The sequence below is a fragment of the Chrysemys picta genome, chromosome 1 (assembly GCF_011386835.1).
Source record: "Chrysemys picta bellii isolate R12L10 chromosome 1, ASM1138683v2, whole genome shotgun sequence".
Lineage (NCBI taxonomy): Eukaryota > Metazoa > Chordata > Testudines > Emydidae > Chrysemys > Chrysemys picta.
Window position 1 is genome coordinate 96,720,798 of NC_088791.1, and position 70,836 is coordinate 96,791,633.

General features: G+C 49.2%; 2 protein-coding genes across 7 annotated transcripts; both read right to left on the reverse strand.

Annotated features, from left to right (window-relative positions):
• Positions 1–1,600: 1,600 nt before the first annotated feature.
• Positions 1,601–28,697, reverse strand: TOM1 (target of myb1 membrane trafficking protein). 2 transcript variants are annotated; one of them, XM_065564482.1, is made up of 16 exons: positions 28,501–28,661; positions 18,943–19,027; positions 17,207–17,285; positions 15,991–16,140; positions 15,511–15,645; positions 14,992–15,138; positions 13,855–13,971; positions 13,178–13,311; positions 12,294–12,327; positions 11,530–11,638; positions 10,962–11,082; positions 6,057–6,132; positions 5,613–5,675; positions 3,771–3,830; positions 2,930–2,969; positions 1,601–2,832 (listed from the first exon to the last, which is right to left on the reverse strand). In XM_065564482.1, exons 1-16 carry the CDS (start codon positions 28,550–28,552, stop codon positions 2,693–2,695), a joined length of 1,542 nt encoding a protein of 513 aa, XP_065420554.1. In that variant the 5' UTR covers positions 28,553–28,661; the 3' UTR covers positions 1,601–2,692. The 2 variants fall into 2 exon arrangements, with proteins under 2 accessions (XP_065420554.1, XP_008177576.1); XM_008179354.4 differs by lacking the exon at positions 5,613–5,675 and having other exon boundaries at positions 28,501–28,697.
• A 5,580-nt stretch (positions 28,698–34,277) lies between these two features.
• HMGXB4 (HMG-box containing 4) lies at positions 34,278–54,307 on the reverse strand. 5 transcript variants are annotated; one of them, XM_005300816.3, is made up of 11 exons: positions 54,185–54,307; positions 47,310–47,415; positions 46,505–46,653; positions 44,696–44,774; positions 42,332–43,323; positions 40,793–40,874; positions 40,193–40,257; positions 39,776–39,881; positions 39,074–39,243; positions 37,098–37,220; positions 34,278–34,463 (listed from the first exon to the last, which is right to left on the reverse strand). In XM_005300816.3, exons 1-11 carry the CDS (start codon positions 54,194–54,196, stop codon positions 34,419–34,421), a joined length of 1,929 nt encoding a protein of 642 aa, XP_005300873.1. In that variant the 5' UTR covers positions 54,197–54,307; the 3' UTR covers positions 34,278–34,418. The 5 variants fall into 5 exon arrangements, with proteins under 5 accessions (XP_005300873.1, XP_005300874.1, XP_065420539.1 ...); XM_005300817.5 differs by lacking the exon at positions 54,185–54,307 and adding an exon at positions 52,565–52,921; XM_065564467.1 differs by lacking the exon at positions 47,310–47,415 and having other exon boundaries at positions 54,185–54,287.
• Positions 54,308–70,836: the final 16,529 nt, after the last annotated feature.

The following is a 70,836-nucleotide window of genomic DNA, read 5'->3' on the forward strand; positions in this document are numbered from 1 at the left end:
ATTCTAGGTAGGGAGCTCAGATAGAGTGCTGATCTTTGATCTTTTCTGGCAAGGGTACAGGTGCCTTTCCATTATACTGCCTACTTCAATCAGTCAGTCCTGGATGGGGGCAGCAGGAGCCTGCAGATGCTCCGTTCCAGATTCTGAGCTGCATCTCTCAGGAAGTACAGCTTGGTGGTTGGAGAAAGTAGCTTTACGCCACCTCTGCACTCCTGGAATTCTGGGCCCAGCCTCTTCTGACAGACTGACCATATCCTGTAGTATTCTGGACAAACCTTATGGAATTAAGATAAACCTTATTGAATTAGGGTTAATACCTTTGAAGTCCATTGTGTTAAAAATGCAATTGTGTATGTGTTATTGTGGCATTGGTCGTATCTTCTCTAGGGGCAGGGATGCTAGTGTACGCCTCTGTTGACAGCCCTTTGAACCCACCCTCCCCACAGACAGATGCATGCACTAGTTCAAACTGAATTCTCCAGGGACTAAGAGACACAGAAAGAGGTTTTGGACAAATAGCCTAGTTTTAAACTGGCTCAGGGCCTTCTTCCTGATTCAGCAGACAGGACCTCTGGTCTATGGAGGGCCCCAATCCTTAGGGAAGAGTTGGAAGGACTGGGTCTACTGAGGCTCCATAAGATTAGGTGCTTGCTCTGAGCTGTCCCTGTGATGAACTTGTGATCACAAAGGAAACCCCACGGCTGGGGTGTTGAAGGCCTGGTCCTGCCAGAGTCTAGACGATCACTGGTAAGCTTATTAACATGCATGCAGGTTCTTTTATTGTTTTTAATGTTTTTGCTGTAGTGCTTTTTACTTTAAGATAAAGAGACTTGCATAGGAAGTTCTGTGTGGGTAACATAACTGTGGCAATTACACCTGTTAACCATCTCTAAAGAGAAAGCAAGCAGGTATCCATGGGCAGCCTGTCTCTGCTGGGAATAACATAGTGAAGGCAGGGAACTGTGCAGCCTGGAAACACCCGGTCAGAAGGGAGGGAGATGCAGGCCTCCTCCCAAGAGAGGCAACAGCTGGAGAGCTGCAAGCATGACTTCCCTCGCACCCCAAGCCGATGCCTGCTCTCAGCAACCCTGCTCGCCTCCCGCCCCTCACTGGTGCCCGCTCTCAGCAGCCATGGCCCCCCTGCTCCCCTTCCCCCATGAGCTGGTGCCTGCTTCTGCTCTCAGCAGCCATGGCCCCCCCGCTCCCCTCCCACCCCTCGCCAGTGCCTGCTCTCAGCAACCCTGGCCCCCCCGCTCCCCTCCCACCATGAGCTGGTGCCTGCTTCTGCTCTCAGCAGCCATGGCCCCCCCACTTCCCTCGCACCCCGAGCCGGTGCCTGCTCTCAGCAGCCATGGCCCCCCCGCTCCCCTCGCCGGTGCCCGCTCTCAGAAGCCCTGGCCCCCCCGCTCCCCTCGCCGGTGCCCGCTCTCAGAAGCCCTGGCCCCTCGCTCCCCTCCCACTCTGAGCTAGTGCCCACTCTCAGCAGCCTTGGTCCCACCGCTCCCCTCCCACCATGAGCCAGTGCCCGCTCCTGCTCTCAGCAGCCTGGCTCCCCAGGTTCCTCCACCCACAAGTGCGGCAGCACACACTCTCCAAGGGGGTCAGGACATTGCTTGTTTAATGTGTGATACAAAAGGCAAGTCTCCCAGTTTACATGGAATAATCAGCATTAGCCCCGGGCCTGGCATGCTCCTCCCCTGCCACATCTGCACATGGCAGCATGCACTGTTTGTTTAAAGTGTTCTCCCCTTTCTCTCAGAGACACTCTCCTCTCACCCCCCCGCCCCATTCCACAGCGGGAACAAGGGGAGCCTTAGCTGGACGTTATGGGGGGAGTTAAGTCTGGGGGAGGGGGGAGGACAGGGACTAAAGGAGATCCAAGAATCAAAGCAATTCACCTCAAAGCGTTTGCTGAAGGCACATCCACCCCTTTGCCCCCCTTTCTAGAGTTGGATTGCATGCACCCCTCCACCCTCGGATTTGGTACCGTTTGCAGGCCCATCCCCATATCCAGCCATGAGATTCGGTACCTGGACTATGTACGACAAAATCACACGGGCCCTGGGTGGGGTTCTGGGGGCACAAGGGGCGTGTTGCATATATGTGCTTGGGCGACAGGGAAACAAATACTAGAGGCCTCCCTGCTGTCAGTGCTCTCCCCATAAGAATCACTCCTCACCCCTGCACGTCCAACTGCAGCAGGGGATGGGCAAAGCTCAGCCCTGAGAGCAGCAGGGAGGGAGGGGACCCACTCTGGAGAGCAGCCTAGAACAGAGCGCCCCAGCTGGACATGGGAGACACAACCCGTCAAAGGGAGCAGCCGAGCAGGAAAGACCCCAGACACAGACAGCTCCCGGCTGCCAGTTCTCAGGAGGGGTTACAGTGATTTTACTGGAAAGAAGCGTGGGGAGAGCCCTCCACTTGCCCCATCACAATAAGATACCCCAGGGCCCCCAGACTCGTCTGGTGACATCTCCAGCAGCTTCACCAGCACCCTTCACAGGCCTGCTCCGTGATGTCCTCAAAACACAGCAATGATTAACTTAACCCCAAAGCAGCCTAAAATAGGTAAGGGGGGGGGGAGGAGTGAGAGGAGAGCAATGGGGGCGCAGGCCCTTCCTCTCCCAGCCCCTGGCAGGAATGGAGCACCACAGAGTGTCCTCTTGCTCCACAGCACACCAGTCCATAGGGTTCATAAGGCAAACATAGTGTCGTCTTCCTTCTCCTGCTTCCGGTGTGGACTGGAGGCGGCAGGTGGCCCTGCTCGTGGGCTGGGGAGCGCGGGCAGCTGGTCCGCCACCTTCGCTCGCTCTTCCAGGAACTTGTCGAACTCTGGGGTGGGAAGAGAGAGTTAGTGACGAGGAGGGGGAAGGAGGGAGCTGGCTCTGAGAAGGGTTCAGGAGGAAGGAGAGGGGCTGGTGGCTCTTACCTTCGCTGGTGACGCCCTTTGCCTCTTCCGTCTCTTCCCCCTGGAAAAGAAGAAGAAAGGCACATTGAGAAGCAGGCCTGAGCACCCCAGGTGGACACAGCGCTCCGCTCCACCGAGGCAAATGGGACTGCAATCCTCACCCCTACTGACAGGAAAGGGGGAAGTTTCTCTACCCCACCCCCATCAGTAACAGCTGGCAGGAGGGCAAGAAAACTCTTCACTCAGATCAGATTTCTCTGGAAGCCTTTTGCCAGCCTCACGGCCTCCAGACAGACACCCTCTGCTTCCACGCCACATGAGAGACCCCACCAATCCCCTTGCTCACAACACAGCCAGGAGAACCTTGGTGACCTGCGTTGCCCTGCTGTCTCTCAGCTGCCCCCTCCCAGCAGTGCGCTGGGGGCACACTGCACAGCCTTTCCCAGTCCTGTTACCCACCCTCTCTCCTCAGTCAGGAGGTCCCGCTCCAAGAGCCTGGCTGACTTCACAGGGGCAACGCACACACGTGGAGCTAAGCACGTGCCTCAGAGTTTGCAGGATCAGGCTTTAGGAGGTGGTTCGGCATAGTGGCAATCAAGAGAGGTGGGGAGGAGGATGGCAGTGTGGAATGAAAGAGCAGGGGAAGGTCAGTGGGGTGTGTTCTGAGGAAGGGAACATGAGGGAAACCTCTGCCCACATCGACCTGGCCCGCACTGCCACCTGCAAGAGCCTTGAACAGTCATTGCCAACACAAGGGAATTTTGAGCCTTTCCAGGGGCCAAAGGGGAAACACAGTTCATTGCCAGCCCTGAGCAATGAGTGAAATGCCAAAGGAACCGCCTCCGTTCTGCCCCTCACTTACCACATCAGTGGAGAGCCACTGCTCAATGTCCTCCATGAAGCCGGCTTGGGGGACCGGGATCTGAAGTGGAAAGAAGAGAGAGGAATGATGCAGAGAAAGAGAGGATGTTTCTCCAACCCATCCCGACAGAAACTCTTCCCCTCCCACAAGGTTCACTGAACCCAGCCCCTTGTTGCACTGGCCAATCCCACCACAGCTCTCCCGGCCAACAGTGTCATTTTATGTCTTCTCCCTACCCATTGACCTGTCTTCTAGCACACAGGCCTTTCTGAGGGAGCTGGAGGTTTGAGACTGGTGCCAGGGCACTGACCCCGGCCTATCCCCTTTACAGGGCTCATTCCCCTTTCCAGCATGGCTCAGTCTGGAAGGGCAGCACTGGCTCAAACTCAGCCAGGCTGCTACCTCCACAGTGGTACTTTTCTGGATTTCCCTTGCTATCGCTGCAGATTCTGACCCACGTTCCACAGCGTGTGACATCACAGCCCACCGCACTGCAGACAAGGGGGCTGCCACAGGTTTGGCTTCACATCCCCGCTGTGGGGTCAGATGTGAAGAAGAGGTGAGCCTGGCAAGGAGGAAGGCCCAGGCCTAACTGTGGCTCGCTGTGGTACGACGTGCCAAGCCAAGCTGTGGAAATGCGTACAGGAGGGGAAACTCCTCTACCGTTAAGGTGGAGATACTTGACTGCCGGCTCCCCCACGGAAGTGGCTCTTTTAGATGTGCTTTTGCCATTGGCCAATTCCACTATGGAAGGGGAGAGGGGCCCTTCTTGTGGCTGGAGGTAACTAGTCACCCAACACCAGCCCGAAGCCTCAGATCCTTATCCCAAGAGCAAGCCCCAGGACAAGCTGAGAGAGAAGCAACAGCAGCAGCCGGTTCCCCGAGTAGAAAAAGGAGGTGGTCATTTGGAGGCCATTGTCCCTTCGTCTCCCAAATTCATGGAACCTCCACAAGGAACAGCAAAGCCAAGCACAGCAGCATCCCTCTCCTCCTAAGAACAGGTTCTTCCAAACCAGTCCCCAGCCTCTGGACAGATACTGCCGCAGCCTCCCTGGTGTCAAGATGAAGCTCCTCTGGGAGGAGCCATCAGGTAGTTACCACGGTTGGCTGCGATTATGGAGGTTTCAATCTGTCCTGAATGGGATCCCCAAGGCCACAGAGAGTAGAGATTTATATAAGCCAACTGGACAGCGTGTGGGGACTCCCCAGACCAGAGGTTTCTATGGGCTAGGAAGCCTGAAGCCTCAGCCTGACAGGAGAAGTCCTGGGAGTGTATTGCTGCCCCAGGGACTGAACCTGAGACCTCTGGGTTTAAAGCACAAGCACAAGCCCTGCTGCTTGAGCTAAAGGACCAGGCTCAGTAGCTTCAAGGCAGTAGCAGCCTCAAACCAATTGACACGGTCCAGCTACTAGAGGGGGACAACACCCCCCACTGGGTTAACGTGCACTGCACACTCCCCAGTCCTGAGAATCAGAGGTCAGCAGCCGTTCAAACCCCAGTGCTCATCATGATGCCCCTGCTTAGGCTGACAGAGACGCAACACCGGACCTGCGCACCTTTAGCTCAAGCTATAGATGCTCATGCTTTTGGCTCCAGAGGTCCTGGGTTCAATCCCTACAGACTTCTCCTGGGGCATGATTACACCAGGTGAGGAGGCACAGCCTCTGGCTTCTTTCCGCTTAGTCTCTACTACCTGCTCAGACCAGGGCCCCTTTCATGAATGCTGGGATTTGGCCATTCTCCCATTGCCTGCTGTGTGTGCCCAGACGCTGTGCCAGTTTCACACCCTAGCCCGGCAGCCCCGGCTCTCTTTGCTCTCTGCAGGCTACGCGCCTCCTCACCATTCCTTGCTGCACCATCCAGTTAGTTAGTGGGGCTCCATCAATGGAAGCGCTAGGTTCCATCTGGTTAAGAGAGAGTCTGCACTGAGGGCTGCTTTCAAGGTGGGAGGTTGAGGAGAGGATGGGAGCAGAACAAGTCAACCCCTGACCTTCTAGAACTCCAGGAGGGTGGGGAGGGGGAGTCTATAGGACAAAGAAGGAGTCCACCCTGCTCGGGGGCTTGGAGAAGGGGATATGGAGCCTCACACCACTCCAGGACCAAATCCAGTCCAGCCCCAGGTTAGCAATGACTGGAAATTACCACCATCACACTGGTTAAGGATTGGCTTGCATGAAATACCTTGGGAGGCTCTGCCCTAATGGACCTTGTTGATTGGCACTCCTGTTGAGCAGGGAGGATGGGCCCATTACTGGTGGGGTGTGGAAAGCCCCACGGCCACTTACCGCTCCTGTGCTCTGCTGCCGGGCATCTAGGGCTCCAGCCAGCCCTTTGTTTGCTTGGGGGTCTTCATACTTTACCCTGAAAGACAGCAGCAGGTTAACATGAACGCATAGAAGCGGCAGGAATACGCAAGGGGGCAAGCTGTGGAGGACCGGTCTCCTAGTGGAATTCATACGTATAAATATTCAGGGCTGCTGACCACACCACAGCTCGCTTGCTGCGACTCTTAAGATCTCCCTGCGAGATTTAGGAGATCTCAGATGTGTGCAAACCCTGGCTTGTTAGAAACACTACAGTAAGGTCCAACCCAAACACTGCAGCAAGATTGTGAGGTACCACAAGAAAGTACTGGAACATTATTGTACGATGGCTGGGCCACCATCTTGGCCAACACCAAGGATGAAACCCAGGACCTCCAGAGCTAGAAGCTAGAGTTGGAGCTGAAGAGCCAGCCCGAGATCTGGAACAGACTGACCTCCTCTCTGGACTGGGCACAGAGGGGAACACAATGGGTAAACCAGTGGGTTACAATGGCTGTACAAGAGTCCACAGCCAAACAAAAACCTTCCCCGACACAAGCACACTTCACCCACCTCAGCCCTCCCCACGCAAACACATCCCCCAAACAGACCCCACCCATCACACCCTCACTGACACTCATGAACCCATGGGCGGCTGAGATTCCATGGCCTGTGTAATGCATGAAGTCAGACCCAATGAGCAGAACAGTCCCTTTTGGCCTTAACACCTATGAATGTGCAAATACAACGACCTCTCCACACACAAACACATCTCACCCGAGATCTCTCTCTCTCTCTCTCACAGACACACACCACCTATCTGCCTCCTCCTCTATGTCGCGCCCTCTCAAGCTGCTTGCAGTCCCCATCGGACCAGTGCAGGCCAGGGACACTAGCTCCTATGCCGGGAGAATGAAGCCACCTTGGATGACCTCCCAGCGCTGGATGCCTGCGAACTGGGGCACTCCTGTCATCTAGCTGCTCTCATTGGAGGGCAGGGGCTTGGGCCACTTGCGCTCAAACTTTTCGAAGAAGTTCTTGTCAGTGAAGGGCCCGCTGTGGACGATGGCGTTGAGGATGAAGTAGAGTGCCGCCACCATGCCGCTGATGAGGAAGAAGGGCAGGAAGGGCTTGAGGTGCTTCCAGAACTGCTGTGCCCAGGTACTCATGAGTCACGGGGCCGGGGGAGATGCCCCGGCCCCGTTGCTGGGATCTCCTGCAGAGGCGCCCTGGTCCGACAGCAGCGGGGGAGCAGCTCAGCACAGAGAGAGGGAGATGCAGGGCTGGTGGCATAGGAAGCCTGAGTCAGCGAGTGCAGAGGCTGGCTGGCAGGAGAGCAAGCGCAGGCGCGGCGAGAGCCGGCTGAAGGGGGTGGCAAGGAATAAATAGAAGATGCCTCGTTTTTGGAACGATCACAAGTCCCTGTCCCTGAAGGATCGGGTTATGCTGGCGTGGATACGTTTCCATTTCTGCCCAGCCCCTAGACGGCCGTCCAGCACAGTGGGGGAAGGGAGTGCACTGAGCACGCACCAGGAGATCAGGTTTCATTACAAAATCAGGTGCTGTTGACTACGATGCTCCTGCCCCATCCTGCTTCTGTCCATGCAGCTCCACTGCACCCCAGCTCTCTGCAGATGGCCCATCGAAAGCACTCGGCCTGCAGCACATCATGTGTACAACCTGTGCACCCTTGTCCTCACATGGTTGCTTTCAGGTTATAGCCCAACCACTGCTTGGCACAAGTGATGGATTCAGATCCCAGGGTTAAACCTGTCAGTGCTAAGTGCCGTGCCAAGTACGCCCAGGAAACATCCAGGGACCCAGCTGAGTTTGCATGGGTGTCTGTATTCAAGCACAACCCCCACAATAACACGCATCCCAGCAGCAGCAGAGAGAGCTAGTTACCAAGCCAAAATGCTTCCTGGATAGACCCGGGAACCAGGCTTTCTGTGACAGAAATGCACATTTTCATGTCCACTTGGTAAGCTCTGCAGGTGGAACTGGCTTAGCAGAAGAGGCCGTCGGTGTTTGGACTCCGGTCTAGTCAGCACTGGACACCAGCAGAAACAGGCAGGGAGTTGAACCGAACCCGAAAACTGGTTCAGAGAAGTGTTTTGAGTGAACCACAACAAACCCTGACCTGAAAACCTCTCGGTCACATTGAACCCGAACTGGAATTGAAACCCAAAATCTAAAACCCAGTAACTGGTTCAAAACAACAAATTCGATAATCAAACGCTGAGGGAGAATTTTTTTTTTTGCGGGGGGGGGGGGAAGGGGAGGGACGGGGGGAGGGTATGAGGAAGGGTTTGTCTTGGCTGCACTCTTAAAGGAAGGGGGAGAGACTACACTTCCCAGAAAGCCATAGGAAGAGACGAGCCAAGAGGGAGGACGGGGAGAGAGAGGTTCTGGGATTGGTAGTTCTCTTGGCTGTTGTGCCCAGGTAGAGGACTGCCCACGGAAGGGAACTACAACTCCCAAAACACCTCCCTCCCGTCTCGGTCTCCTCCCTCCTCCTGCTTCCTGCTTGTTCTTGCTACATGAGGCAGTGTAGGTAGGGCATTTTCTGGGCTGACATTCAGTTTGTCACCTCTAGGGTGACCAGAGAGCAAATGTGAAAAATCGGGACGGGGATGGGGGGGGTAATAGGCACCTATATAAGGCAAAGCCCCAAATATCAGGACTGTCCCTATAAAATCGGGACATCTGGTCACCCTAGTCACCTCAGCGGTGAAATATGACCGAGTTCTGGAAGATGTTGTCCTACTGCGTGCAAATAACTTGTTTAAAAACAATAAATTATTTTTCTACAGTGAAAGAAATATGTAACATTGTATTCTTTTGCAAGCGTTACAACGCTAGCATAAGAGTGCATGACCTTAATCCGCTGGAACGTATTTGAACCGGTTCAAACAGGTTCAACGTGGTTGAAACGGTTACTGAACCAGCATTCTAAGTTAGTGCCTGAACCGGAGCCAAACTGGACCGGGGTGCCAGAATGGGGGCAGGGGCCATGCCCCCTCCCCCCGCTTTTACCGGCCGTAAGGACGAACTACGGGGGAGAGCGTAGAGGAACGAGTGGGGGGGGGCAGGATCTTGGAGGGAAGAGGTGATGCAAGGACGGGGCCTCGGGAAGAAGGGGCAGGGCCTTAAGGGTGGCATGGGGGTGGGGCCATGGTTCAGGCACCTGTGGCCTCCCACTTTTAGGGTGCTTCCGCCACTCCTGAACTGGAGAGTTAGGAAATATCGATGAACATGAACCAGAAACGAACCAGAATTTTTAACCGTTTGACTCCCTGGAAACAGGACACCAGGCTAGATGGATCAAGGATCTAAACCCATATAGCAGGGTGCGAGATTCCACAGAGTATTGGCCCACCTAGTGGGGTGATTTGTATTCCTAACAGAGAGCCCTGCTCCTCATCAGCAACACTTAGGGTGACCAGTTCACACAGGTGAAATATTGGGACACGGGGGGGCGGAGCAAAAAAATAAAATAAAAGCCGGCGGAGCTCCACGCCCCGCCCCCCCACCAGCTTGCCTCCGCTCTGTCTCCACCTCCCCCCCCCCCCGCTCTTGCGCTGCCATACAGCTGATGAGTGGAAGCCTGGGAGGGAGGGGGGAAGAGGAGGAATGCGGCATGCTTGGGGAAGAGGTGGGGCCAGGGCAGGGATTTGGGGAGGGATCCAATGGGGGAAGGAAGGGGGGGGGAGTCGGGGCGGGGGGCAGGAGCCCCCTCCGGGCTCTGCTCCGCCTGTGAGCGGAGGCAAAATATTGGGACAATTCGCGTCCCGACCAAACATAGGTCGGGACGCGGGACAAATAAGCAAATATCGGGACAGTCCCGATTCACCCTAGCAACGCTCCTATATCGACCAGCTCCACTCAAGAGGTTAATAAACTCCACCTCACTTGGCTAAAGCTGCTAAGAATGATTCAGCTAAAGCTGTAAGTTATATTCCCAGAAGCAGCGTGAGAGGCAGACTGGGCAGGGGAAGGATCAATCCCAAAGACAACCTGGATCTGCTGCAAGGAACACAGGATGGTACAACACGCTCCTGTGGGTTAAGTCCTGGGAGCTCAGGGTTTTAAAACTTGAAGCACAGGCAGCAGAACCAAGATGAACCAAAGAGTGTGGCTCTCTGTCCCCCTCTAGTGGCTAGTCTATGGACAGACGCCGAGTTACGGAAGCTGGGCTCTTTAGCTGAAGCCGCAAAAGCGTACCTAGCGCTTACACAGCGCTTTTCATCAGCAGATCTCAAAGCACTTGACAAAGGAGGGCAGTGTCATCACTCGCTCCACTTTTACAGATGGGGAAACTGAGGCACAGACAGGGGAAGTGACTTACCCAAGGTCACTCAGCAGGCCAGTGGCAGAGCTAGGAATAAACCCAAGTCTCCTGAGTCCCAGTCCAATACTCTATCTACTAGATCACATTGCCACCCACTAAGTGCTCACGGTTTGAGATCTAGCGGTCCCAAGTTCAATCCCCATTGTTGCCAGCCCACCCAGGGCATTGTGTTACACAAAAATTCAGACAGCACCAAGGAGGCACAACCACTCCAGTCCTACATATCCATCCCTTATTGCCCAGCCCAGCAACCCTCTCTGTGACCAGAGGCAAGTGACATACAGACATTCCTTCTCCCATCCCCGGGCAGGGTGTAACAAAGGCCTTAGGGGAAACAGCTAAGAGCAAAGCAAGGAGCAGAAACCCTGCCCCACAACACTACATGGAAAGAGCTAGCTCCCTCCTCAGCCTCAGGACTGATTAGCAGCTGGGAACCCAGGACCCCCAACTCAGGTGATCCTTCTCCTCCCTGTACCCTGCAATCAAACACCCTCAGAGAACACGAAGGGGAGCAGAAAGCAAGTGCCGCCACTCACTCTTTGCGCTGCTCAGCCAGCGAGCTGCCCCGCGTCAATGCGAACATGTCAAACTCTTCCTCCAGTTTGCCAGAGCTGTTTAGGGACTGCAGCCCCGCACTGACGCTTCCGGAGCCCAGATCTGCGGGGGCAAGAGGGGAGCAAGGTATATACACAGCACAAGGGAAACACCACAAGACAGAGAGTGGGGGCTTGTGCAGCTAGTTTGAAAACTTGATGCTAATTAAAACAGGTTCCACTTCTGCTTTGGTGCCCCCTTCCTCTCCTTCTGGGCAGTGGCTGCAGGGGAAAATCCATCTCTATGGCTATTCAGTGGATGCATTTGCAGTTCAGACAATGGCCCCTCAAGAGCACCAGGTTCACCTGCTTATTGCACTGATTCCCGAGCGATGCCCCTTCAAGACAGCGAAGACAGGGCAAGTCACGCCCTAATAATTACAAACAATGCATCTGATTTCCCTCACGCCTCCTGTCTCCAGAGCACTGTACAAACGTTAGCCAATTGACACCCCCACGGCCCTCCCTGAGGAGCTCCACACCCAGTAGGGGTCACTGCTTGGTTACTTACTTATTCCAGCCAGCTGAGAGGAGAGGCTGTTGGCAGCTTCGGGCGGCTTGTCTATCAGAGGAGCACTGGGCCCCGTGTTGATCCAACTGTTTTCCACCTCAATTGGGACCTTCAGGGAGAGAGGAGAGTTATTTTCTACTCCTGCAGCCTCGGCTTAGCCCTCACTGATCCCTGTCTGTTCCGCTCACCACGTGCATCTGAGAGGGAGACCCTCCTCAGCAATAGAGGTAGGCCACAGGGCCTCCCCGCTGCTCCTTGCTGGGAGTGGGGTCTGAATGGTGTCAAAGCAAATTCTCCCTAGGTCACCATCCTCCCGTCTCTCCTGGATGCCAGCAGGTCAGGGGCTAGCTCAGAGGCCATAACAGTGCTGATACTGGTGTCTCTGATCCTTTTCTATGCGGGGACCTGCCCCTTGCTGAGCAATACACGACAAGTGCGGTGGTTGCTAGTACCCTGTCACCCGTCTGCCGTCGGTCTAGGGGTCACAACCCCCAGGTTGAGAGACCAGGCTGGATACCCACATCGCTGCCCGCCCTAGATGAGATGTTGGGATTGGGAATGAAACGTTCTCCCACATGCCAGTGAAGGCCAAGCCAATGCAGCAGACCAGCTGGGTTTCAGAGCAATGCTTACAGCTTGTGAGGAAGGCACAGCGATTCTCCCTCCAACCAACCCAAAAACAGCAGGGCGTGGAGGATGCAAACCAGTACATTCCTATCTGCAAGATGCCCAGAACCCTGCATGGGAAGGGAGCTCAGAGTTACCTTAATGGGCTGGCCAGCCCGGAGCCGCTCAAACCTGCAAGGGAGAGGTGAAATGAGACAACTTTCTATGGCAAGAGCTTTCATGGCTGCCAAGCATTTCAAGTAATTAGTCACCCTGATCCTTCTGGCTTAACCCCTCACCTCAAGGGCTGACTTGGCCTGCCCCATCACACCTGGAGGAAGGAGGGACCCCCATTTGGGGACGGAGTCTGACCCAAGGTAACAGATCCTGAAGGAAATCCAAAGGGGGCGTGTCCTTGGGGATGGCACAGGGAAGTGTCTAATGCCCCCCTGGAAGTATTCCCACCCCAATTGACCCAGTAGCTTTTTTTTTTTTTCCTCTGATGGGAGAGGGGGGAATCCCCTTGCTTCCTCTCAGGATTCATTCAATTTTCCTACTAGAATTACAGGAGGGGCTGGTGGAATGTAGGAGAGCGGCCGACGCCTCTGCACATGCTAGAGATCTGGGTATCTACCCTCTCTGTTCTGCTCAGCAGCCTCGTGACTTGGGGGCCTGCTCTGAAGCCCTCCTATGTAGCACGAAGGCAGCTCCTTTCTCCCATCTGCCCCTTCAGGGCTGTGCTTCAGAGATCTATTTATGTCCCATCAATAACTACACAAAGGCCAGCATCAGAAAGGGCCCGAGATGAACCAACACGAGTTGGAGCAGAGAGAACCATGCATTTTCTTGAGTAGAGGGAAGATGGTGGGCCCGGGTTGACAGGCCTTGCCGGTTACATTCACGGAAAGACAGAGACAGTACATGGGGCAGAATGGGAGCTGCCATGGGAGAACAAGCCAGTGGCTTGTTCCTTGGGAAAGAGCTGGGCTGCTGTGTGAGAGGCAGGGAGGGAGAGGATGATGGCGCGGGGCTTCAGAGGTACCGTTCGTAGCGCAGGAACACGTTGTTAAGGTTGTCGTTGACGATGAGCAGCTCCTCCGTTAGCTGTTCGTGGAGGATACGGGGGATCAGCTCCAGCACACGCTGCTGCATCGCTTTACACGTCCGGTTCAGTTCCTGCCCATGGTGAGAAGAAGGAACCGCAACGGTCAGGCCAAGGACACAGGGGTAGCCTGAGAGTTCCCAGCGTTGGGGGGTCTGGGTTTAATAGTTGAAGACTAATGGGTCTCTGCCAATGAGGAGGTAAAAGCCAAGCCCATGGATACTAGCGTGAGGGGCTCTTATGGTTACTGGCCTGGTTGGGTCTCCCAGCTGGGGAAAGCTAAACCTGGGCCCCTGGTTAAATAGAAACGCCCAATTTCCCAGTCAGAAATAGACAGTCAACCCCCCTGGGGGCCTAACAGCTCTCACTGGCGGGCAACTTTTCCTTGCAGTTCAGACTAAATTTTCCCCTTTCTTAATTTCATCCTGTCACTCCCCATTATACTCCGCGGGAGCCCACCCTAAATAATTCTCTCTGTAACATGCCCAGCCCCCTCGCAGCTAAGTGCAATTTCTCTCTCTGCAGGGCGTGAACACCACTCAGTTCACTGAGCCATCACTTGGCCGAGCTCTCCGTATTTCTCTCTCCTCCCCTGACGTCTGCTGGAGATGCCTTACCTGAAGGAGTTCAAGGTCAGAGGGCTCAGCCTGTCCGGGCACCAGCTCTGTCAGCATCTCGGACATCACCTTCACGTTCCCATTCACCACTTCCAGCTCGCTGCACAGCTTCCCAATCTGCCAAGGCAAGAGGAAAGTGCTGACCAGGATCTGACTGCCCACAGCCTGGGCTAAGGAAGGCGACAGGGTTAAGGGCTAAGAGAACTGCTACTGCTGCAGACTCGACTGACTCTTTGGTTACAGTCTCAGGAGCTCTACCAGCTGGGAATTTTCTAGGCCCTCTAGTTACCATCTCACAGGGCTCCATTTGCTGGAGATACAATCCAGGCCACCACCAATACCTTCTGCCACCAGGCCTCAACCTCCAGGCTGCGTTCCTGCATTTTATGGGTTGGCACAAGCTGCTGTTGTGATCCAGGTCCCCCTTCGCAGCCATTCAGAGAGTCTCACTTGCAAAACAAACAGCTCAGGAGAACAAAATAAACCTCAGTCCAAGCCTGAGCTGAGTGCCAGAGGCAGCTAATGAGCCTCAGAAGAGCAGTTCATTCACCTCCCATTAGTGCAAAAGCACTAAGTCCGCTAGAAGCTGGAGAGTTCCTTCCTTCTAGGGGAAGGGGGTGAGAATCTGACGTCATCTTGAGTCGACATGAGTGTGGAGGGAGCAGGGACAGAGAAAGGGGTGGAATCCAGACACTTCCTCCCCGGGCAGAGCTGACAGCCAGGAGAGTCATTCATACACATGGAGGAAAATCAGCTGGGAGTGGGGCAAAGAGAGATGAAAATGAGGTACTGGTTGAGCAAACTGTTGCCATGATGAGACGTTGAGGAAATGGAGGCCAGGAGCCTGTTCCTGTAAAATCTCTGTGTCTCAGCACCACTCCTCATCTGCGTGGTTGTGCATTAGGAGACTCCATCTCCTTTCTATGCTCATCCTGGGTGGATTCCTTTGGGATGTCACTGCTCTGTGTTGGTGACATCATGGCTTGGCACCAGGGAGTGATTGAGTCCCTAGGGCGTTCTAGAGTGGCAGCACTGTCCGGAGGAAGGGGGAGCCCAGGGACAGCAGTGTTGAGACAAAGAGCTTCAAAGTGAGGGGAAGTGGCAGCAGCAGCAATACTGGGCCTGCGTTCTGCTTACCTGCTCTGGTGTGGGTGTGATGGGGGTTTCGCTGGAGGCACCTGGCCCCCCCGGCAAGGAGACAGGGTGCAGGATGGAGTCTACTCCCTGAGGGGAGTCACCAGCAGGTGAGTTCTGTTCGGACGGAGAGTCGGAGCCATACACAGTCTAGAGAGAGAGAGAGAGAGAGGAGAGCAAGCACAGTGCAAGAGAGAAGAATCAGACAGCTCACAGGCGAGAGGACACAGCCACTAGAGAGGAATGTTTATACAAACTCACTGTTTGTTTCTAACAGCTCTGTCTGCTTCTCCTTACCATCTTCCACAGCCCCTGTGTGCCCCTCACCACTCCACTCCCATGGCTTCTGCACTCCAGGCACAGCCCCTTCCCACCCCCACAGGGCCCCACAAGTAGGCTGCAATCAGAGATTCTTACTCCTAAGGTGAGCACTGTGGGGTGGTTGCAGTCACAGCCCCATCCTCCAGCCCCGCCCCCATATGGCAGCAGCCATATCCCCTTCCCTCAGAGGCCCCCCCTTACCCTCTGTGGTGTGTGGATGGGCGACAGCATGTCTAGATCAGTCATGGGGAACTCCAGGCCTTTCCTCCTCAAGTCTTCGTAGACAGCTACGACGCCTGTCAGGTCTGGTGAGCTGCGGAACGCATCTGCCCAGGACTGGGGAGAGAAGCAGATGCGCATCCCATGACCAGTTAAGCATGCACCCTTCTACACAAGCACCTAAGGACAACATGACCCAGGTCGGGGCCTATGCTCTGAAGATCAATGCTTGGCACTGCCATGTCAGTGATCCACATCCCATTCTCGGCTCCAGGGGCTGGAAGAGCTGCGGGGGTAAGGCCCAGTGTCCTAGAAGTTGTTATTCAGCACAGCATTGTGGGATACCCTGGTTCCTTGCTCCCCTACTGACCAGCATCTTGCCAAGTGCTTTGGAGGGAGGAGAGAGAGAGAGGGGCCCTGCCCGGCAATCAGACTTGCCGACTCCTTCCATCCCTCGCTCACCTGTATGAGAGTCAGCACCTTGTCGTGCACTATGGTAGGTGGGTTGTTCTTGGGGAGGATGATTCTCACCAGGACGCTTTCCACGAAATCTTGGCTGGCCACGAGAACATGGAAGCGGTGGCCGCAGTTTTTAACGCACGTCTCCAGAACCTGCGGAGTCACAGGGGCATTAGTTAAAAGCCCCTCCATCCCAACTGGTTTGCCTCGCTCCTCCAACCGGAGGGACTTGAGTCCCCGCCTTTCGGTTTGAGGGGAGGTGTTAGTGCTTCCACTACACGGCCTCCAGGTGTCTGGAGATGGAATGTCCATAGGGTAGAGGTGTGAGAAGTGGCAGGAAGGTGGGGGTGGAGGGAGGACCCTTCAGCCTGGCGGGATCCTCATAACTGCTGGCTGGCTCAGCTTCCTAGCTGAAGAGTGGGGAGTGGCTTTACCTGAGCCGACTCGGGATCAGCTGGTACAGAGGGCTCTAAAAGGAAAACCCCACACGATGGTATCCCTCATTGCACTTGAAATAAAGCCTGTCAGATTTGCCACATACCCGTGCGTTGGGAGCCCTGGCTCCTACAGGAACCCCAGCCTTCCCTACACAAACAGCAGGAATCACATGGTGCCACTCACTCTGCAGCTCCCAAGATGCAAACGTCCCTGCTGCACCATTCTCTTGACTCCACATCCCAGACTCCCTTTACAGTGCCATCCCACACCTTAGGGTACGTCTTCACTACCCGCCGTATTGGCAGGTAGCAATCGATTTATCCGGGATCGATATATCGCGTCTCGTTAAGACGCGATATATCGATCCCAGAACGCGCTCACCGTCGACTCCGGAACTCCACCAGAGCGAGCGGCGGTAGCGCAGTCGACGGGGGAGCCGCGGCCGTCGATCCCGCGCCGTGTGGACCCCAGGTAATTCGATCTTAGATACTTCGACTTCAGCTACGCTATTCGCATAGCTGAAGTTGCGTATCTTAGATCGATCCCCCCACCCTAGTGTAGACCAGCCCTTAGTCCAAGCCTCCTTGTCCCTACTCCCCGACTGTGAATACCACTCCCCCAGACAACTCCATATCTTCCCTGTCTTATTTGGTTCCGACCGTGACCAATGGAGCTGTACTGTGGTAACCCCTGGAGATGGCAAGGGCCAGAGGTAGAGCAACCCAAGGACCTAGTGTCACAGCAGGGTTCATGGAGCTGAGAAAGGGATCACACCACTCACTGTCAAAGCCAGCATGACCTCATGGAAGTTCTTATTTCCTACGATCCTCTTCTTTATGGCTCGGAAGGCATCTTTGGGCCTGGAGAAAGATTACACAGAGGGCTGGACTGGCTGAAGAGACACAAAACAATATGGCTGACAGTTTCCAGGGACTTGCAGTGAGGGTTGCAATCAGCTGATTTGCCCCCAGGCTTTTGGGGCGGCCCAAAGCAACAACAAGTGAGCCGGCTCTCCATGGTGGCTCTGCCTCAGGAGCAGTCGTCAACACTAGCAAGTTACATTTCCTGGAGCCACGGGCACCTGTGCTGACACCATCGACAATCCACCGTGTGCAGCGCAAGGCAGAGAGAGCAAGAAGGAGCAGACAAAAGGAGCTGCGCTAGGAATGTGCCATTCCTGGATTCACCAGCGGGGACAGAGCAAAATCCTGTGCCAGAAGGGGGAAGTTCCACTTCTACCCAGAAATGTTATCCCGAAACCTTAGGAAACAGGCCACTGATGGAATGAACTTCCCGCTGAAACGCAGGGAAGACGCAGTGGCAGTGTCATTTCGGAGAGGGAAGAAAGACAAGCTGTAACTGAGCAGGTGCCTTTCAAACTTTCTCGGTCAGGATGAAAACGCTGTGGCACAAGTGCACTGCAATAGTGCGTGAGGACAGGGCGATGGACTGACGTGCACTGGCAGAGCCGACCGAGACTGGGGTCAAGGCTGTAATAGCAGGTGGTGCTGAAGGGTCAGAATGAAGTGCATTGGCAGGGCTGTGGGGGAGCCTCCCAGGATGGGAGTAACAGGGTGTGCTGCAGGTCAGGACTGAGGTGCATTGGCTGAGCTGTCTGGGCCCAGAGCTGGAACAGCAAGGGGACTGCAGGTTAGGCCTGAGGGACAAGAACAGAGCAGGGAGTGTGTGTGCAGTGAGGACACCAGGACTGGAACAGAAGAGGTATTGCAGGTCGCTTCTGAGATGCGCTGGCAAAGATGGGTGATTCAGAGAATAAAAAGCTTTCTAACTAGAGATTGGGCCATCCTAGGAGCTCCCACTCCAGTCCCACTCTGCTGTGGGCAGGACAGAGGGAGCAGTGAAGCCCCCGTTTTGGATTTCATGTAGCATCATTCCCGTTACATACTGTTCTTGACGTCTCTGCAGCCAGAGGGAATGGCCCTTTTGGAGCTCACCAGCAAACCCACTGCGGGTTATTTATAGGGTCCCGAGTTAACATGTCTAGCATTTCCCGGATTTCTGAATGTCTTGTCACTGGGCTGCTCAGGGAGAGGGGACCTTGGACCTCCCACCCTCTTGCATGGGTCTGACTTACTTTGTATGAAAATACCTGAGAGCACAACTCCCAGGGAGAGAAATAGAGGCTATAAAGAAGGAATACAACAGAATAAAAGAATTTCAAACTTCGCTTCATCAGAGGGGATGAGAACTGGCTTGAACAGAGTGAAAGTGGGGAACCTGATGGCCCATTTGATAAACTGATCCCCATGCTGGAATTCTGGGGCATAACAAATGAGGCCTTTGGCAGCTGACATTAGCTGGGCTGCCCCTCTAAATCCCTCTACCAGAGCCCGGGAGTGTCCAGTGACCCGGCTTTTTAATCCCACCAACCCATGCTGCCTGGAGATCTGACTGTACAGGGTGTGTGCCTGTGTGTGTTTTGGGAGGCGCATATACAGCAGAATCTGGGGTTGCGGCACGTACACGCACACCGCTTAGTGGGGCCAGCTCCCTTACCCTTCTTCCGTCTCGTTAATGATGTCACAAATCTCCATGTTGAGGGCCCAGTTCTCGCTCTGCAGGGATCCATCGGTAGCTTTCTCTGGGGAAAGGAGAAACAGGACAAGGCTAAGAATGGCCCTGGTTTGCCTCTGACTATTGCTCAGTAGTCAAGTGTGAGGAGTGCGGCACCCAGGAGTGAAAGGCTGCTCTCAGATGGTGGTGGGAGCCAGGCTGCCAAAACGATTCCCCCTCCAGGAATCTTAACCCAAAGGAATGTGGCCAGAATATCCCTGTAAAATCCCAACCCAGCCTGGTGAGGGGAGCCTGCTGCCCAGTAGGTGGCACTATTGCAAATAGCAATGTTTTTGCTCCAAGTCAGCGTTGCCCATCCACTTTGTTTACTACCTCGCTGAGCTTCACACGAGGCGGTATTGGTGCAGACTTAGGGGAAGAGGCTCAGATGGGAAGGCATGGCCGGTGAACTCCAAGCTACAGTGACACCGTGCTGGGAACACGGCCTGTTCATTTTGAAGCTGCTGCACAGCCAGCAAGGGGAGTAACACCACGCTGGGCCAGATCCTTCTCTCAGTTATTCTGGTTTAACTCTTGCTCTAAGTGAGAGCAGAATCACAGCCCTTGTTTTAATGTAGGCCCGACAAAAACAAAAAGCTGCTTAGTTTTTAAGTTTCTCTTCCCATGAGACCGAAACATCTGGCCCTTTAGAATGTGAGGAGCATGAAGGGAAGTGGGTTCCAGCACCAAGTTGGGGCAATTTCAGTCCCACTCTGACTGTGTCTCCTTTAAGTAGGAGTTCCTGAATTTGCCATGTTGTTATTCATGGCTAAATCCTGAGCAACAAGCTGCTATTACTCAGAGTTACCAGTGCCTCCACCCTGTAATCAGACAAGCCTCAGTCCCACCCCGCACCCATTGGTGAGAGGACTGGATAGGCTAGGAACACTGCCAGCCTGCAGAGGGAAAATAAGCACTGCCCAGGCAGACAGGCAGCTGGGACTCTATATATAGCGAAATTGAGGGATGGGCATGGGGAGACAAGTAAACACAATATAACTGACGGGCATGCCGCACACACAAAAGTGCTAGGGACCAGAGAGGATCCTTCCCAACCCCCCCTCCCATCTTCTGAAATGCTCACCGGGGCCAGAGTTTCAGAAGAGCTCAGGGACAGGCTTTCACGTGCTCAGTAGCCACACACTGGGTCTGGTTTTTCAAAAGAGCTCAGCCCCATTTAGGCACCTAATTAAAGGCCAGACAGTCAAAAGTGCTGAGTACTCAGCATCGTGAGCTCTCAGGAATATCGGGCCCTTCGAGTCAGGTGGATTCCCCTCCTCCTCCCCTTCAGAAACGGCCCTCTGCAGATCTGTCTTCTCTCCCCGTTTCTGACCCAACCATTCTACTATCATCGGAGAAACAGCTAATGGTCTTGCTGAAGACTGTAATCCCTTACAATGCAGCCCTCCCTACTGCTGGCATTGGAAAGGGGGCGGGGACAAGACACAGGGGGTAGGATTAGAGGTCTTTGCTTATCTGAAGCTACTCCTAGATTAAAAAAAAAAATCCCTGCATTTCTGGATATGATGCCACTAATGCAGGAGTGGGCACACACGCTGCAATGCAGCTCATGGCTACTTTCATTGTGTATATGGCTGTGCATCCCACAGAGATTACAAATGGAGGCAGGCGATTGCCCAGCATAATCTGAACAGAAGTGCCGCTGCAATCTGCTCCATTTAATGCAGCCCTGGAGCACGTGGAAAGGTCCGGCTAGTCTGGTTCCTCCTGCCCCACTGCTATACCCTGAAGACTCCGGGCAGATCAGGTGACCCTATGCTACTTCAAGAATTAATTTTAAAAATGCTGGTCTTTGAGATATCCCCTTGGCCCCCTTCCCAGTACTCCAGTGGGTACATCCTGCCCATTATAAACCTCAGCACAAAATCCAAGACAGCTGCATACTCTGCCACACTGTCTACCAGTCCACCTGAATCGAAGGGCACAAGTAACACCGTGCGTGCTCTACTGAAAAGGGTGTGTACACAAGCACACCATTCTCCCCCCCACCAAAAACCCAATCACACATTCATGGAGAAAGGGAGCCACCTCACTTGTGCACAGGAGGAAGGGTGACCAGATATTCTGTTTTTAAAGGGACAGTCCTATTTTGGGGGACTTTTTCTTATATAGGCGCCTATTAACCCCCACCCCCTGTCCCGTTTTTTCACAGTTGCTATCTGGTAACCCTAACAGAAGGAGAGGCAGTAGTGGATAGGGCTGCTGGACAATCTTCAGCAGGAGGAGAAACTGGAGGGTGGGGGTGGAAAGAAAGCTGCTCACAATCATCCTGGCTTCCTTTGGATGCAAGAGTCCCTCAACCCTCCCCCCGAACCCTGAATAGCCTCTGCAGGCACCCTTCCCCCACTTTCCTAGACCTGATTTCACACAGTGAGCTATATCACCCCCATGCAAAGAGATCCTTTCAAGGTCTGGGAGGGTATTTACTTTTCAGAAAGGAATGCAAACAAGCCACACACACTCCTCTGGCTGGCTGTTCACCTACCAGAAAGAGAGGATTCCAAATAGGTGACATATAGGTACACAAATGGCCACAATAGAATGCACCAATGGTTCACTGACTCAGGCATCCTATCTGACTGTGGCCAATGACAGGTGACGCACCTGCTAAAAATGCAAAGCACACTCAAACAAAATCAGAGTAGAGAGCAGTATTTGGGATAGGGTTGCCAAGTGTCCAGTTTTTGACTGGAAGGCCCGGTTGAAAAGGGAACCTGGAGGCTCTGGTCACTTAAAAATCCAGTTGGTGCGGCTGGCAGATTCCCTGCCTGGTTCCGCGCACATCCTGGAAGCAGTGACATGTCCCTCGGCTCCTAGGTGCAGGGGCGACTAGCGAGGCTCTGCATGCTGCCCCCGCCTCGAGTGCCGGCTCTGCAACTCCTGTTGGCCAGGAACTGTGGCCAATAGGAGCAGTGGGGGCGGCACCCATGAGTGGAGGCAGCGTGCATCACGCAGAGCCTCCTGGCCCCTCCGCCTAGGAGGCGAGGGACATGTCGCCGCTTCTGGGGAGCCCCCCGAGGTAAGTGTCACCGGGAGACCAATTCCTGCACCCTCTCCCATACCCCAACCCCCTGCCCCAGCTTGGAGCCCCCTCCAGCATCCAGACTCCATCACGGAGCCCACCCCTACCCCCCTCCACTCCAACCCCCTGCCTCAGCCCGGAGCCCCCTCCCACACCCTGATTTCTGGCTCCACCCCGGAGCCTGCACCCCCAGTCGGAGCCCTCACCCCCTCCCGTATCCCAACACCCTGCCCCAGCCTGGTGAAAATGAGCAAGTTAGTGAGGGTGTGGGAGACCAAGTGACAGAGGGACTGGGGGGATGGAGTGAGTGGGGGGGTGGGGCCTTGGAGAGGGGGCGGGGCCGCAGGGCAAGGGTAAGGATGTTCGTTTTTTTGCAATTAGAAAGTTGGCAACCCTAATTCAGGTGCATGGAAAGATAGGAGTATGATTGTGAAACAGATCCAAAAACAAAGCACCAGGAACAACCCTATATAGTGTAGAGCTGGACTAGCTGATCTAACAGGCCTTTTCTGTCTCTAACTTCTATTATCCCATGATGGACCCTTTTAAAACACCTATTCTCAGCACATCCAGGCTGCTCCTTGAGATAGCTGGAGTTATTTCCCTTCTAATCCTTCTGGCTCCTATGCAATAATGGACTGTCTGAGCTCAATAAGAGACGACGGAGTTTTCTCCAAGACAGGAAATCCTGGACTTTACTGCTTTGTTGAAGCTTTGGGGGAAAACAAAGTCTGTTTATTGATCACATGAAGGATCAGAAAGCAGGGCCCTGTTTCATGAGCTGTAATTAGTACATGAGCTGTCTGCACCTCATGAAATCTGACGCCTGTGAGCCCGAGTACTGCACAGAACAGTGATAGATTCCTAAGGCAGGAGGCCCAAGAGCCTGAATATGATTGGCCACTCAACATTCCAAATTGCAGGGGTCATCAGAGAATATCCAATGGCATTCCCAAGAGCTGGAATCTGATTGGCAATAGCACATTCCAAGCTGACTGCATGTCTGCCCCATAGAACTTCAGAGCCATTTTATTTTGGCAGTTAGTCTAGCTCCAGATGTTGGGGTTCATCTTTAACCACTGAACCTTGTGGAACCATATTGCTCTATGGGCTGGTCAGATTAATCCAGGCTGCCGGGAATTCTGGCATGCTTCAAACCCAAATCATCTACTCTTTGCCCTCAAACATCAGCTCCAATGCCCAGGCATATACGAGCGAAGAACTGAATCTCATTTTCTTTTTGCCCGCTCTTTAAAATTTTCCTGCTTATTGTGGCTAAGTTATCAAAGCTATTTGTGTTCTAAAGATGGGAGTCTATTCCAGACCTGACATAAGTAGTACAGTGGAGGTGCACCTGCTCATTCCAAGACTGAATTTGACCAAGGCACTTCATTAATTTGCCAGTCTCTCTCCTCTTCCTTCCCAATCCTGCTGGGGAGAGTATGGTGCTAGATTTGTGATCTCATACAACCATTCCTGTGGCAGCAAAATGTCATGTGGCAAACAAGTCAGAGTACTGGAGAAGCTAGCGACAGAAGAGATCAATAAGCCTCCAAGATCTCTGTCTCCTTCCTCCCTCTCTTCAGAATTGAAGAACCTCTCACAAGCCAGCCAGCACCCAGGAACTCCTCTCTTCACCTCAAAGGCTCCCCAGTAACAAGTCAGAGTCTATAATCCCCTCCAGAGCCTCCTCCAATTCATCCTTATGCCTTTTGCCAACATTCCCTATAGTGCTTTGTTCAGTCTAGTTTTAAATGGCTCTGCAAAGTGCTGAGCACTCACAACTCCCACTGACTTCAATTTTGAGTGGAGGGTGCTCAGCATTTCATGGGATCATGACCATGGAGATCCAGCAGGTGACATCAGAGACAATGCACCCTCCGTCCGGGTTCTCCCTGGCTTCCTGTCTAACTCAGGATCCTGTACAAAATCTCCCTATCAAGACCTGTGCTCTCCCCTCCTGTGAAGAAACCTATGGGAGGTGGTACAAGCTCAGGAAAGGCTCCACAATTCAAACTCTATCTGCATCTTCCCTCAAAGGGAGGGGTTTCCACTTTAGAGAGAAGGGAGGAAGTGCAGTTCAATACCATGTCCAGGCTGAGGAGCCACAGAGACATGCTGCTCCAAGCCTGTGGGCAGCTGGGCCCTTACACTTCTTTCCATGCTCCCCTTCCATCAGGCAGCATGGACTCCTAAGCTGTACTGCAAATGCCTGTTCTGTGCTGGGCTCTTCCATGGGGTGCAGGTCTTGAAGAGGTGTTAACGCTTATCTGAGCAGCATTAGCTTTCAGGTACCTGTGTGGTTCTGAGGGGAGCTGCTCTCCGATTCTCTCCTCTCTCACCTCCTGAAACTGCAAGCCCCAAGCCCCTGGAGCTGGGATGGAGGGACCTCTAGGAGGTGGGGATGCTGCATTGGCTTCAATTCTCTCCTTTCAATGCTTGGAGGGTGTGTGTTTCTGGTGTATTATATTTTATTCACCTCTGTACATCACAACAGAGGGCCCCATATCTCCCTGGCCTTTGCCGCCACCTCCTCCCCTCTCTAAAATTAGCTCTTCCTAATTCTCATCTTCCTTAAATATACTACACTCCTCTATGCCTCCCCACAGGAAGTGACAGACTTCTCTCCCCAAGCTTCCCCCACCCCCTGGTACAACCAAGCTCTGTTTGCTCTGCATTGTGCTGCAATTTTCTCTAAACTCCAGGTGTCACGGTCTGGGAGTGTGAGGTATGGGTGATTCCCTGCCCTTTTCTCTAGGGTCTCTGGGGCCTTGTTACACTCGGAGAGCTTCCTTGTACTGTTAAAAGCAACAGAGGGTCCTGTGGCACCTTTAAGACTAACAGAAGTATTGGAAGCATAAGCTTTCGTGGGTAAGAACCTCACTTCTTCAGATGCTACTGTTGTGTTTTTTTTCCTCTCAGGGATTTTCTTGTAGCTCTTAGGGACCACAGAAACCCTCATGTGCAGAAAATCCACAAACTCTGCAGGTGGAGCATTTTTCTGTGGATTGGGAGGTTTCTTTCCTTGGTTAAAACTCTTATTTAAAAAGGAAGTTTCTGGCCCCCTGGGTTGGGAAGGGCCTTCAGGATATAACAACATGATAGAGCCTGATCTTGTGCTTAAATCCCAGGACTGGGAATCAAGAGCTGGAGAAACTATTCCTGGCCTGTAACTGACTTGCTGAGCAAGTCACTGAGGTTCTCTGAGACTCAGTTTCCCCAAATGAAAAATAACAAGGATATACTGTAAAGTACTGAGATCCTCAGATGGAAGGCACCACAGAAGTATTTTTATTACTGTGTTCAGTGTCTTTCATTGCAAAGTGTTTTATAGGCTTTACAAACTACAAACACCGAGTTGCTTCATTCCCCTAGTCATTTAAGCTGTTGCATTATTATCCTTCTGAGTCTGCAGACCGCCTGAAATAGTAGCCCTAGTGCTCAAGACTCATGGGTTCTATACCCAACTTAGCCATTGTCCTGCTTGATGACACTGGGCAAGTCACTGTCTTATGTCTCAGGTTTACTTGTCTGTAAAGTGAGGATAATAGAACATCACAGGGGCATTGTGAGGCAGTGCTCAAAGGGAAAGAATGTGTTCCCATTTATAGATGCCAGCTCTTTCCCCATCATCTTTGCAAAACTGTGACCCTCTCCATGCTGGCTTCTTCATCACTGGCTACAACACTCTCACCCCTTTGGGCTCTCCTAACCCCTCTCCATGTGGGGCTCTCCTCTCCACCATATCTCAAGTACTGCAGACACGAGGCACTCCTCTGCCATGTCCCCCTCCGTCAACAGCCCTAGGTACTCTGGCCTCCTCCCTTTGCTGCTGACTTGTTGCCTGGAAACCCCCGCTACATCAAAAACAGGAACCCGGGAGAAGTTGGTCATGATCTAGTTACCATTCCAACCAGGACACGAGGTAGGGAAAGAAGTGGAGGCCAGTAGTATCTAAGGGTGGGTACAGGCAAACCTGACCAAACGTAACATGCAGGATCCATTCACTTCAGGGATCAAGGGTCACTTATTCTAGAGGGGTCCAGGAGAATGCTCCTCCAGAAAATAATTGACAATGCGTCTGCCTACTATCTATTACATTTTACATGGAATCATCGTAGGAGCGACCCCTTCCCCCATACTGCTGTACCACATACTGTGGACCTGGCTGCTGCCCTCCACTTCAGAGTGCGCCACATTTCAGCAGTGCTCTATTTATATATAGTTTGCACACTGCTTTGGGCTCTTTGGAATGAATAGCACTTATAGCAACATAAACATGGGGCCAGCATTTCAAGATGAAAGACTAAGGCACCCTGTCTTGGTGCCTGATGCTAGGTAGCAACATGGGTGTGTGCATGTGTAAATTCCAAAACAGACACTCCATTGCACACGCTTCTCTTCCTGAAGAGAGGATGAGAGAACAAGCACATGACAGATGTTAGTCACATTGCTTAAAGCACTACTGGAAGGTGTTCAGATACCACAATGATGAGTGCACCATAAGAACCCGCATAGAATAGAATGTCATGGGAAATCCAATGGACGATTTTGATGGGCATCAGGGAGAGGGTTTAAGTGTGGGGGAGGGGGACAGGGAAGAGAAGGGAGTAAAAGGTATCCACTCCTCTCCAGCTAAGCAAACATCCCTCCCTCTTCTCCTACAACACCCTGTAGACCCAGCTCTGAGAGAGAGAAAGGGTCAATTAGGGTGGAAGGAACTAGAAGGCCCCACGGGTGAGAGGAATGTAGGTCTCTGACATGACAGAGGGATTCCTGTGGTGAATATGTGCTTAAACAGCCTGTCATCAGTATCACAGGTTCAATTAGTGAGTGGCTTTTTCAGGCTGTCAAAGAAAGTCTGCAGAAGATTACAAAGTCTGAAACAAAACATTGTGGAACTGACAGGCAAACAAGGAAAGGACCAGAAACCAAGGACAGGCCTAGTTCCCAGGGACACAAGGTTTCCCTGAAAAATTAAAAAAAAAAAAATTACACCACACCAGCAGGCAGAGTCTTTATACATATTTTTAAAGGAAACTTTGTTAAATACTTCTTAAAAACTTACTGTGTATCCCTCCCTGCTTTGTTTCTCCAGTCCTTTCTTGCACTTTCTCACTAAAACAATTTTCCAATTTCTTGTTCTATCTTTAGTTTCTTAACTTTATATTAGTTTCCTCTCTTCCTTTGTTAAACTCAACCAAAAGACTACGAAAAATGCAGTTCTTCCTAGATTTGCAAGGTCTTGGATTGGACCCCATTTATCCTGAAGTTTTTAGAGGTGATGTATGTCTTTGATATCCCGCCTCCTAAAAACTTGATAGATGAATACACATTCCCTGCCCTATCTGTAAAGCATTGGGGTAAATCCATGGTGCAATAGAAAAGGCCCCAATCCTACAAAAACCCAAGCTAATCACTAACTCAATTAGTAGAAATCAATACAGTACTAAAACATAATGTGTTTACACTGAATGAGCCTATTCTTCAGCTAAGGAAGATGCCCTAATTAAGAGAGCTCAATTAAACAGATTAGCAAATACAAACAAAACTTCCTTGTTAGAAATTCCACAGATTTTGCCAAAGCTTCCCACGAATTTCTATCAGTACTGATTATGGGTCTTGTGGCCAGTGGCAGGGGCAAGAATGATAACTCCATGAGGAAATGGAGGGTGCGAGGAGCCAAGTAAGGAATTAGCCCACAGTGGGGCCAGGTGCATGCAGTTATTAGTGCCATAAACTTAGAGAAGCATGCACAACCCTTGCCCTATAGAGCTGGCTGTGAAGCTGCCATGAGCATGAGCATGAGCATGAGCCCTCCCCCCCAACTAGCAGGGGCACCACCCCAGTAACTGAACCGGTGGGGGTGGGTGGCTTCAAGGGCAGGGAGCAGATATTACAGATACCCTCACAGCCGCTCCCCTCCCGACAACAGGCACCTATGGGCTGTTTGTTTCCCTTCCTCTACAGACACCTACCACCCCACCGAGGCAGGGGTGCCCGACTCCAGTGAGCTCCTTCTAGGCCCCACCCAGCAACGCTCGCCAAGCAACAAGAAACACCAGGTTTGTTATTGTAGGGTCGCCTGCCCAGCCAGCGGGAGGCCCCACAGAAGCATGACGCTAGACACCCGCTCCCAGCCCCACGCCGTGGCAGGCGACATGGCTCTCGCCACCGGGACCCTTTAAATAAGAAAAATTCCAAGACCCCCGCGCACGGGGATTGGCTGGAAGGACGACCACTGGAGCCCGCCTCCCGCCCACTCCCTATTGGCCGCCTGTCCAGTCAAACAAATCAGCCTCGTCTCCTTATTGGCCGGAACCGTGTCAATCCCGCCTTGAAGCCATACGATCCGCCCAGACGCTCGCAGTACCCAGCTGCTGTCGCTGCTTCCCAGAGGAGGGGGCTGAGCTGGCGGCGGAGTCCGAGCGGTGGGGGAGGGGGGCTGAGGGACTTACCGATGCGCTGCCCCACGGGGGAGCTGAAGGGGCTGCCCAGGAGAAACTCCATCGCCGCCGCCACCGTCACCGCCGCAGCACAGCCTGGGAATCAGCTGACACCGCGGGCGCCCGTCACGTGACCCCTCCCCCCCCGGGCTCTGGACGGGGTGTGTCTCGCTGCCCCGCCCACGCGTGACGAAAGCAATCGGCATTCTGTTCTTCGAGGGCGTGGCCGCGGGGGAGAGCGCCGGGCTGAGTGAGGGGAGGGCCTGTAGCGCTGGCCACCGCCGTGACGTCACACAGCTGTGCCCGTGACCTCACAGTATGATGTCACAGAACATGTTATCGTGCTGCAGGGTCACAAGGGGGCTGCAAAATATCCGCTGGGCAGGCGAAGGACTGCACCGTGGCCCGCTCCTTCCCCCTCCCGTGCCCCCATCTCCCCACCTGCCCCTCTGACCCCCCTTACCTGCCCCCACCCCTCTACCGACCTACCCACAAGACCTGTCCTTCCTTTGCCCTCAGACCTGAGCACCATTTACCCCCCAGACCTGATCCTTCACCCCCACCCACAAAAACTTCACTCCCCCATTCTCCCTGCATCCAAAGGAGTAGACTAGGCATCTGTCCCCATCTCTGTGTGGTATCTGGATTAGAGCAGAGCAGCAGTCTCCTATGCAAGGGGTGCACTTGCTCTCCTCCCCCATCTTACTGCAGCCAGGCAAGGGCTCTCGCTCATTTTCCAGATAAGGCATAACATGGGACAACAATGAACCCAAGGTCATGTTATCACATTACAGTGCCCCCAAAGAATTCAGGATCCTGCAAAAGTAAATAGCAAGGGCTTTTCTCATAGCTGTGCGACATGCCTATTAAATTGACGGCCGACCTGTCTTCCCTGCCTGGGGTACCTCAGTGCTGTCCACCCCCTGCCTAAGCAGGTGCTCTCCTGAGTGAACAAAAATCCTCTCCTACATCCTGACCTGATATGCTGATTGTTTTTCATCTCATAGACTAACAGACATATTGGAGCATGAGCTTTCGTGGGTGAATACCCACTTCGTAGGATGCATGCATAAGGTGCCACAGGACTCTGCTGCTTTTGCAGATCCAGACTAACACGGCTATCTCTGTGATACTTTTTCATCTCAGAAACTGTCCTCTCTTCAGGCAATGGGGAATGTGGTCTGGTGGTTTGAGCAGTATGGGAATCAGGAGTTACAGGTGCTAGTGTGAGCTTTGCCACTGACTGTCCATTTAATCTTGGTCAGATCCCTTCAAGTCTGCCCCCTGGGTTTTTCTATCTACCAAATGGAATAGTACCCATATTTGCCTAATATTTTGAAATCTGCAGCTGAAAGGGATGCTGGGTAGAGGAAAATAGATTTAGAGTTCTGTCAGCATGCTGAAGGGTTAATCTACACCAACCTACAACTAAAGGCTTTCAAGAAAAGATTTTAAGTGGTAGAGTTAAATATTTTCAAATTGTGTTTACTTTCATAAGTTTGGGGACTTCAGTGACTCCACAATCACACAAAGGCCTGATCTACATAAAAGTTATACTGGTTTATCTACAGATCTAATTTTATACTGAGTCAATGAAACTGGCGCAACTTTGTGTGTGGAAACTATCGGATTAAACCTGGTGTAAAGCATTTTGGCTTGTCAATAAATTTACAAATGCACGCTAAACCAACATAACCAGTTTGAAACCTATACAAGAGAGTTTACATACAAAAGCTGCACCAGTTTAACTGAACTGATTTAAATTAAACCAGTGCAATTTGTGTGGATACACAGATCTAAGGCTGATTTTGCCTATGGGGGTATCAATGTGGGAAGAAGGGAAAAGTGTGTGAATTCCCTAACAGGAATTGATTCACCCTAATGACCTAAAATGGAAAATTTCAGGCAAGAGGGCCTAGTCGAATGAATGGATATAAACTGGCCATCGGGAAGTTTAGGCTTGAAATTAGACGAAGGTTTCTAACCATCAGAGGGGTGAAGTTTTGGAACAGCCTTCCGAGGGAAACAGTGGGGGCAAAAGACCTCTCTGGCTTTAAGATGAAGCTTGATAAGTTTATGGAGGGGATGGTTTGATGGGATAAAGTGATTTTAGTCAATAGGTCAATAACGTGCCATAGCTGGTAATTAGCAACAATGGTCAATGATGGGATATTAAAAGTTACTACAGAGAACTTTTTCCAGAGGGTCTGGCTGGAGAATCTTGCCCGCATGCTCGGGGTTCAGCTGATTGCCATATTTGGGGTCGGGAAGGAATTTTCCTCCAGGGTAGATTGTCAGAGGCCCTGGAGGTTTTTCGCCTTCCTCCGCAGTATGGGGCAGGGGTCGCTTGCTGGAGGATTCTCAGCGATTTGAAGTCTTTAAATCTTGATTTGGGGACTTCAACAGCTGAGTCAAGGGAGAGAATTCTTCTGGGAGTGGGTGAGTCAGCTTTTGTGGCCCACATCCTGCGGGAGGTCAGACTAGATGATCATAATGGTCCCTTCTGACCTTAGAGTCTATGAGTCTTTCTACTAAGTCCAGCACACTGGTGGTATTCAACCAAAAAATAAGACTTTAATAGATCTACCAATCAAAATACCAGCCTCATTTGTTATTCCTGAAAACGAAGGTACTGGATACTAAAGAATATGTCTCTGTAGTAATTATTCCATACAAGGAAACCATTTGAAAGTCATCAATAATTATTTTTGGAGCAAATTCATCCATAAAATGTCTCAGAATCAAAAAACCTTTTTGGAGAGACAGTAATCAAATACAATTTATTGTTTTAACATAGTCTGTTACTCCAAAAGCCTGAATGTACTGATTTACTAATCTATGCAGATTATGAACTCATGATAGCATCCTGTGTATGTGTCATATCTATTTTTAAAACAGACATCCCCAGCGCCAAAGTTTACATTTGCCATGTTGTGAGTGCGAGCAGTGGACTAGAATGTAGCCTGCAGCACTTAACATAGGCAGAATAGTTCTAAGTGCTTCATCTTTTAGTTTTACTGTTTGTTTCTGTTTTATGCATGATGGTAGGAGGAACTGACAACCACCTTCAGTACGTAAGTCTTTTTCTGCCAACTTATTAAATAGTTCTCTTAATGTGGTTTTCCTGGAATGTTGAAATGTGTGAGGGTAGGTGGTTATGTATTTTAAAATTTATCTCGTCAACTTGTGTTGAAATACAAAATACAATTTGGGTTGGTGAAGTGTCATATTCTGCAACATCATCATGGGTTGAGACATCCCAACACACAAGTTCTGAGGCTGCAACTGGCCCATGAGTTTCTCAACTCCTGAAAACAGAATTTTTAAAGAATATCATGGCAAGATGTGATCCTACTATTCCTGTAACTGGTGGTTTACCATACTGATCCTGAACCACCAGTACTATTTTGCTTTCAGCACATAAACTGAGCTGCAGGGAAGGTCACAGGGGCAGGAATGTGGGACCTTTGCAATGCTAGATGACATCTCTCAAGCATGTCTCGCATTGATGCCTCTAAGAAGTATGGAGGAGGGCTCTAAATTATCAGTAATCTTCAAGAGATGTATCAAGCAGATTGTGCTATTAGAAATGAGGTGTTGGAACACACCGCCCATAGAATAGGAGAGGCTAATAAAACAGACTACTATGCACTATTTAGTAATACTGAACACTAGTAGCCAGCATTGTTGGGGAGAAGATGCAAAGCACGTTATAAATACAAAATAATGACACAAACTCCAAATGTTAAAAAAATTATATGTAAGTACAGTACAAAAAAGTTTCTTTATACAACTGTAATGCAATCTGGACCAAATGGCAAGAAAAATAACAAAAATATAAAAACTATTAGGTCTCAGTCCAAAGTTTTCCCTCTAGTACCAAATACCACAAGATACAGATTATACAAATGTTTACAAATTTTTAAATAAAAATACAATACATTAGGGTTTGTGTGTGTGGTTTTTTTTAAACTCTTCAAGAGTTTATCATGATACAGATGGCAAAGCTATAGCTGATTGATCCCCTTCTGTTCCTTTGATAGAGATCGGAGTATGTATCATTCACTACAGTGCTCTCCATTGTGGAGAGTTGGAAACAAACACAGTCAGGTGTTTTATGCCATTTCTTAGAATAGAGGCTTTGGTGGGGGTCCAGAAGCCCACTGAGATCTCTCTGCCCACCCCCACCTCCCTCAAATGCTGCTTGGGATTAGCCACATATTTTTGAGATGTGGATGCCTAGGTCTGAGGCCTGCGCCCAAATCTTCTATATGCTCTATAAGAGCCTTCTGTTTCACCTACCAACCCAGCCCTACCGACTGACCAACAAAGCAGCATTGAACTGGGAAGAGAGGAAGCCCTGCAAGACAACATTTACCATGTACGTGCGGCTGGGGAATACACAGTAGAGAGGATTGGGTGGAAGCTTCCCTCTACACATCTGAGGATTTGCTTAATCATGCCAGATTTAGAGCTCAGCCATATTGAGGTACAGCTCACTTCCAACTGCCATGGAAGAGAATCCAGAATTCAAAACAGAAGCAAAAGTGCCCTTCTTCTGCTACTTTAAAACCTATAAATTATAAGGGATGGGGAGGCTGGGGCCAGAATAAATGGGTCTCCATTTCAGCTTCCACCCAACATCCCTGGACACACTGTTCTTCACAAGGGCTTAACACTCTGTTGTCCCTATTCCCTCTTGCAGAGTCTATGCAGGCTACAACAGGAGCAGTTAATTCCTGTAGGGTGGGGGGTGAGCACAGCTGATTCATATTTTCCACACACAATTGGTGGAGGGAAGGCTTTTTTGTTTTTAAATTATATATATACACATATATATATATATATACACAGAAATATACAGGATAAATTAAAATCTATTACATATATTGGTAAAAGTTAAATACACCACGCATACACACGCACACTTATGTGAGAATCAAATGCTTTCCTGCAGCTCACTTTGGAGGAGAAGGAGCTCAGGTGGGATCTGTCCACTCAACCCATGTTCTGCTCAGCAAGAACCTCTTCAATCTTTAACATTAAGCACTGTCTCTAGATAATCCAGCAGCACCAGGAGGATTCCATAAATCTTATTCAATACTGCTGGTGAAAGGGATGATGGAATCAACACTCTTAGAAACAAAGTCCTCTACCCACAAAACAGGTACAGATGGGCAGAGGCAGTGCAAGTTTCTCCTACATATTGCCCTCTCCTCCCCACCAGGATGGTACAGCCCTGATCTGGAGAAATTAAGAGGGTGGTTCATTCTTCTCAGTCCATTCAATCTTTGGCCCTCTTCTGAGGTTGGCATTTAGTGTTGATGATGATGTAGGTACAAGTCCACAAGAAGAGTACAGATTCTTCACCATCTCCACAACTATTTTAACACAAACTACCAGCCAGTCAGCAGACAGTAACACTAATGACCTGGGGGTTGGAAGAAATGACCTAGAGATCAAAGCCTTTATCTTCCATCAGCCATCCAGTCCTCCCCCAAAGCAGTGCATTTCAATAGAAGTTAGAAAGAGGGCTGGTGATGAGTCCAGCGCTATTGCTTGGTCCAAAATAAACAAGCCTGTGGACTTGTCCATCAACAGACAGTCTGTGCTCAGGCCAATTCCCCAAAAAGGCTTCTCTGAATTTAAGGCTGATATATCAAAAGTTTTATGAACTCCAACCACGCAAAAACCTTCTGACTGGAGAATACATTGAGTAGGTCTCTTCCACCAACAGGAAAGGATTCGCTCAGCTTACGTCACAACTTTTCATAAAATTAATAGAAGTAAAATAGTTACAATCCTATGTATATACTATACAGATATAAAACTTTAAAACCCTACACACGGAGCCCTTAGAGAGTGCCGGTATAGTGCCTATGTACACAAGTCAGTAACGTGGAAGCAGGTACGTCCCAGGTCCTTTCCTGTCAGAGTCCAGGCATGATGTAGGCGATGTTGTCTAGTGTGTTTGACTGGAAAGAGAACATTTAATATTTTTAAAAAGAATGCCATGTGATCCCAAATCCTACAGAAACAATGATTCAGTGTAACAGAGCTGTGGGATGTGGAGATCTCCATCTTGTCAGACAATTTTCTACAGGGTGGGGTCAACCCCATTCTCTTGGAAGTTACCAGTACTGTTAGCTAATCTTCGGCATTTTGGAAATACAAGGAGACCTAGCTGAAAGATAGTCTCAGGCAATGAGAGCACAGTGGGGGCACCTGGAGGTAAGGGAAACACTCATAGTGCCTTATACTGCTTCTTCATCCCACCTGGCCAGTGCTAAGAGCAGTGTAGATGAATTGGGAAGCAATCAATCCATACCCAGCCCACATCCACCTGAGGGAAGCTCAGTGAGGAAGGGCCCAACCCAGGGTGATGGAAGTAATAGGGGAATCCAGGAGAAATGTCCTGCCTACACAAACTCATGAAAAACTCTGCTAGAATTTGTAATGTGAAAGTATGAAAAAAGGAAAATATTTCAGAAGGTGAGAGTGAAAGAAAGTTTGTCTGGGCTCCTGGATTTTCTTTGCAAATGCTGTTGGCAGCCTAAAGGACATTGCTGTGGTCCCCAGTATCTCAGCAAACATGTTCCAGCGACTCCACCTGTAGTGTCTATGACTGCAGCACACCAGTAATCACAGAGGTGTGGCTGGCTACCCAAAAAAAGCCTCAGACTTGAGGTGTGCAAATAATGGATTTTTCAGCTCTCTGGCAATTCCGGAAAAAAAAATTGAAAAGAAACTCATTTGGGATGGACCCAAAACAAATTTTTTCAGAATTTTCAGCAAATTGAAAAAAATTCATTTTCGGTCAAACAAAATATTTCATTCAATCCAAAACAAAATGCTTCATTTCAATGTCAATCATTTTTTAATGTTTGGGATTTTTTAAAATATAAAATTGAAGGATATTTAGAAAAAAGTCATTTCAAACTGAAAAATCAAAGCATTTAGTTTTGCAAATGTCAAAATGAAACATTTTGCTGCTTTCTGATTAAAAAAAAAAAAAAGAATAATTCAATACATTTGCAGAATGCTTTAGTGTTGCCAAATCTGCATCCTTTGCTGAAAAAGTTTTGGCTGATAAATTTCAGGTAGCAACATCTTCGATACACACTCCTGTTAATGAAGAACGAGGAACTGGAATCTTAGCTGTCTCTTGATCGGTTCTATAATTTAGCAGTGCCACCTACTCCCTGAAGAGATAAACAGCACCTTCCACGACACACAAGCCCTGCCAACTCTAGCTTACCATGAGGAAAGCATGTTTACTGATGTGGACAACTATCTAGATAGGAAACTAGCCTGGAACTACCAAACTAATTGCACTTGTGACCAGGTCTGAGCTCACATCTCCAGAAGTGAAAGATCAGTGCCTTAATCTACCTACAGCTCCCTAGTTCTTAACAGAAATAAAAAGAGGTTCCGGTTTCCAGCCCCATCAATGATGTGGAGAGGGAGTGCCAGTGCTCAGAATGCTTTTGGCAAAAGGGAGAGACTGAAGTCTAGGCTGCATTGTCCAACGGTTATATAGCCATAGCTTGAGCTGGCAGCACCTGGCTGACATACTAGGGAATGTGCCCATGGCCACTGTGGGAGTTTACAGCAGAAGCTGCCACACATTTTTTTTTTTTTTTTGGTTAGAGACCCCTTCCTGTGATGAGTCAGTGTCTGGGCCACCTCCCCCCCACCCCTCAACCAAGATCATTCACATCATGCCCTGGAACATTTGCCTTATCTTCCATTTTCTTCCCAAATATTTTTTTTCCTCCTCCTTGTCAGATTTGCTTTTCATCTAGTGTTTTCTGTGTACTTTACTGGTATGCTTTCTCCTTTTGATTCCAGTTTTTGCCCTCTCTCTCTTTTTCTCTGCCTTGGTCTTCTCCCCTACTTGGTGTTGTGACTTCTGTCCCTCTCTCTGCTTTCATGTTGTCACTTTGAGTTTGCCACCATGCTACACTGGTGCTGCAAGTTGCTTGCTGCCGAACGAGGGCTCACAATGAAGTGTTCAGGAATGGAGGAGAGAATATGTAGCTGTGAACCCAACAGCTGTAAGTAACAGACCACATGCCTCCCTTGCCTGGAGGAGTTTACCGACATCTTTTGAGGTGGCCACCCCCCACATAGGGAATCCTGGTCTTAAGAGTTAATTGCAGATTATTGGAATGATGTTTACACAATTACAGAAAAACGGAATGTGTATATATATATACCAGCTGGAGAGGGCCTTTTAATTCTTATGCAAACTTGGAGCTTATTAAGATGTCTGGCATGCACACAGTTGTTTTATTTGCTCCAGATTTACTGTTTCAGTCACTGAGAAACAGGAGCTGCAAGTACTGCAATAAATGGAATAAAGGTTAAGTTCCCTTGAAAGGTTAGCATCTCTGTATCTTTCACTGAAAATCTAATGCACAATATCCTTCAGCAGATATTACCAGTGAATTCCCCACACATAAATCCTTCTCATAGTAACAGTGCACTAGCAGAACTATTTATCCATCTGTGTAGCAGCAGAGGCTCACCAGTGTCACAAAGACATGCTAGTCAGGACTCCAGCTCTCTTTCCAGGGAGACTGAAATAAGAACCACAAGGAACTCACCAGAACTTGCTTAGGGCAGCCATTCAGCTCAGGTAGTTGTGTGGTCAGGCATGCTAAAGGGCCCAGGGCACAGATAATAGAATCTAGAAGTACTGACAAACTTCCTGATACAGCCACCATCCCCTGGAAGTAAGGAAGGAGAAAGGAATTGAATGGGTATAAGTAGTGGAGTCTACAATCCCATCACCACAAAAATCTATTCTCTCAAAGATACCACAAGTTCTCTCTTGCGCTTATCCACCAACCCCACTTCTCTATTGTTTGTATCATAACAAAGCCATGTGAGATACTTCATACACATATATCACTGACCCAAACAGTTTACAACAGGATCTCAATAGGCAATGTACAAATACAGGAAAAGGGTGGGAAACAACAGAAAACAAAGGCAGAGTACTGAAGTAAGTATATCTTCTTAGGTTCACAATTTTTTTGATTTAAAAAAATAATCATTTTTTATCATCTATTGCAATAATACTTATTTAAACCTCAACCCAGATCCAGAAATAGGAAGCATAGTGAAGAATATGGCCTCTCTGGGCTCAAGGAGCTAAGACTGTAGCTAGGCTTGCCCTAAGGCAGGGGTCGGCAACCTACGGCACACGTGCCAAACACGGCACGCGAGCCAATTCTGAATGGCACGCTGCTGCCCACTGAGAGGAGGAGGAGGGACGGAGGGGCCGGAATGCACCACGTTGTGCGAAGAAGTGGGGGAGGCGGAAGCTTGGCTGCCGCAGGATCAAGCTTCTGCCTCCTGCCCCTGCAGGGGAGAGTGGTGGGCGGGGTGGCTGAGTGGGGCGGGGGGCTGGGACCCCCTCCACACCGCTCTCCCCTGCGGGGGCAGGAGGCATAAGCTTGATCCTGCGGCAGCCAAGCTTCCCCCTTCCCCACTTCTTCACACAACATGGTGCATTCTGGCCCCTCCTCCTCCCCCCAGAGGAGCAGAGCCAAGCGGCAGCGTGCTCGGTGCTCAGGTGCTCTGTAGTGCAGGCAGAAAGTGGTAGGGACAGGCCTGGGGAAAGGGGGTGGAACAGGTCATATCCCTCCCAGCCCCCTGCCATGAGCCGCTCAGGGCAGGGGGCTGGGAGCACCCCCACAAGCCGAGCACCCCAGCCTTCTGCCCTGCACCTCCCCACCCCAACACACACCCATCCCTCTGCTCCCCCACAGCCCCCCCAGCCCTCTGCCCTGACCTCGAGTTGCCAACACCCAGCCTTCTGCCCTGCACTTCCACACACACCCCAGCCTCTGCTCTGACCTCAAGTCCCCACCCCAACACCCAGCCTTCTGCCCTGCACCTCCACACACACCCCAGCCCTCTGCCCTGAACCCCCCCACACCCCAGCCCTCTGCCCTGCACTTCCACACACCCCAGCCCTTTGCCCTGACCTCGAGTCCCCTGCCAACACCCAGCCCTGAACCCCCCACCCAGCGGGCTGAGCAGGCTGGCGGCGTAAGATCAGCATTTTAATTTAATTTTAAATGAAGCTTCTTAAACATTTTGAAAACCTTGTTACTTTACATACAACAATAGTTTAGTTATATAATATACACTTAGCGAGAGACCCCTTCTAAAAAAACGTTAAAATGTATTACTGGCACGCAAAACCTTAAATTAAAGTGAATAAATGAAGACTCAGCACACCACTTCTGAAAGGTTGCCAACCCCTGACCTAAGGTAACATAATTTTTGGAGTGGGGAATTACTTTTCCACATCCTACTGTGAAGGAAGAGGTTTTCACCTTTACAATGGCAGGAGCTAGTCCCCAGTACAAATATCCCAATTGGGACACTGGGGAAAAGCAGTTCAAATATGTTTGTTTTATTGGTGATAAAGCATGCAGGGTGCAGGACAGTGGGAGTGAGACTATACTGTTATCCATTAAACCCAATGCAGTTTAGAGTCCAGATTACACACATGCTATGTTGGGATTACATGTGAGATTCCCTGATTTGGTACTGGCTCTGTACCCACCTCTGTCTCTTGCAGCCGGTGTCCAATGAGGCTCAGAGATTCACCCAGCAACTGTAGATGTGCAGCTACATCAATGGGATCTGTATCAGGGGCTTTGGCTGGTGAGGAGGATAACACCACAGTGCTGGAGGGGGACTTCTTATGAGGTGAAAGCATACCTGCTAGGGAAGCTTAAAATAGATGGGTGGGTAAAAAAAAAAAAAATCTTGTTATCTCCTCTACTGACAAGTCTGTTTGGATTGTAAGCTCTTTGGGGTTGGGGTCTCTCTCATACTTATGCAAAGCACCAACCCCACTTCTTGACACTGTATTAATAACTAATATTAATGTAGAAGTGATGGGAGATTCTCTCATTAAACAGATGCTAAACTAACCATACCCTTTGTTTTTGTTAACTCCAGCCTCTAGCACATACCCAAACTTCTCTCCTGTTCCTTCTTGCTTTATATAATCCATCATCAATGTGCTGTACGAATGGTACCATCTTTATAGCTTAGGGCTGGACAGGATGCCCTTTTGAAACCTATGAACACCAATCTTCAGTCCTCTAGAGGGATCATTTTTGAGTAAGAGAATAATCAGACACCAAACTCATGGGGAAGGAGGAGGGAAAGAGCAGAAGGTGCTCTCTTTGTTCCCTAATGCACAGGTAATACTCTCCCCTTTCCCCAAAGACTTGAACAAATGGGGTGTGGCTATTACCTTTCACTTTTGGGGCACCCTCTGATGAGGATGCCTTCCTCTTCACTGTTGTGGCCTCTGCTTTATTCTGCTTATGCTGCAGATATTGAGCTTTCTGCTTCCAAACCTGCACAGAACACAGAAAGAAAAGCAGGATTCAAACCATTAGGCAAACCTGCTGCCATGATTTGGGAGATGGGGTGACTTCATGGATAGTTGATTGGCTAAACAATTCTCACAAGCAGAAACCAGACATTTTTGTTACTATGGGGCTGAAAGCACCCAATTCCCTTACTGCAGAGTGCTGCATATTTATTTGCCATACTGTAACACCCAGGGGCCCCACACTGCAAAAGCAATGCTGGCAGCATGAGAGGATCCAGGCAGCTAATTTAGATAATTTATTCTACAAAAAAATATATCCAGGGGCATACGTACCAGTTTATCCTTTTCAGGCAGCTGCTTCCATACTTCTGCCAGTTTTTTGCTCAACTCCCCAAAATCTAGGAGGAAAAGGAGAGGTAACAATAGAAGGGGAAAGTTTAATAAAAAAATCAAATATAACAATCAACCAAGAGAAGACAGTGGAAAGTCTGTATAAATACTGAAAGTTCAGGAAACTGACCCATGCGTATGCTGTTAGTGAAGAGCATGTACCACACTTGAACTACCCACGCTTGGAGACTATTTCCTATAGTTTCAACCTAAATAGAACAGGTAGATGCTGGGCACATACACCTGCACTGAGGAACATGTGTATACAGGAGGCTGCACAATATACTATCAGAGACAGTTTTGCAGTAAAAGGACGTTATCCAAATTCACAGTTGGGTTGAAACACCATGATATTAGATCATGGGAGCCTCTCCTTTTCACTTTGCTGCCTCTTATTTAAAGCATCCTGGCAGACTCTTTGCACTCCATCACCAATAGTGGATGTTGGGACAAAACAAGGATATGCCCTGGTAACCAATCTGACTGGACTGTCCCAGTGACAGATGTATATGAACAGAAGAGGAGTCTAGGTTATTCTCTTACCTATCCCTGGATGTTCAGCCACAATGGTCACGCGATATTCCTTACAGAACACTTGGTAGGCAGACATGTTCTTCTTCTTTGGCTAATCACAAGGAGAAAAGAAAACATGGAAGATTTTTAATTATACTGAGACCTATTTAAATTTAAGGACAATCTGTGTTACTCCTGCAAGAGCTCTGCCAATGTATTTCATTCCTGACCTGAGGCAACCCCCGCTATTCTGGTTCAGGATCAACATCCAGTTCTGCTGCCACACCTCAATTTTGACACACAGCACCACTTCTTATTCCATTCCTAGAGCAATGTCTACCACATGAGCGAGGGGTCCAATTCCTCTGCTAGAGTACACATGCTTGCACTAGCCATCATTGAGTTAGTGTGAGTATAAATAGCAGCATGGCCTCGGTAGCACAGATAGCAGCAATGGAGGCACGGCTGAGCTGCACCGAGTACACCCCAAGCTCGTGGTGTAGATGAAGCCTAGGACGTCATATAGATCTTTCAATTCAACTCAATCCTGACAAACAGTACCCTCTCTTATTCCAGTCCTAGGATTTCTACAGGAGTAAGACACTAGCAGTACAGCAACTGTGGTGGCAGAGGCAGTTGCCAATCTGTGCTCAGAGAAATCCTACATGTAATCTTAGAGCCTATTTTACAGAGTGAGGCTGGTTATGGGCTGGTTCACTTGGGTTATTCCTACTTAATTCTTGACACAATCCAGCTCACTCTATGTCCAATCTGTCATCTTTCCCATCTTACACTACAAGATGACATTGCTCTAATTACTGCCACACCACTCGTACTGAGTCAAAAGTTTTCCCCACTTGCAGTTTTATAGCCATGGACACCTGATGTTCTAGACTCTCAGCATAGGATCGAACTGGGAATGTGGTCCCTCTACGAGATTAATAGCTTTTTTTCCTTTCATTTAGGAGATAATGGACAAATACTTCAACTTCAGCATAGAGTTGTTTTCCCTTGCAATATTTTACCAGATCAGTGACCACTCTGATCCAGTAGCCTGCCTGAGAATAGCCAGAATCAGATGCTTCAGAAAAAGGTGCGAGAAACTGCAAAATGGGCAATTATGGTATAAGTTGTTAAAAGAAGTTTCTTACTTCTCCTTTTAGATAAAGTTAGAGGATGGTTTATGCCCTGAAGCATGGTTGTGTGTATCGCATGATAACTGATGTTCTGCAAAAATGTTTCAACAGTGAAACAATTAATGTTGATACTTAATTTTTCTTCTTTAGGTTTCAGGGTTAACAACCATTTGACAGGGACAGGATGACTCATGCCTCTAAGACCGACTGTTTCAGTTTTTATTTGATTCACATTTTGAAGATTATTTTCATAACAATGAGAGCTGGAAATTTTTTTTTTTTTAAACAAAAGCTCAGCTTCTGGAACAATGGCAATGGTTCTGTGGCTAATTCTGCAGCCAAAATTCAGGGTGTCTTATCCAGTGTTACCCAATGGCACAGCCTCTTAGACATCACAATTTCTGCTACCTATTTATCTGCTACTACTCTTTACCTTTTCTTTATCCTTTTCTGCTTTCTCAGCTTTTTCCTTCTCCTTCTCTTCTTTTTTCTTTTTCTTCTCACTTTGTCCATCTGTGTGAAAAACAGGAGGTGGGGGGGGAGGCACAGGAAGGACAAATGGAGTGCTGGGTGGAGGGGGTGGCGGTGGTGTCACCATAACTTCTGCTACTGCTACAGAGGCAGAGAGTCCAGAACTCTTCTTAGACTTGGAATGCTTCTTCTCCTTATGTTTCTCCTTGTCCTTTTTTTTCTTGCTTTTCTTTGACTTCTTCTTCTTCTTGATCTCCCGGTAGGAGTCATCTATCACCAGCTCTCCGGCCTCCAGTTCCCCACCAGATGATGAACCTGATTCCAGGGGTGGCTCCATACTTGAAAGGTCATATTCACTCCCATGACCTTCTGAGAACAGGGAGGTGTCAGGGCCAAATCCTTCGGGGACTGGCGGTGGATGTGGGTCTGGCAGTGGCTTGTGCTTCTTCCGAGCTGATTTCAGGAAGCTTTGAAGCTCATGACCCAGGAGGAATGAGCCTTGTTCATCTCGACCTGATTTCTTGGAGGATTTTTTTGCAGCTGTTGGTGGTGAAGAGTATGGAAATGACTCCTCGTCTACTGTGCTGCCCCCCTTCTCTTTAGGTGAAAGGATGAGCTTCATCTTCAAGCCATCAGGCTCACGCAGGGTCAGTGTCTCTGTGTTTACATAGAGCGGCTTCATCTTTTTGGATTTGTGGAAGCTGCCATCATCCAGTGAGAGCTCTCCACTGCTACCACTCAGTTTCTTCTTATGGTGCTCCTTCTTGCTCTCTGAATAGCCAGTGGCAGCAAAGGAAGAGAAGGATGATTTTTCAGATGTCTTTTTTGAGGGCTTGGAGCCCGTGGCAAGAGGTGAAGTGATAGCCTTAAGAAGATCCATGGCTGTGTCAGAAGAGGTTGGGCTTGAGACTGCTTTTTTCTTCTTCTTTGATGGCAACTCCAAAGGTGAAAGGTCTGAAAAAGACCAAAATAAATCAAACTGAGGGGAGACCCTATGTAACATATCTCCTCCTATGCCGGCTTGAAGAAGAGGGGTTCAGAGTCCCCCAGTATTCCTGGTGATCAGGGCTAAATGGCCACCTTTCTGGCTTAGAGAAATCCTCTGAATCTTATTGCAAGGAAGACTGGCACTAGGCTGGTCACAAGAAACAAGGCTACAGAGAAACAGAAGCTGTGGGCTTCTGGTTAGTTATGAGTATGAACTGTTAGGATAATTCTGTGTTCATATTAAACTCAGAGCCTGGTTTGACCATCCCATGACACGAATATACTGTGACTGAAAATTCAGAGGAGCCAGTATTACCTTAAGTATTATTAGTATTGTTATTATTATTTGTACTATGGTAGCACCAAGGAGCCCCAGTCAAGGACCAGGACCCCATTGTGCTAGACACTGCATAACCAGAACAAAAAGGAAGTCCCAGTCCCAAAGAGTTTACAATCGAAGAAAATCCATAGCTTGATCTTTCAGAGAGAAAAAACAAGCACAAAAGCCACATAGAGAGATGTGCAGTATTGCCAACTTTGAGAAATCAAAAATCATGAGTCGGACCTCAAAAATCATGAGATTGTCCCCAAAAATCACGAGATTTTTAAAAAAAGATTATATTGCGTTTTTAGGTTAGTCGCTTGATTTTTGCACTCCTGCCCATCCCCAGGATGTGATCATGTGATTCATGTGACAATTAGTGTTGCCCACTCTCCCACATGTACTGGATAAGGGGATTTTGGCCCCTGCTGCAGGAACTCTCATCCCCACATCTGCTTGTCTCCTACCCAGCAATTAATCCTGTCCTCCAGTTCCCATCATCAACAACCCATCACTTCAGCCCCCCTACCCCATGACACCATACTCAGTTCACCCTCCCAGCACTCACCCCATCTGCTCAGAGCCTACCATCAATACAGACCGCCCCCCATTGCATCAGCCCCCAACCTCCTCACTTCAGCCCCCCCCCGCAGCCCCCAGGCCATAGTTAGCCCTCTCAGTCTCACCTCTGCTCCCAGCCAGCAGCTGCTGCTCTCCGGCTGCCCAGCTCTGAAGGCAGCACCACCGTCAGCAGCAGCACAGAAGCAAGGGTGGCAATACCGCGATTCTCGTACAATAACCTTGAGACCCCCCCGCCACAGTTCCCCTTTGGGTCAGAACCCCTACAGTTACAACACTGTGAAATTTCAGATATTTAAATATCTGAAATAATGAAATTTACAATTTTAAAAATCTTATGACCATGAAATTGACCAAAATGGACAGTAAATTTGGTAGGGCCCTACCGATCAGCCTTCCTGCCCCATAGCATCAATCCTGCATGCTTCCTATCCTCACCTCCGTAGAAGAACTCATCAGAGGAATGCTTCCTCTTCTTTTTATGAGATTCTGTCCCCAAGAAGAAGAGGTCACTGTCCTGGAATCAGAAAAGAAAAGGAGCTGAAAAACCAGTAGGAAACAAAAACAAATTCATACTGGCTCTTGATACAGATAATTCTGGAAACCACTCTTGTCACTAAATACATCAGTGGTGGGCAACCTATGGCCCATCAGGGTAATCCGCTGGCGGGCCATGAGACAGTTTGTTTACATTGACCGTCTACAGCAGGGGTGGGCAAACTTTTTGGCCCGAGGGCCACATCAGGGTTGCGAAACTGTATGGCGGACCTCCCCAAACAGCCTGGCCCCTGCCCCCTGACTGCCCCCCTCAGAACTCCCGACCCATCCAACCCCCCCGCTCCTTGTCCCCTGACCACCCCCTCCGAGGACCCCACCCCCTCTCCAACCCCCCCCCGCTCCCCTGACAGCCCCTTCCCCCCCGGAATCCCACACCTATCCAACCGCCCCTGCTCCCTGTCCTCTGACTGCCCCCCGGAACCTCCTGCCCCTTATCCAACCCCCTCACCCCCACCCCCTTACCATGCCGCTCACAGCCGCACAGCCAAGCCGGAACCAGCCACGCCACCCAGAGCGCTGGCAGCCCGGCGAGCTGAGGCTGCGGAGGAGGGGGGACAGCAGGGGAGGAGCCAGGGACTAGACTCCCCGGCTGGGAGTTCAGGGGCCGGGCAGGACGGTCCCGCGGGCCGGGTGTGGCCTGCGGGCTGTAGTTTGGCCACCTCTGGTCCACAAGCACGGCTGCCTACAGCTCCCAGTGGCCGCGGTTCGCCGTTCCCGGCCAATGGGAGCTGCGGAAAAGGCCGCAGGTTGCCCACCACTGAAATACATTCTCTGTGTATTGACCATTCTGAAGTTTGGGGATTCCATTTGAGTGGTGGAAAATAAAAAAAAGAGTGGAAAACAATTTTGTCCACACTTGCAAAGGTCTTAACCATCCCAATCTTAAACTAGTCATCTCTGAACTGGCAAAAGGCAGCAGAAATTTCAGCTCAAAGTGGTTACTATAAGGTTTCAGTATTAACACCTCTAGGTGATGACTAGGGCAGTTCACATCTCTCAGAGCTACCATTTCAGGCTGCCTGCAGAATCAGGAGGATAACAGTGCATCACTTTATGTTCTGTTCATAGTCTGTAGATTATCTATGCAACCATAAGGTCTAGAATTTTGTTTTTTATATGAAAGTTTACAATTCCTGCTCTCCCATGCCTCTGGGGGCTGGGGGAGGATCTCCCCACTCATCCATCCTGAGGCCACAAATCACAGATAATAACTGGGCCTACCTCTCAGAATTAATCAATACCACTTTTTGAAGGACTGTATGCTGCCAATGAGTGATGTGAAGCACTCCCTCTGCTTTCCATAGTCCGTCACTTGCCATTTTTACAAAAGGAAAACAGCAAATTCACCCACCCCAATCCCAGCAGAAGATTTTAAGTCAGCATTTCTCAAACTGGGTTCCGCAGGCCCCACTGATCAACTCCTCCCTCTCCCTCCCAGCGCCTCCTGCATGCCGGGGAACAACTGTTTCCCAGCGTGCAGGAGGCGCTGAGAGGGAGGGGGAGGAGCAGGGATGGGGCGCACTCGGGGGAGGGGGCGGAAAGAGACGGGGAAGAGAAGGGGCGGGGTGGAGTGGGGGTGGGGCCCAGGGCTAAGTGAGGGTTTGGGGGTCTGCGAAAATTTTTAAATCAAAATGGGGATCCTCGGGTTGCTCAAGTTTGAGAACCGCTGTTTTAAGTGCATTTTCTCACCTTCAACCTTTTCTTTGAGGTCTTTCTGACCTGAGCTGCTATTTCCTCCTCTTCCCGCAGCAAATCCTTGTAAGAGCGTTTTTTCTCTCGCTGGGTTCTACCTGCTGCCAGCCCCACGTCGTCAATGCTTCGGTCACCCTCTAAGCACTCTAGCATTTGTGAGTGTGGTGAGAAAGGGAAGGATTGAGATACCCAATTAAGGAACAATGGAAGCAACTTCATTCTGCATAAAACGCAACACAATCACACAGGCTAAAGTTGAAGCAGACTGATGTACAAAAAACAAAAAAAGAATACTGGGGACTAGAAATTAGTGTGCTGTGCTGCCCCAACTGCAAGGAAAAGGCTCAGTGCCGTACAGTACCCTACAAGAGATCAAGGTTCAATTCCTAGTCTTGGTTTCTTTCTCCCCAGAGACAAAAGGAGCTGGGGATGCTGCTGAGACTAAAACCAGGGTCTAGAGATTACTATGTTGTTGTGAAGGAGATTTAAATTCTATTCCCATTCCTGTTCTATGGAGTTGACAGGGACAATAAATGCTGCAAGGGCAGAGTTCAGTAATGAAGGTGTTAGCAGTCTGAAATGCCACCTGTGAAACCCATTTTCTAGTCCCAGTATCTCACTTCCTGACACCACGAGAGACTTGGAATGCTGCAGAAACCCAGCCTGATGCCCTAGGGCTTCGCATTCTGTACTGCCATGCAGGAGACCGGCTTCCTTTCCCACTCTCTCAACTCCATGGGCTTGCAGGGGCTGTAGAGGGTACCCTTTTTGAACACCCTCTCAGATTATGAAGCAGTCATACCTTCTTTTTTCTTGGAGTCATCATAAGCCATGGCGGTCCTGCAGGAGCCTGAGAATGTGTTGCCACGTCTGGGCTCCTTCCCCCGTTCCCGTCTACAGGACAAGGTCTAAGAAACAGAGAATGAGAATAACCCTCCCATAAAGTGGAATCATAATGGAGAAAAGGGAACTTCCCATTGGGAACTGAATGGAGACTCACAGGAAGAAAGTGGCAGAGGGAAAGCAAGGAAGTGTGCCTCCTTGTCTGCTCATGCTCACGCTTAAGGGATGGGAGGATTGGTAGAGAAAGATCAAACTTCAGGGTAGTTTGCTTTAGCTGATTCACATGTTAAAAGTTTGGAGGGATTGCTTGATTTTACAGGGAGATAACAAGGATCTCCTCTTCCTCGTGAAACCTCAAATTGGTAACATCATGCCATTTATTTCAATAAAATGTAAAATGAGTGATCAAATGGCTTGTTTTAGCTTCCATGTTGACACAAACAATTAAAACAGAGTTGGTGTTATGATCCTTTCTTGTCAGCATTGTTGCAAAGAGTGGGGTCTTTAGAGACAAATGCTAAACCCCTGAATCTTGGATGAAGAATTTGGGGTGGAGCGAGAGAAGACCCCAGCTGGATACCAGTCCTGTGCAATGTCCAATGACCTTAGATCTACTACATTAATTGGAGATTTGGGGGCAGAGGTGTGCATCTTTTCTGAAATTCTTGCATTCCCCCACCCTGCTACTTTAGCAATTCTGATGGCCAATTTGGGAGAGGAAGTAGAAGGAAAAAAGCACTCCCTTTTCCTAGGGATTCTGCAGCACTCCCAGCCTCTGGCAGCTCAGGAAGTTCCATGTCTCTCCTGACTGAGTCATTCTATCTTAGGGATCCTTGTGCAGGTAAGAGGTTGCACCTTTTGTCATTGTGGAATAGCTGGATTCAGATTATCTCACAGAAAACAACTTGTGTTCTTCAGTCAGAGACCAGCTTCTTGGCAGAAGTGCAACTTTTAAAACCAAGTAATCCTTCCAGGGATTATCCAGTTCTCACCTGGCTGAAGTTACTTTTTTTTTTTCCATCTGTGAATAAGAGACCAAGCAGACGGTTTTCTGACTGGCTGAGACACAAACATGACACCATACTGGTGTTAAGGGTTTAAACTCTTTGGGGTAGGGAACTTGTTTTGTGTGTGTTTTGTAAAGCTCTCCATATACCTACAGGCTTTAGAAACAATTGGTTGACACTATAATATAAATACATATTCATGCTTTACTGGTTTCAAAAAAAAAAAAAGAAACCCACAAACCCACCACCACTCTACACCCACCACTACCACCCCAACTAAGTAGGAAACATTTTTGTTACAATTCGCATGGAGTAGCGGTTAATGTGCATTCATTTTAATATTTTAGAAAAATCATCCACCTCAGAAATTAAAAAAAAAAACAATATTACTAAAATGTGAACAATGCCATTGGCAGACATGGCATAAGAACTTAAGAACGGCCATACTGGGTCAGACCAAAGGTCCATCTAGCCCAGTATCCTATCTTCCAAAAGTGGCCAATGCCAGGTGCCCCAGAGGGAATGAACAGAACAGGTAATCAAGTGATCCTTTCCTTGTCGCTCCTTCCCAGCTTCTAGCAAACAGAGGCTAGGGACACCATTCCTGCCCATCCTAGTGATCAGCCATTGATGGAACTATCCTCCACGAATGTATCTAGTTCTTTCTTGAACCCTGTTATAGTCTTGGGCTTCACAACATCCTCTGGTAAATAGTTCCACAGGTTGACTGTGCATTGTGTGAAGAAATACTTCCTTTTGTTTGTTTTAAACCTGCTGCCTATTAATTTCATTTGGTGACCCCTAGTTCTTGTGTTATGAGGAGTAAATAACACATCCTTATTTACTTTCTCCACACTGGTCACGATTTTATAGACCTCAATCATATCCCCCCCCCTTAGTCGTCTTTTCCAAGCTGAATAGTCCCAGTCTTATTAATCTTTCCTCATACAGAAGCCGTTCCATACCCCTAATCATTTTTGTTGCCCTTTTCTGTACCTTTTCTAAGTCCAATATATCTTTTTTGAGATGGGGTGACCAGATCTGCATGCAGTATTCAAGATGTGGGAGTACCATGGATTTCTATAGAGGCAATATGATATTTTTTGTCTTATTATCTATCCCTTTCCTAATGATGCCCAACATGCTCTGTTCACCTTTTTGACTGCCACTGCACACTGAGTGGATGTTTTCAGAGAACTATCCACAATGACTCCAAGATCCTTTTCTTGAGTGGTAACAGCTAATTCAGACCCCATCATTTTATACGTATAATTGGGATTGTGTTTTCCAATGTGCATTACTTTGCATTTATCAACATTGAATTTCATCTGCCATTTTGTTGCCCACTCACCTAGTTTTGAGAGATCCTTTTGTAGCTCTTCGCAGTCTGCCTGGGACTTAACTATCTTGAGTAGTTTTGGATCATCTGCAAATTTTTCCACCTCACTGTTTACCCCTTTTTCCAGATCATTTATGAATATGTTGACTAGGACTGGTCCCAGTACAGACCGCTGGGGGACACCACTATTTAACTCTCTCCATTCTGAAAACCCATAATTTATTCCTACTCTTTGTTTTCCATCTTTTAACCAGTTAACAATCCATGAGAGGACCTTCCCTCTTATCCCATGACAGCTTACTTTGCTTAAGAGTCATTGGTAAGGGACCTTGTCAAAGGCTTTCTGAAAATCTAAGTACACTATATCCACTGGATTCCCCTTGTCCACATGCTTGTTGATCCCCTCAAAGAATTCTAGATTGGTGAGGCATGATTTCCCTTTATAAAAAACATGTTGACTCTTCCCCAACAAATTATGTTCATCTATGTGTCTGACAATTTTGTTCTTAGTTTCAACCAGTTTGCCCGGTACTGAAGTCAGGCTTACTAGCCTGTAATTGCTGGGATCACTTCTGGAGCCCTTTTTAAAAACTGGCATCACATTAGCTATCCTCCAAGCACTTAGTACAGAAGCTGATTTAAATGACAAGTTACAGACTATAGTTAGTAGTTCTGCAATTTCACATTTGAGTTCCTTTAGAACTCGAGTGAATGCCATCTGGTCCCGGTGACTTATTACTGTTTAGTTTATCAATTTATTCCAAAACCTCCTCTGATGACACCTCACTCAGGGACAGTTCCTCAGATTTGTCACCTAAAAAGAATGGCTGAGGTTTGGGAATCTCCCTCACATCCTCAGCTGTGAAGACCAATGCAATTAATTTTGTTTCTCCGCAATGGCCTGATCGTCCTTGAGTGCTCCTTTAGCATCTCGATCACCCAGTGGCCCCACTGGTTGTTTAGCAGGCTTCCTGCTTCTGATGTACTTAAAAAAATTTTGTTGCTGTTATTTTTCTCTTTGGCTAGCTGGTCTTCAAATTCTTTTTTGGCCTTCTTAATTTTATTTTTATACTTCATTTGCCAGAGTTTATGCTCCTTTCTATTTTCCTCACTAGGATTTAACTTCCACTTTTTAAAGGATGCCTTTTTGCCTCTCACTGCTTCTTTTACTTTGCTGTTTAGCCATGGTACCACTTTTTTGGTTCTCTTACTATGTTTTTTAATGTGGGGTATACATTTAAGTTGAGCTTCTATTATGATATCTTTAAAAAGTTTACATGCAGCTTGCAGGGATTTCACTTTTGCGCTGTACCTTTTAATTTCTGTTTCACCCACTTCCTCATTTTTGTGCAGTCCCCCTTTCTGAAATTAAATGCTAGTGTTGGGCTGCTCTGGTGTTTTCCCCACCACAGCGATGTTTCATTTAATTATATTATGGTCACTATTACCAAGCGGTCCAGTTATATTCACCTCCTGGACCAGACCCTGTGCTTCACTTAGGCCTAAATCAAGAATTGCATCTCCTCTTGTGGATTCCAGGACTAGCAGCTCCAAGAAGTAGTCATTTAAGGTGTCAAGAAACTTTATCTCTGCATCCGATCCTGAGGTGACATGTACTCAGTTAATACGGGGATGGTTGAAATCCCCATTAGTATTGAGTTCTTTATTTTAATAGCCTCTCTAATCTCCCTGAGCATTTCACAGTCACTATCACCATCCTGGTCAGGTGGTGGGTAATATATCCCTACTGCTATGTTCTTGGCATTTCACACACACAATTTATTTAACACCACAGCACAGCCCTTTACAGAAAAATAAAAATAAGACAGATCCCTTCCCCGCAATGAGCTTACAATGTTAAGGGCCAGATCTTGCAAACACTACAAGGTACAACGTTTATTTCTGTGATCTGTTCCATTGACTTCAATGGGACCACTCACGATAGTAGGCACTATACTTGATCGTAAATGTTTATAGGATCAACACCTAACATAGATACAGCTCATCAAGAGACAACAGAGATGGTGGGGTGTGATGGGAAAGATGAGGGTAACACCAAGAAGAAACAGATTTGTGTATGGTTATGCGCATACCTTATTAGTCCCATTAAAAAAATTAGGGAAAGGAAGAGACAAGATTAGAGGTTAGAAGACAAGATCCCTGCCCAGAAGGGCTCACAAACTAAGCCCCTGATCCTGCAAAACATGTGCTTAACTTTATGTACAAGTAGTCCTATGGACTTCGATGGGACACGAACACGTAGTGCTGAAGGTGTGGGGGGCCTTGGGTCCCTATTCTCCAAACCTTTCTCATGCGAAGAGTCCAACTGAAGCCCACCTGTGCGACTGAGGACCTCTTATGCACCTAATGGCTGCAGCATCAGGCCCTCACTCAGACAACACAATGAATTCACAGCAGCCCACGGGGGCGGAGGGGAAAGGTGTAAGGAACAATGAGGACAACAGAAGCCTCCAGGGCAGCACCCTGCCCTAGGCAGAGCCCAGTGCCTTCTCTCCCTTCCTGCACAACTGTGTGTGCTGTGCCCCTGTGGCTGTGCTCCAAGGCGCAGGGAGGCGATTGCCTTGCAGGATTATTGCCATTAGCACAGTTTCAGTGGCCGCGTGCAGAGACCCAGCGCTGTCACCGCAGCAGCGCCCCCTGCAGTTCCGTGGGGCAACACAGTAACCAGCGCGAGCGCGCGCCCTGCCGGCAGCCCTCGCACCTGCCCCCAGCGCTGTCCGTTCGGCGCCCACTGCGCATGCGCACTACCCTTCCCTCCGGGGCTTCGCGCGCGCCCCCTCGCTTTCCCGCCTCCTCGATTTGAACCAGCCCGGCCCTTCACCGGCCCTTGCCCGCGTCTCCTCTCACCCCGGCGGGCTCCAGCCTCGCTCCAGCCCGCGGCTCTGCCCCTAGAGCAGGCCCCGGGGTCCCAAGCGGCGGCGACCCAGGCCGGAGGCGGGAGCAGCTTGCCGCGCGGCGGCCCCGCTCAGGGAGAGGGGGCTCCGCGGAGGCTTCACTCTGGTCCGCCGCTTCCCGCCTCGCCTCCGCCGGTGCCTGCGGCCGCCATCTTCGAATGGGAAAAGAGACGCCCGCCCGGCGCCCAGGGAGAGCCAGCCGAGCGCCGAGCGCCTCCAACGCAGGAGGCAGGCAGGGCACTCGGCCTGTAGCGGAACGCCGAGCCGATCGATCGCCAGGCCCGCTGCTAGAATCCTCGGGCCCAGTATAGCAGAGGGCGGGGCGCAGCTGGGGCCTTGTCTTGTGCGCCCCCGCCCCGGGCTGGTGCGTCACCTGGTTTACTTGCACCCCTCCCCCAGCTCCTGGTTCTTCACCTGGTGTACGTGCGCACACCCCTCGCTCTCACACACGACACCCCCACACCCACCCCGGGCTGGTGCTTCACCTGATGTACTTATACTCCCCACCAGCTCCTGGTTCATCATCGAGATCGAGGGTCTCAGCCTTTTTCTTTCTGAACCCCACCCCCATGCTATAAAAACTTCCCGCTTCACCAATACGGCCAGAACAACTGTTTTTCTGCATATAAAAGGCAGGGCCAGCATTGGGAGGTAGCAAGCAGGGAAATTGTCTGGGGCCCCACGAAGCTAAGTGCTTCAGACCTGGGTGGCAGGGCTTGGAACCCCAGGCTTCAGCCCCATGCGGTGGGGCTTTGGCTTTCTGCCCTGGGCCACAGCAAGTCTACTGTTGGCCCTGCTTGGTGGACCCCTGAAACCTGCGCAGGGCCTGCCACTGGGCTGGACCCCTGGTTGAGAGCCACTGACCTAGAGTACATGCACTTCCAATATCTCCTAGTCCATTAGCTAGTGTACACACACCCTGTCCCCAACAGCTCCTGGTCCATCACCTAGTGTACACACACTGCTCCCCCTCCCCAATCACCTGGTCCATTCTCTAGTGTACACACCTCTCCCACCCCCAGGTCTTGGTCCATAACCTAGTGTGTGTGTGTATACCTCTCTCTCTCTCTCACACACAGCCACCTTCTGGTTCATCACCCACTGTACATGCACCACCTCAGCTCTGTTCACTGTAATACACCTCCTTTTCTCCAAACTCAAGACTGCAGGGACATGGCCTCCACCCACCTCTCATCCCTCTTTTGAGGCAGAGTTGTTCCTGTGTGCAGTGCAGATTAGTTGCTGGCCAGGCAGGGCTCCTGCTACATTAACACTGCCTTAGGATGCTGATTAGAAGCCAACACTACTTAAAAATGGTTCTAATCACAGCAGAGAGGTGGTCCCACACACAGGTCCTCCAGGATTCCATCAGTAGTGGTGCATGATGGAGCTGGGACTCTCCCCTGCCCTTAGAAAGCTATAAGCACTTGACCGAGCTTCACATTCAAAACTTCTGCATGAGAGAGCATGATACGAGTCACCTCCTACACAAAACATTTGTCCTAGCAGGAAAAGCATACCCTCCCCAGCTCTCCTACCAGAGCTCCATATAGGAATTTTCTCTAATTCTTACCTCCACCCTCATTTTCTCTAAGTAGTCTGCTGCAGCCTTCCTTTATATAGCTTCCAGCCGGCAGTCACATGATGATACTTACTCAGAGGCCTTCTTGATCATGTGCTCTGTGCAGAGACTACAATTCCCAGCAACCCTTGGGCTTAAAGAGGCTATGTCCTATATAGACATGCTGGATGCACCTGCACTTAGGGTTGGTCTACACTAGGGGAGGGGGTCGATGTAAGATACGCAACTTCAGCTACGGGAATAGCGTAGCTGAAGTCGACGTATCATATTTCGACTTACCTCGGGTCCTCACAGCGCGGGATCAACGGCCGCGGCTCCCCCGTTGACTCCGCTACCGCCGCTCACCCTGGTGGAATTCCAGAATCAACGGGCGCGTGTTCGGGGATCGATATATCGCGTCTAGACGAGACGTGATATATCGATCCCCGATAGATCGATTACTACCTGCCGATTCGGTGGGTAGTCTGGACGTACCTTTACAGACCAGAACTGTGTTAGTCACCCCTTCACTTTTAGGTTCTAATCCAAGCACATTACTATTTATTTGTATTATGATAGTGTCTAGAGATCAGGGGTCTCACTGTACTACACTATTCAAACACATAGTAAGAGCTAATCCTTGCTCTGAAGACATTTAAGCATTACTCCCAGGGGAATTCTGTGCCAAAAAAATTAAAATTCTGCACACAATATTTTAAAATTCTGCATATTTTATTTGTCAAAATAACACAATATAATCATGCCAATTTCAATTATTTTGGTAATTTATTTCAAAATACCTGTCGGACAACAAAAAAGATTCAGGAAATACCACCTTTACTTCTGTGCTGCTGGTGGTGGTGGCGCTACCTTCAGAGCTGGGCACCTGGCCAGCAGCTGCCACTCTCCACTCTGTCTTCAGAGCTGGGCGACTGGAGACCAGGTTTCATGGGGGAGACCAGGTTTTACGGTCTGTGGCACAACTTTCACGGCCGCAAATTTGATGGATCCCTAAATATAAGAGGGAGGATGGCGCCACTAGGGTCAGATGAGGAAAAACTGGAAAAAGGAAGCATTTTGATGGAAATCACAAATTCTGTGTGATTCTGTGGAGAACATTAATTCTGTGCAAACTCTGCATTGCGCAGTGGTGCAGAATTCTAGCAGGAGTAAAGCATGTACATAACTTTCCTCATCTGAGCCGGAGTAATCCCACTGAAGTGATTGCAGAATTGGGGCCTTAATTTGTATTAATTCAGGGTGAAATGTTTGCTCAGGTGTGGGGCACTGAGGCAGAGCGCTTGGCTGCACAGTTTGAACAGCCAGATGCTAGGGCTGTCAGAAGAGCCCAGAGGGTTGCTATTAACATCAGAGAGGCTTTGAGGAACCACTTTGACAATGAGGGGCAGTAACACGTCTGCTTTGGAGTTGCTTCCCTGGTGCATCCATGTACAATTTTGGGGTCCAAGATCCATGCAAGAAAATGTTTTAGAAGCCTGTTCCCAAGAGTGAATTGATTGCTATACTCTTTTGTAGAACACAGAATAAAAATGCTGTACCATTAAATACCTTAGCATTTATTTATTGTTAAAAAGGGTAAAACCTCACAACGGTGTGTAGCTCCAGCTATCATTATGCAAGCTTTGAGAGGGGGTGGAGTGATGGGGAAACTCAGGAGTGCTGTGAAGTGAAAAGGAATGTGTGGGCATAGAGGGAGGTGGGATTGGCAAAGAATTGTGCATCTGCATGTGCTGTAGTGGAGGTTGACCACGGATCTGCTCAGTCTGCAGCTATATCAAAGACTCAAGCATCTCTGTCTGATGCTCCATAACTTCTATCATCTGCTCTGTCGCTTGCCTAGCAAATGCAGCATTCTCTTTTCTGTCCTGCCTTTTAGCTTCCCAGCACTCTGCATTCCCTGGTCTGTCTCTCATCGCGCTGCAGCATGTCCCGGAACAAGTCTTCTTTGTTGCGCCTAGGGTTCTTCCTTATCTGCCGAAGCCGGTCGGCAGAGGTGCGTGGTGTGTTCCTCAAGGTCTGTGCTGAACAGAAGAGGGATTGTTACATTCCAGCAAACGATTGAAACATTTTAGTAACAAGGGACTTTTGCTAGTAGCAATCACTTTCTCTCTAACGCTCTAGGCAGCCACACAACTCCGAGAGCACCCCATTCATGGTGAGTGTCGGGAGTATGGGGAAGGTGGTTTTGCGTATGGACAAAACGGTCATGGCTTGCAGGGCAGCTTTGCAGGGAACTCATTCTAAAATTTTCACACTATTTTTTACAGGCTTGTGGCTGACATCTCGCTGCTGCAGGCAGCCAGGGAAACCATGGCACAACTGCTGCATGCTTGCAGCTTTCACCCCAGTCTATATGCAGCTCAGCGATGTGCCACTTTGGTCCCAGCTCCAGTGATTGCTAAATGGCATGGTACAGTTTCTTACAATGGCTGCGATCCCTTGGAATCTGCGGCAGAGGATTAACAAGTGCCTCTTGGAAACTTTCCAGAGCCACTCTCTGGAGGATTCCCTGCAGGTCTCGATGTCCATCAACATCCTGCTTGGCCATGCAGATTAGCTATACAGAGCAATGTCCAGCTCACAGAAAACACTACCTGCCTCACACTTTTCAATTCCCTACACAAGCCACGGCAACTTACCCAGCGTCTCATCTTCTTCCTGCTCCCCGATGAGCACTTCTGGAGTGGAGAAAAGTTCCTGGCTGCCTGCCCCACCAGGCGACCTCGCAGGGAGCTCCACATCCTCTTCTAGCTCCACTTCTTCATCCAGAATTTCAGCCTCCGGGTTGCCCCCTCTTTCTGTTGCCTCCGAAGTATCCACGGGGCTATCGGTTATGGAGGTGGGGTCACCACCAAGGATAGCATTCAGCTCCTTATAGAAGCGGCAGGTCTTAGGTGCACCACCAGAATGATGGTTTGCCTCCCACGCCTTATGGTTCACCTGCCTCAGCTCCTTTATCTTCGCTCTACACTGCTGCGTGTCCCAATCATAGCCCTTTTCGCACAAGCCTCGAGAAATTTGCCCATATGTGTCCCGATTCCTACGGGTCACTCGCAGCTGCGACTGAACAGACTCCTCTCCCCATATACTGATCAGATCCAACAGCTCAGCGGTGGTCCAAGCGGGAGCGCATTTGGTGTGATAGCCAGCTATGCTCACCTGGGAAGCCAGCAAGCAGGAAATTTGATTAAAAATTCCCAGGGCTTGCAAGGGGGAGGAGCGGGTTGGTTGCAGGGCAGTGAAGTTCAAACCGCTGACCAGAGGGCAGCATGGGAATTGTGGGATACTTTCTGGAGGCCAATAAAATCGAAAAAAAAAAAGCTGTGGTATCTACACTGGCTGTTTGTCAACAATAAAGGGAGGAGAAAAGACAAAAGTCTCTTGCAGGGGTGGAAGTTTTTTATTGCCAAAACTGAGCGTTTTTTTTCAAAAACAGTCACATTGCAGCTAAAACTTGCCGTGTAGACAAGCCCTAAGACAGGAGTCTAGTCTGCAAAGAGAAATAACTGGAACTCTAAGCTACAGAAACTCTACAACTTGCCTAAAACAACATTTAGGGTGCGAAATTACTTCTTGAAACCAGTCTCTTTAAGCTCTTAAGCTTAGTCTGCATGTTTTGTTTTATTTGCTTGGTAATCTGATTTGTTCTGTTTGCTATCCCTTATAACCACTTAAAATCTGCCTTTTATAGTTAATAAACTTGTTTTTGTTTATCATTAAACCCAGTTTGTGCAATTTATAACGGGGGGGGGGGCAAGAAGTTGTGCATATCTTCCTCTACATTGAGGGAGGGGGTGAATTTATGAGCTTATGTTGTATAGATTTCTCTACAGTGCAAGACTATTATTTTGAGAGATCTTTCCAGATGGGAGCTGCACTTGAGTGCTGGGTAATTTCCTAGCTGAGTCTTCTCATAGCTGTTTGCAGACTCGGTGTCATTCTACAGGTGGTGCATCCTTACCTGTGTGTGTGCTGCCAGAGTCCCAAGAGTCTAATTCAGCAAAACAGGGAGAGGAGTCCAGGCTAGTGGAGCAGACAGGCTCAGAGAAATCCCAGTTCATCAGGTGGCATCCGAGGAGGGGGGTACAACCCAGCACACACTCCATACCCATATCCCACCCCACTGAACCTCAACTCTGGCAACTGGAGCCGCCCTGCCTCCAGACCCCTTGCCTCCAGACACCTACCCCCGCACTCCAGACCACCCTCCACTGAGCTCCCTGCACTCAAACCCCCACCCTGACAAGCCCGACGCCCCACGTCACGCTGAGCTGCCACATCCAGACACCCATGCCACTGACCCCCAACTAGCTGCACCCAGATGCCCACCCTACCAAGTCCCACTCCCCCTGCACCCAGACTGCCCTGTTGAAACTCCCACATGCAGACCCCTCCACTGAGCCCCAACCACCTTCATCTGGAAGCCCCTGCAGAGTCCCATTGCCCCTGCACCTCGAACCACCTCCCAATGAGCCTCTTTGTATCCAGATCCCCCCGCTGAGCTGCTTGCACCCAGCATGTCCCACACACAACCTTCTCAGCCCACACCTGGATCCCCCCACACCAAGTCCTTTCACACTTGGATCCTGCCTGGTTGAACCTGCCTGCCCCACACCTAGTGCACTTGGCAAAGAGGGGCAAGGCCCCAAGGTGTTTCTGGGGCAGGCCCAGGCCTTGTGCAATACTATGAGAACAAATCTACACAGACACACCCCTGGAGCCCTGACCAGGAGTATTCTATCTGCTACCCAAGATCCATAAACCTGGGAATCCTGGATGCCCCATCATCTCAGGCATTGGCACTCTTACAGCAGGATTATCTGAGGACTCTCTCCTCAGACCCTACGCTACCAGCACTCCTAGCTATCTTCGAGACATCACTGGCTTCCTGAGGAAACTACAATGCATTGGTGATCTTCCTGAAAACACCATTCTGGCCACCATGGATGTAGAAGCTTTTTACACCAATATTCCACATGAGTATTGACTACAAGCTGTCAGGAACAGTATCCCTGATGAGGCTACAGCACACCTGGTGGCTGAGCTTTGTGACTTTATCCTCACCCACAACCATTTCAGATTTGGGGACAACTTATACCTTCAAGTCAGTGGCACTGCTATAGGTACCCACATGGCCCCAGAGTATGCCAACATTTTTATGGCTGACTTAGAACAACGCTTCCTCAGCTCTCGTCCCCTAACACCCCTCCTCTACTTGCACTACATTGATGACATCTTCATCATATGGACCCATGGGAAGGAGTCCCTTGAAGAATTCCACCTGGATTTCAACAATTTCCACCCCACCATCAACCTCAGCCTGGACCAGTCCACACAAGAGATCCACTTCCTGGACACTACAGTGCAAATAAGTGATGGTCACATAAACATTACCCTATAACAGAAACCTACTGACCACTATACTTACCTACATGCCTCCAGCTTCCATCCAGGACACATCACACGATCCATTGTCTACAGCCAAGCCCTAAGATACAACCACATTTGCTCCAATCCCTCAGACAGAGACAAACACCTACAAGATCTTATCTGCATTCTTAAAACTACAATACCCATCTGGGGAAGTGAGAAAACAGATTGACAGAGGGAGACGGGTACCCAGAAGTCACCTACTACAGGACAGGCCCAACAAGGAAAATAACAGAACACCACTGGCCATCATGTACAGCCCCCAGCTAAAATACCTCTCCAGCATATCATCAACGATCTACAGCCTATCCTGGAAAACAATCCCTCACTCTCACAGACCTTGGGAGGCAGGCCAGTCCTCGCTTACAGATAGCCCCCCAACTTGAAGCAAATACTCACCAGCAACTACACACCACATCACAGAAACACTAACCCAGGAACCAATCTCTGTAACAAACCCTGTTGCCTTCTCTGTCCCCATATCTACGCTAGTGACACCATCATAGGACCCAACCACATCAGCCACAACATCAGGGGCTCGTTCACCTGCACATCTACTAATGTGATATATGCCATCATGTGCCAGCAATGCCCCTCTGCCATGTACATTGGCCAAACCGGATAGTCTCTATGTAAAAGACTAAATGGACACAAATCAGACATCAGGAATGATAACATACAAAAGCCAGTAAGAGAACACTTCAATCTCCCTGGACATTCAGTAACAGATTTAAAAGTAACCATCCTTCAACAAAAAAACTTCAAAAACAGACTTCAAAGAGAAACTGCAGAGCTACAATTCATTTGCAAACTTAACACCATTAATGCGGGCTTGAATAGGGACTGGGAATGGCTGGCTCACAACAAATGCAATTTTCCCTCTCTTGGTATTGACACCTCCTCATCAATTATTGGGAGTGGACCACATCCACCCTGACTGAATTGGCCTTGTCAACACTGGTTCTCCACTTAAGATAACTCCCTTCTCTTCATGTGCCAGTATATTTATGCCTGTATCTGTAATTTTCACTCCATGCATCTGAAGAAGTGGGGTTTTTACCCACAAAAGCTTATGCCCAAATAAATGTTAGTCTTTAAGGTGCCAACGGGCTCCTCGTTGTTTTTCTGGATACAGACTAACATGGCTATCCCTCTGATTGATACTCAGTTTAAGCTTGTTAGCTCTCACAAATTCCAGTATTCTCCTTGTTTGTGATGTTCAATGGCGGTATTGCCCCAAATTATTATGCCATCAGTGTACATTTTCATGCCTGTTAGACTCTCTAGCATCTGGCTCAGTGTACGGTGAAATACTTCTGGAGCCAAACATATTCCAAAAGACAGTCTTAGGAAACAGTATCTGCCAAATGGCGTGTTGAAAATGCAGAACTTAGAGCTCTCACTGTCAAGGGAATGTGCCAAAATCCAGCTGATGCATCTAATTTGCTGAAGAATTTGGCTCCGGTCATCTCAGCCAAAAGTTCACTTCTGGTTGGCAAATGGAAGTGTTCTCTTTTTATGTTTTTGTTCAGTTCCTTAGGATCCATACACAGCTGTAGTCCCCTTCCCTTTTCTCTACTATTACTAAAAGGTGAACCCAATCTGTTGGTTCTTCTGTTTTCCAAACGTTATCAGTTGCTGTCATGTTTTGCTGCTCTTCTTCAGCCTGTTTCTTAAGGGTTGTGGAACTTTTCGTGTTGCACGTAGCACAGGTTCAGCATCATCTCTTGAGTATATTATATGGGAGGCACCCATTTCCTGTGAATACATCTTCATATGATGCTATTAATACTTTCATATCTGATTCTGTGTTGTCTTTCTGTCTGTCTATGATATACATCCTCTTAACAAGACCAAGCACGTCACACGTCCATAGGCCCAAGACTGGTTTCATACCTCGGTGTACCGCCACAAACTCTTGTTTTATTATTTCCCCTTTATATTTAAGTCTCAGTGTGCACTTCCCCAACATTGGAATTATTCCTGCATTATAGTATTTCACAGACACTTTTGATTCTTTTAAGTGCTCCTTATACCACTCTATTTCAGATTTTGTTATTACATTTACTTGTAGTCAATGTCAGTGTCAGTCTTGTATGTCACATATATGGCATTTTTGCACATTTTAATTAACTAGTCTTTTGAGTTTTCAGCCTCCTCCATTGTTGTGTTTAAGAACAGCTCTTCCTTTTCATTTGAGGAATCCCTTCCTGCATTTAATACATGCACTTTCCTGCTTTTGCTACACATTGGTTGGGTTTATTATGGTTTCTACATATCTGCCTGAATGCTGGGCATTTACTATACTCATGCTGGTTGCCGTGTTGCTGGCATGGTTTCCTGTTTTCCATGTTTCTGTCCTTGACTAATTTAATTTCTGTGAACTTTTCCCTTGCTGGTTTAGATATAGAACTCACAGTCATGAGCTGTGTGCCTTTTTCTAGGCTTTTTACTTGTGTTAAGTTTGTTCTGCTGCTTGACAGATACATATTGCCCTTTCTAGTTTCAGATCCATCTCCCTTAATAACTGTTCAGACTTTTTTATTGCTACATCCCAGGGCAATCTGATTTTTAATGAGAGTCTTTTAATCCACATTCACAGGACTGACTTTTTAGTTTTAAGTCTGCGACAAACTCCTCTATTGTTTCCCCTTCATTTTGTTTTCTCATCCTGAACACACACCTCTAATAAGCATTTTTTCTAGAAACACAATGATCCTCAAATCTTTTCATTATTTCTGCAAAGCTTTCTTCTCCTTCTCCACCACCCATCTGTATGCAATGCACTGTATATGTCTAGGGCTTCTGTGCCTAGCACTGTTAAGAACAGAGCAAACTTTTGCTCATCCTCCAGTTCATTTGCCCCAGAGGGATTCATATACAGCTCAAATTGTTCTTTGCACCGTTTTCAGGCATACTCAGCATTTCCCCTGATTCTCAGGGCTGGTGGCGGAGTTACTTAGCTTTGCACAGACTCTGTAGCAGCAATTGAAATATGAGCACTCTCATGGGGTCTTCCAGCACACTGTACCTGTCACTCCTGGAACCATGTGGTATCTTACTGACAACCAGACCGGTTTCAAGATAAACACTTTATTATGAAGAGGAACCATGTTCAGAAATGAAGTACAAAAACCTTTCTACTATCCTGTGTCGCTGCAGCCAACGACTGCCCAGTCTTGGGCTTCTTCATTTCTGCACCAGCAAGAAGTGTCCCAGGATGGAAACCAAAGATTGCATCTAGAGTGTACAGGAAGTTTGGCATCGCTGCACATCCAGGAGGACTTGCTCTATAGCACACCCAGAACCTTGACATGTTTGATCAGTTAGAGCACAATACTGTTGGGCAAGCCTTATCTTTGCCACACTTTATTATTTGTATTATAGCTCCTAGGCCTCAATCATGGATCACTGCCCCATTCTGCTAGGCACTGTACAAACATTTGGCCCCTATCCCAAATGAGCTTACAATCTAAGCACTTTTCCCTGCTGCAACTGCACATTGCGCAGAAACATCATTTATTTCACAAGTATATGCTGTAAACTCATGGACACAAGATCAGAGGGGCACGATGGTGATGGAATGTGTGGGGAGGAGGCAGTTATGACACGAGACAGGGTCAGTGTTTTTAAAATTAGAATGATTTAGAATAGGGTTTGAAGGTGGCAAGGAAGCCATTAGGACAGCTAATGAATAGAATAGGTACAGACGGTGAGTTTGATCTTGTTTTGTTCCCTGGAATGAGACATGATACAAAGTCCCCTGCAGTTTAATGATTTTAGCAGCTGATAGTTTAGAGATATTAGATTGCATCTGTGATTGCATGGGGGGAATGGGGGAAGTGTATGTTTTCTATTCAGTCAATCACAGAAACGAGCAGCTTTTTTGAAGCAAATCACTTTATTTATTAGTGTTCAAGTCACTAAAGCATGATATTTGTACATAAAACCACTGAAGCACTAACAGCATTCAAACCTCTCCTGGTGACATCCATCCACATTTCTCCCCCCATAAAAGTGTTCTGAAAAAACTCATTTAAATCACTCCCTCTTTTCAGAGCCAATATGTGAAGCTAGTTGGCACAGCCCATCACCGTTTATTGCCTCAATTCAAACAACATAGCATTACCCTCTTTTGGAAAATCCCATGATCTCATTAGGATACACATCTGAGCATACAAATCATGAGTAGAAACAGCACGACAGTAGGAACTACTGCGATAGAAAGTTGAGGCCACTCTAAGCTAGATCCACAAAGGGATTTAGCGGCCTGACAGTTTAGGTACCCATCCAAAATTTAGAACCTCAAAATCCCTGCTCAGCTATCGCCTAACTCCGTAGGCACCTAAGACCATAGGGCCCAGATCCTAAAAGTTATTTAGGTGCCTAAGTCCGACTGATTTCAATGTGAGTTAGGTACCTAAATACCTTTGAGGAGCTGGGTGTAGGTGCCTAAGTCCCCTAGGTGCTTGAATTTCTTCTGCTGGGTATGCACACAGTTGCCTAAGTCCTGACACCCAGCTTATGCCTAAACCCAAATAGCATAATCAAACTTGGCCTTACCCCACCTATCTTGCCTACAGGGCCTATCTGGTTGGCATTCTCAGGGTACACCTACCAGATCAGGCCTTGCCCAAGACACCAGAGGAGGAGAAGGAGGAGGTGGTGATAGTGGTGTGACTCAGAGCCGTGCACCTCAGAATAGCTCCATGGTTAGGGCATTCACCTAGAAGTTGGGAAATATGGGTTCAAATACTTGTTCCATATTGGGAGGGGAAATTTAAACCTGGGTCTTTCATGTGCTGGGTGAGTGCTCAAACAACTGGGCTAAAGGAGGGCACCTCCCACCCCACACCTTTCCTCTTGTGAGAAACCAGCTTTGAATACTAAGCAGAGGCAGGCACCTCCCTCCAGCCTGGACTTTGGTGCCTATATCCCTTTGAGAGGTGGGGCTTAGGTCATGTCTCTCTCCTTGGCATTTCCTATTGGCTATCTTACGTGACTCCTTGCTCACCATGCTGACTTTTGTGGATCCTATTCTTATGTGCCTCTCTTCATACAATTTATAGGCAGCCTGGGCATCTAACTTGGGGCTGTGGATTCCATTAGGAGGGTGCCTACAAGTAAGGCATTGCAATGTTGAGACTATGTCCCCTTTTATGGATCTGGCCCTCGGCACCTCTCAGAAAATACTCAGCACCTGGCAGAATCGGCCCATTGGAGAAATTGTGAAAGATCACAGAGAGGCAAGAGGAAAAGCCAACTGCAACAAACCTTTCTCACCGTTTTGACTGCTTCCTTACCTGAACCCCAGCATCAGTTGATCAAGGACGTTTGGGTGACGTTGCCTACTTGATTTAGACTGAGAATATATGACTTGTTTCCTTGGGACTCCCATGACAATGAGATGCATATTGCCTAAAGTTAGCCTACTGATATGTAACATTTTGGGATGCGAGTAAATAATTTCTACTGTTGATGCAAGAAATGCACAAATCCATAACAATGTCAAATGCAACATTAAAGACAGCATAAAGATCTCTGTGGACATTTTACTGGTTCCCTCTGCCTTGCTTGCAAATTACAAACCTCATTTCTTTTCTGAGCCAATTTGGTTTTTCTATTCAGCAAACAAATATTTTTTCTCTCCTCTTCCTAAATTCCAAAAGAACTTGTATTAATTAGACATGGGCCTGAACCAACACCTCTGATCTCTGGATCTATCTCCAGATCTCAACAGCTTTTGTTGTTGTTGTTGCTGTTTTGTTTGTTTGTTTTTATTTTAGACAATGCCACTATTCTCTATGCACACTAGAATAGTTATTAGTTAATGTAACGGGGTTCACTCACCACTGTGGAACATCCTGCTGGCTGTCCTGGGGATTAGCTCAGTTCGCCAGTGCACCCTCCTCTGGTGGTGCCATGCCGCCATCACTCCTGCTCTAGGATCCATGTCTCTCCAAGGACCGTGGTGTCCTCTTCAACGACACAGCCCTCCAGCTGTGCCACACACTGTGCTCCCCCCTTCCGGGGGACCTGCAGTCCCCTGTTCAGCTGCTTCCCTTAGTGGCTACTGCAGCGAATTGTCTGGCCACTTCCTTGTGGCCCCAGCATCCTCTTCAGGGGCGGCTCTAGGCACCAGCAAAGCAAGCAGGTGCTTGGGGCAGCCCATTTGCAGGGGTGGCAGCCGGCAGGGATCCAGCCTGGGAGCTGAGAACCAACAGGGGGCCCTGGGAGCTGTAGTTCCTTGGTTAGCTCCCTGCCTATAGAGCCAGCCCTGGATCAGGGAAATAACTACATTTCCCAGCATTCCCTCGGCTGCTAGCAACAGGAAAGGGAGGGGGAGGGAGTATGGTGGCTGAAACCTCATGCTGCAGCTTGCTGTGAATGGAGAGCTCACTGCCAGAGCAGGATGGCACTGTGAATGGGGAACAAGTATGCCCAAGGGAGGGGGAGGCTTTGGTACAGATATCCCCTTCAGAAGACATCCCCAGACTGGATTAGGGATACTGGTGTGACCTCACCTTGCAGCCCCCAAAGAAAGAATTGCGGGGACTAAATGGACAGTGCCCCTCTCTATCTGAAGCCTAGCAAGGGAGGTACGTGGATCCCCCTAGAATTTAAAATGAAAAGTAAGGGAGGGGAGGCTCTATTGGACCTGGACAGCTTTAGATACTGTACCAGGCACGTAGGAGGATTTCCACTTCTGAGCCATGGAAGCAGAAATTGACTTTTCCTTTCCAGATTTAGCTAATATTCAGAAAGGGAATCTAGCATCTGCCTTCCAATTTTGAACACCTCAAAATTCAGGAGTGCTCAAGCTCAATTTGGGCAGCTGTTACTTCATTTCTCCCAAATCAAATATACTGATCCACTGTAACTTGCTGTAGAAAAAGTAGGATAAAATTGAGCAAGAAATGCTTCCCAGTGGTTTTTAGAACTGGAATTGCTATTTTCAACAGCCATTGCCTTTTTTTTTTTTTTTTTAGTTTTATTTGTTTAAAAGGAACACAGTGATATTGCATTGGCAAATTCCCCATAGAAAGAAAGAATGGAACAAAAGAATAATAAAGGCACTTCAACTTTTCCTCATTTATGTAGGACAGTCTTATAATATGCATCCAGATATCCTCCAATCACACAAGCTGAAAATTGTTCCACTTTACTGCAGTTCTGTAACCATATGGGAACCAATCCTGTCTGTGTTCTGTGCACATCCAAAATTCCTGCTGAATGACTCGCCCTGGGAGCAAGTTACCAGTGACCCAGGGCTGGAGCGGAAGGAGGGTGCAGGTGGGGAGGTCGGGGAGGAAGAGCCCAGGGCTGGGGCAGCAGGAGGTGCAGGTGGGGGGATACTGGGGGGGGGGGGTAAAGGGGAGAGCCCAGAGCTGGGGCAGCATGGGGTGTGTGTGGGGGAAAGCCCAGGGCTGGGGTGGCAGGGAGTGCGGGTGGGGGGAGGCCCAGAGCTGGGGCAGCAGGGGGTGCAGGTAGGCAGGGGGAGAAGAGCCCAGGGCTGGGGCAGCAGGAGGGTGCTGGTGGGGGGAGGCCCAGAGCTGGGGCAGCAGGGGTGTGCGGGGGGAGCCCAGGGCTGGGGTGGGGACAGCCAAAATTTTTTTTGCTTGCGGCGGCAAAAAGCCTAGAGCCGGCCCTGATCCTCTTGCCCTTGCCTCAGGGCTTCAGCCCTGCAAACCCCAGCAGCCATATAAGTAGTCTCGAAATTTCTCAGTGATGGCCCATTTCAAGGCCAAGAACTCCAGCTTGTGGGTGGGATAGCGAGTTTCACTATCAGACAGTCCTCGGCTGGCAAAGGCTACAGGTTTACGTCTTCCTTCCACTTCCTGGTACAGTACTGCTCCCAGACCCTCCAAACTGGCATCAGTATGCAGGATAAATGGCTTGCTTGGGTCAGCAAAGACTAGGACCGGAGCATGAGTTAGGCAAATAATGATTTCTCGAAAAGCCCTTTCACATCTCTCATCCCACCGTGGCCCAAATGTTTCGAAGGGGCCATAGTGTCTCTGCACAGGAGGCTTTGGGGACCTCCCCTTATTCTTGGTCTTAGATTTGTTCCTGCTGGACTGGTATCCCCTGGTAAGATCATTCAGAGGTTTTACAATCGTAGCATAGTTTTTCACAAATCTGCGGTAGTAGCCACTAAACCCAAGAAAGGTCTTGAGTTCTCAGTAGTTACTTGGACATGGCCATGTAGTGAGGGCTCCTATTTTATCGGGATCAGTACTCACACCCTCTTGGGACACGATGTGACCTACATACTTCACTGAGGTCCTGCAGAACTGGCATTTGTCAATTGAAAGCTTCAAACCATAATCCTCTAACCTATCAAGCACTTTAAGAAGTCTTTCTTCATGCTCCTGCAAGGTTCTTCCAAACACAATCAGGTCATCCAAATAAACTAATACTTGCAGTAAATTCATGTCTCCCACAACTTTCTCCATAAGATGTTGAAATGTGGCAGGTGCTCCAGAAATCCCTTGGGGCATGCGTTCAAACTGATAAAACCCTAATGGGCAGATGAAGGCTGTCTTCTCCTTATCTTCTTCACCCAGAGGGATCTGGTAGTATCCACTCCGAAGATCCAACACAGAGAACCACTGGCTTCCCAGCAAACAGTCTAAGGCATCTTGGACTCGGGGCATTGTGTACTGGTCAACCACAGTACGGCGGTTTAGGGTGCGGTAGTCAATACACATCCGGATTTTCCCATTCTTTTTATGGACCACCACAATGGGTGAGGCGTATGGGCTGCGGGACTCTGTAATGATGCCATTCGCAGCCAGCCCCTGAAGATGTTGTCGCACATCTTCCATCTCGGAGAGGGCAATCCTCCTAGATCTCTCCCTGAAAGGTCGAGAGTCATGTAGTCTGATGTTGTGCTCTACTCCTTTTGCACATCCCACATCCCACTCATGCAATGAGAACACCTTGGATCTTTCACAAAGTTTCCTCCTCAGGCGATCTTTCCACTCCTCAGACAATGGTGAATCTCCAAAGTCAAACTTTGCAGGGTCTATTGTCGGAACTTGAGTCTCACACTGGGGTTTTACAATTGATTCAGGCTCGAAGAGATCTGCTATCTTTTGTCCTTGCTTCACAACAACATCTCGACTTGTTTCATTAGCAATCAGTATAGTCACCTTTTCCTGGGCTTCAGCAGGTAGAGTTATGACTCCACTGGGGACCAGCACTCCTTCCGGGAGCTCTCCTTCAACTGGCTGCTCTACCATTGCTAATGCCCCTTTACTGCCTTTCAGCCGAGTACTCATGACAAGCACTTCTTGCTCCGTCCTTGCAGGCACTACTAAGGGGGTTGTGCCCATGTACTTCAGTGCCCCAGTCGGTAGCTCAGATGTCTCCTTTTTAGCACCCTCAATCTTCCTATAGGCTTCAGCACAAAGCGTATGGATCATCAGGGTATTCAGGTACTGGTCCCCAGCCCGTCATCTGCAGTAATCCGTGAGCACCTTGAAGAGACTGGAGTTGGTCCCTATCAGCACAGACACATCAGAGGTCCCTTTAGGGTCAGGGCATATTAATGCAGCTGTGTCCACCTCTTCTCTTACCCCAGCAACCTCCTCTGGGAATTCCAGGTGCACTATGATATACCCTTGGTAGGGGTATTCATCCATGCTGAGGCCACACAGACCAACGCCAGTCAGTGGCTGTATAGGCAGGTGCCCAAGCATTTGTTGGTAGAATGACTGAAATATAATAGTCACTTGAGATCCAGTGTCAAGCACGGCTTTACACTCCGCCCCTTCAATCTTCACCATGACCTCTGCTTGGGGCCCTATCAGTCCTGCGGGGATCCCAGCTGGACGGTCTTTTCTGGGGGAATCTTCAAATCCTGCAGGCCTGGGTGGTCCCCGTCCCCGGACTCTCTGGCAGCTACCGGATCTCTCCCAACTGATCCTCAGCTTTCCATACACTAAGGAGGGATTTTCTTCATTATGGCACTTGGCAGCACTGTGTCCATCCTGACCACATCGGTAGCAGAAGAATTGTCCTTTCCCCCTTCGCCCAGATGGGATGGTGGCTCTAAATGCTGACTTCTCCATCGCCACAGTCAGAGGCTCCTTATTCCCGGAAGTCTTAGCTCGGTCAATGGTGCTTTGCAGTTCAGCTATCCGTTCTGTCAGGACCTGCACTTGTTGGGCAAGTTCCTCTGTGGTGCTCACCATCAGTACACTGGCCGTTTGCAGTGGTGTTGTGCCGGCTGGCTCCAATGTTTGGGCTTCCCAAAACTCGCTGGCAGCCTGCCTTTCTTCCTCTTCTCTGACCTCCTTTATCAGCTGGGAATAACTTGGGGGATGTTCCCGTCGTTCTCTTAGCCGGAGATGGAGTAGAATCAGGTTCTGATACTGAGCTCCTCTTACAATTTGAGCCAGTCTGGTCCGATCCATCTGTTCAGCAGTCACTGCACCCCTCATGACAGCTCTCTGAAGCAGTCTCTCCAGCCTCTGTATATAGGCTGAAATCTTCTCGCCAATTTGCTGTCGGGAATTAAGGAACTTACAGTAACTGTCTTCAGGGCCCCCTACGCTCCCAAAGGTATGATCAAGGGCCTCCAGGCAGTCCTTCACACTGACCCCAGGGTCAATGAGCTTCTGGGTGCGAATCACATCTAATGCTGGGCCACTAAGGCTCTCTATTAGACATCTTCGCTTTTCTGCATCAGGTACGGCCCACTCCTGCAGCATTTCAGTGGTATGCTCCAACCAGGGTTCGAACTCCTCTGCCCCAGCAAATAACCTTAACTCACAACAAGAGTTTGACCTAGCATGGGACAACACAACCTTTTCCAATATTTGCCCCAGTGCTTTTGCCCAATCATTGGCTGAGGCTGCGGTCCCTGAGCTAGAGGCTGCAGGGCCGGGGCCCAACAAACCTGACATATTAGCCATTATACAAACAGTAATTTCCTCAAAATATAACCACAATTGTTTCCCAATGCAGTGGAACACTCAATAGGTGCTTGCGAGGGGTACTGACCCAGGGGATCCCGGACGAGCCCCCCAAAATGTAACCCTTCTGCCCATCTAAGTTGGCAGCAACAAGGGCCGGGTTCTGTATCTAGGGGTTCCGTTTCAATAACGCAATGCAAAACTGGCTCAAGCCCCCACCCAGTGACCTGGGACAATTACATACCACCCCCTGGGCACCTCTAAGAGGCAATACTTCCCCTCTCGCAAGCA

Bases quoted from the DNA above. Each gene is read 5' to 3' on its own strand.
- TOM1 (XM_065564482.1), bottom strand. From the start codon at position 28,552: ATGGAGTTTCTCCTGGGCAGCCCCTTCAGCTCCCCCGTGGGGCAGCGC. The intron at 13,972-14,991 runs GTAAGCAGAACG...TTGCCTTGGCAG, and splicing joins TCACACCCACACCAGAGCAG to ATTGGGAAGCTGTGCAGCGA. The intron at 11,083-11,529 runs GTAAGTAACCAA...TTGCCCCCGCAG, and splicing joins CTCTCAGCTGGCTGGAATAA to ATCTGGGCTCCGGAAGCGTC.
- HMGXB4 (XM_005300816.3), bottom strand. The intron at 40,258-40,792 runs GTAAGAGAATAA...TTTTCCTCCTAG, and splicing joins GGCTGAACATCCAGGGATAG to ATTTTGGGGAGTTGAGCAAA. The intron at 34,464-37,097 runs GTGAGTTCCTTG...TTCTCTTTCCAG, and splicing joins GCTGCCCTAAGCAAGTTCTG to TCAAACACACTAGACAACAT.